Below are 70,445 nucleotides of genomic sequence, written 5' to 3'. Positions count from 1 at the left end.
TCCAGCAGAAAGCTGACAACAGCTAGAGCCACATGTGATATGCTTCTGGAATCCTAGCAGGGTTGATTTATCTTGGTGTTAGGCCTAATATACTTGAAAGCCCTTTATAAATAACCCAGGACCTTTTGCACTTGCCGTTCTACAGACTTGCTTTGTTTATTTGACTGGTTGAGCTGGGCCTGTCATTTTTAATGAAAATAAACTCCTCGTCAGAGACCTTTTCCTTTTGGGACCTTCAAAGGGATGCACAGAGCAATTCTCTGCTTCTCCCCCACTTCCCAGCAGCCCCATTAGTTCTCATCTTTTTGGCTTATGAAAGGCGAAATGGTTTGGGGAAAGGTTTACTGGGCCCCTGTGGGTTATGTTTCTTCTGGACTATGGAGCTTGCCTCCAAAGCTGAACAACGAAGCTTCTTATTTTGGGCTTGGTTTTTTGAGGGGTAGGCACCCAATGAGGTGGTAGAGCTGAATTTTACCCCAAAGGACAAAGAGGCATCCACAGAGGAGGGCGCGTGACAGACAGACATGTGTTCTTGGTAATGATTTGGAGAGTGTGTAGGAAGGTGAATCCCACTTGCCCCTTTCTACCTCATCTTTTCCCAGTTATTTTGGGCAGCAGAGAGCCACCATGACCTGAGCTGTCACCATGAGGCTGGGGGGTATAAGGGAGCAGAGGACAGCACTTTTGGTCTGTGAAGAGAGAGATAGAGGAGTGGAGAGCTGCCTCCCGCCCTTCCAACCCTGGTCTACAGATCTCACCCTGACTGGCCACCGGGAGCAACCCTATCTCAGTCTGGGATGCCCAGCAAATTGCCCCCAGGTGCTGAAGGCCCACAAGGTGCAAGCTGAATGGGGCGTCCATCAACAGTGGGAAATGGGTCCTATGGACCTGACCTGCTAAGGTGAGATTGTACCAGCCATGGCCAAAGGGTCTCTTGTCTATAACTGCTGGAGGTCTGGTTTTCCACTTCTGGAGACTACTGGTTTGCTGTGTGCATGCACCAAGGAAAGGAGGTCAGCAGCTTTACTTTCTAAACCCAGGCACTTGCATGTTGCCAAAGGTTCAGATGAGATTCTCTTGTGTGTATCATCAGTAAGTTTGCAGATGACACCAAGTTAAGCAGGAGTGTTGATCTACATGAGGATAGGGAGGCTCTACAGAGAGACTTGGATAGATTGGACCGATGGGCCAACGCTAATGGAATGAGCTTCAACAAGGCCAAGTGCCAGGTCCTGCACTTGGGCCACAACAACCCCATGCATCGCTACAGGCTTGGGGAAGTGTGGCTGGAGAGGTGCCTGGCAGAAAAGGACCTGGGGGTTCTAATTGACAAGCGGCTGAAGATGAGCCAGCAGTGTGCCCAGGTGGCCGAGAAAGCCAATGGCATCCTGCCTTGTATTAGAAATAGTGTGACCAGCAGAAGCAGGGAGGTGATTGTCCCCCTGTACTAGGCACTGGTGAGGCCACACCTTGAGTATTGTGTCCAGTTCTGGGCACCTCAATACGAGAGAGACATCGAGGTGCTGGAGTGAGTGCAGAGGAGGGCAACGAAGGTGGTGAAGGGCCTGGAGAATAAATCTGATGAGGAGCGACTGAAGGAGCTGGGACTGTTTAGTTTGAGGAAGAGGAGGCTGAGGAGAGACCTCATCGCTCTCTACGACTACTCGAAAGGCCGTTGTAGAGAGGTTGGTGCTGGTCTCTTCTTACAGGTAATTAACGATAGAACAAGAGGGAATGGGTTCAAGCTGCAGCAGGGTAGGTTTAGGCTGGACATTAGGAATAAATTCTTCACAGAAAGAGTGGTCAGACACTGGAATAGGCTGCCCAGGGAGGTGGTGGAGTCACCATCCCTGAATGTGTTTAAGAGTCATTTAGATGTGGTGTTAAGGGATACGGTGTAAGGTAGAACTTTGTAGAGTGGGGTTGATGGTTGGACTCGATGATCCCAAGGGTCTTTTCCAACTTAAATGATTCTATGATTCTATGATTCTCTTCTGTACCCAGAAGGACTTAGTTTTAGTGACGACAAAGGCAGATGTGCAGGCGCGTCTGCAGCCTGATACAGCTTTGGCTGCGCCAGCTCAAGACCTCGGTGCTGTCTTAGAGAGGGGCTGAAGTAGATCTAGCTGGCTTGTGAGGATGTCGAACACTGGGACAAGGTTTTGTGGTCTGCATCCTTGGAAAAACCTCCAAACCTTCCAAAACCAGGACCAAACTGAAGAAAGCCCTGAGCAACCTGGGCTGATTGCTGAAGCTGAGTCTGCTTTGAGCAGGAGGTTGGACTAGAAACCTTCTGAGGTCCCTCCAGGCTTCATTATCCCATGAATCCTATGACCTCAGCTCTGGCCACTGCTGGAGAGAAGATGGAGTTGAGCTCTACCTCAGACAGCTCTGTCAATGGGCTCTTGGCGCACTGTCGAAGCTGCCACCACTTTCGATCTTGTCCAGAGATGGGGACTTCGAGTTGGACTCGATGATCTCAAAGGTCCTTTCCAACCATGAAGATTCTATGATTCTGTGATTCTATGATTCAGTGGTGAGGAGTTTGGGGTTTTGAAGAAGTACATGCTCAGGCTGGGACTGCTGGAAGCCCCCTGTTTTGGGACTGTATTTGCCAACAGCTCAGTTTCTCACTATGTTTTTTTTGTTTTCCTTTCTGCCCCCTGAACTTCAGGTAATCTCCATCTGGGATGAGATGGTTCTTTATTTTGCCGTACAGCTGTTTTCACGCTGCAATTTGCTTAGCATTTCTCTGTTCTAATAGATCATTTGGATCAGCAGAGGGAGTGCACGAGCAAGGAAAAAAGAAATGCACACACTGAATATAAGGGGGTTTGATCTCCTGAGGTGCTCTATGAGCCTCACTCGGAGATGAACTATCCCTGTGGAGAAGTGACCCTCCCGGCCGCCTGAGTGAGTCCTGCTGCATTTTCACTCACAAAAGGGACATCAGACTTTCTCAGCAATCTTTCTTCACCTGCTGGAGGTGATAAAATCTCCTGATTGCCTTGCAGCAGTACCAGCACAGCAAAAAAAAAGCCAATCAAAAAAGCGTGAACCCTGCAAATTCAGAATCCAGGTTAAAAGATTTTCATACAGGTCATTTAGAAATCAACAGCATCGCCACAAAACAAAAGTAAAAACATGTGAAAATCACCTAGTCAGCTACTATTTCACCATTTAAGAGAGAACAAAAGGGATGAAGAGCTTTGTGCTAGCCAGCAATGTGACTTGGTGACCCTTAGTTTGGCAATGACACATGTTGTCTTTGTTATCCAAAAAAAAAATCCAAGGTCCTCAAATTTAGCAAGTTGCACAAGGTTGCATTTAAGTGCCACCGAGGCCAAGGAGATCTAAGCACACAGCTGAGTGCTTTGCTAAATCAGAGCCTCAGCCTGTAAATATTTGTTAACTTGGTCCAAGAACATAGGGAACACAAATCTGATGGATCCAATGAGTGGCTGGTGCACCAGTCGAGGCACTTGTCCCTTTCTGTTGTTTAACCAAAAAAAAGGACTTCAAACAACTATTTAAACATCTGCCCTGTGTTAATATTTTCCCAGTAATTATTAGTCCAATAAGCAAGCACATCATATGGCTACCTGTTAACACAGGGCATTATTACTCATTCCATTTGCAATGGAAAAAAGCAGAGAAAATACCCCAAGAGCATTCAAATTGTGTAATTGAGATAAAGGCCAAAAAAATCAAAGGTCTTTATTCAGACCTATCTGCCTCACCACGTAGTGGGACCATTTTTTTTCAATGTCGGTTCCCCAAATAACGACACCGTAATAAGGAGTCCAAATGACTCACGGGAGAAAAAGACCTGAGTCAAATCTCACAAGATAGCTCATGGGGTTTCAGCTCCCATCACCCAGTTTGATGTAGGCACCCATGAACATCTGGCCCCACCTGGAAGCTGAAAGGGTAGTTAGCCATTTTGCTCAACTGGGTGCACCCTGTGTTTGATCAAAGGCTGGGAAAGTCACCTTCGCTACATTACCACTACTAAATGTCCACCATGAGACAGCTCCTAACCCCCCAGCCTTTGCACTCCCTGAGGAATACTTTATCTGAGAGGCACTGAAGGTCCAAGGTGAGATGTATGGCTTCAGTAAAAGTAATGTTTTCTCAAGGGGATGTGGGTCTCCTTGTGTAAAATGTCTGGAGGAGCAGTCTCTCTTGTGCACCCTCCTAGGACCACTGATCTGGAGACCACTAGACTTCTTAAAAAACAACACCCAGGAGCTTGGACTGGTCCTGGCAGACTTCATTCAACAAGGGTTTGGTCCAGCTGCTCCAAGGGCAGCAGCAGTGAAGTTTTTCAAGAACAAGCTCCTGTAACTGCTTCCTCCTGGCACTCAGCATGGGGCTGAGGGACAGAGATGTAGTGAGTCTTTGTCAGCCCTGGGCAACATTTATTCTGGTCCTGGGCCACTCTCAGATGAGACGGGAGGTCTCCCAGCTTGCTGCACATGTTGCTTTGCCTTCTTTACCTCTGAGGTGGCAGAACGATGTCTCCAATACCACATGGTGAGACCTTACGAAGATCTGCTTTGTGCGGCCTTGGTTCTCTCATAGCTGAGACCTGGAGACAGCAATATTGCTTGTTATGCACAAGGTCCTTCCACCATCCCTAGCGAACCTGCTCTCCTCCAGGTTGCAAGAGACCCTTCTGCAGACCAAAGCACAGACACAAGAGAGCAGTAGATCTATACTTGCAGCAGCTTCCTACCCTCATGCATGGCACTGTCTGGGATGATGACGCTGTTTTTCTTAAACCAGTAGGTTTTCCAGCACCAGTTTGCTGTAAGTGTGTGCAATTCTCTCAGGTCCTGGAGTTGCAGGTGAAAAACACTCAAAAATATTAATTGCAAACCCCCCGTGGGTGCTGGACTTCCTCTCAGTCTACAGTACAAAGTTGAGAGCCCTGGGGTGTCAGGGGTCAGGAAAGACCTTGGACATCCAGATGAGAGCATGTGGAGGGCTCTTTAGCTTCATGCTAATGTGTGTCCTCCCACCCATGCATCCCAAAGCCATGGTGCTACAAGGTTTGATTAACCACATTGGTGGCATCTGCCTGGGCCAGGAAGGCCGGAGATGTGGAGGACACCATGCCCAGACAGCCTCATGACATTCCCGTGTCCATGGCTCTGCGATGACCAGCTGTTACCCCTCCCTGACATCTTCAAGCCATGAGAGTCTTGGACGTACCTTGGACTTAACAACCAAAAGCCAGGGAGTCTGAGATCCTACGGGAACCAGGACCTGGTGTCTGGAAAGCCTGGCGTGAACTCCTCCAGGTGACATGCCCAAGGCAGCTATTGTCCATCCCCAGACTGCCCCAGCCTGAAGCTCAGTGCAGCAGGCTCTGCATAACTGCATGCCAGAGCAAATGCCACTTGCCTGTCCCCAGGTGACGCTCCAGCTCCTGGCCAAAGAAAGAGGTTCCAGCCAGCCCTGCTTCTGCCTAATGCCGCCGCAGGCTTGTTGTTGTTAATGGGGCAAGGGGTCCGCAGCCAACAGGACATTGCTGATCCCAGGGGACACCATACTGGCCGCAGCTGGCATGCGACATGCCTGCAGAAGAGTAGACTGCAGAAGGGCTTCCAGCATCCCTGGGTCCCTCTCATACCAATAGAAAAACAATTTGCAGCTTCTGTTCTGTTCTTGCAGAAGGTCTGTGGCCCTGCAGCAGGGCAGACTTTGTGTTGTTTTCACTCGCGCCCTGAGGGGTGGACTTGGTTTACTGCTCTCACATTTCATGACAGCACAGGACGATGAAGGTTCTCAAGAATGATTGTTTGGTGTGTTTAATTGGGCAACAATTAATTTTATCAATTTTCTTTTTAAAGAAAGTCATGAAAGAGAGCTGCTAACTTTGCTCATGACTTGCCACTCACTTGGTCCACCTGGACGATGATCAGGTTGACCATGTCCAAGTGTTGTAGGGTCTTCCCAGGGACAGTCCACTCCAACTGGAGCTGCAAAGACCTGCAAGATCTGCTCCCAGGTGCTTTCATTCTTTTTTTATTCTGTGCAGCCCTTTTTCTTTTTTTTAACCATTTTCTGGAAAGGAGGTCAGTGGGGAGGAAAGGAGGGGAAATGAGTTTGCATTGTCGTGAATTGCACCCCTTCTGCCGCCTTCTCTTGACTCAGTCTCCTCCAGTCTGGGAAGCTTTGCCTTAAGACTATGGTTTGGTTGTCCTGCATGGAGAAACTCTATGGTCCACGGTCCCTTCTGTGCGGGGTGCAACGGTGCCTGCACAGTTCCTGAAGAGGGCATTGATGCACCGTGCAAGGCTGGGCTGAGCTAACTACAGATGGACCTGCAGTTTTCCCAGCCCCATGTCCCAGCCATCCCCACTGTTCCAAGTGCTGCCCTACCAAAGCCAAGTGAAAATCGTGTCCAGAAGAAGAGTCAGGCTGCTCCAAAAGAGCAGATCAGTGTCTGAGATGAGGCTACACCCCAAACCTCCAGACTTCACCGCCTTTGCATCCATACTCTCACCTGCTGACTCCTCCTCCAACTAACAGGGATTTTTGCCTCCCCAGGTTGCTGACAGGATCCAAAATGCCTCCACAAACCTCCAGCCCTGAACAAGGTGACCCCACGTGTAACTGGGTGTCACTGCGAAAATGTGTCCCTCAGCTCCTCCTTTCCTCCCCTCTCCAGCACTCATCCCACCCGGCCTGAGCCCAAACCCAAACCTTGCATCTTCCTACATTCACGCTCACTTTTTATTTCCCCCACAAGGAAGTTGGGTGCAATAGGAAATACACCATAAACCAAAGCATGACTGTACAGCACTGTGAAGAAATTCCCCAGTGATGTGCATGCTTTCCCTTAGGGGGGACAGAGCTGAGAAATGGTCCTAAGTCCATTTTTTTTCTTGGAGGGGGATGAATTCACAGCTTGCCTACCCCAGCCAGCAGCAGAACTAGGCTCAGCCCTTCGTGTAGGTCTGCAGAGCAGACACTGGTCTCCATCACCCCCGGGGCTGGTGGTCCCTAAAGCCATGCCAGTCCCAGTGATGGTTTATGGTCTCCCAAAAGCGCCGATCACAGAGCAGGGTTGCAAGCCACCAGGGAAGGCTTTCCAAACCCAGCAGGGATGCTCTTGGCACAACAAGCTGCTTTTACACCACACCCCGGCTTTTTTCCCTTGTTTTCCTAAAGAAACAAGATTTATGTGAATCTTCCTGGGCAGTTTCAACCCAAACGATGTCGAGCAGAAGAGCCCTCAAGGAGATTATGTTCCCTCCAGATTTGCAGGGGAAAAGCAGCCACTGCCCTCGAGGAGCAGGGCACCAAGGGGGCCCTCCCTGTGCTTGGCAAGATCCAGGGCAGAGCCTTGCTGAAACCATGGGGGAAAAAATGGCCTGAGCTGTGCCCCTCCATCCACGGGAGCCCCTCCACCCTCTGCACCCACCTCTGCCCGGCCACCCTGGCAGCTCCAAGGTGCAAAAGTTGTTACGTGAAGCCTGCCCTGGATGGGAAGAGTGGGGGCCGGTGGCAGGAGCATGATTGTGTAGTGATGAGGAGATATTGAGGTGGGCTGGCTGCAGGGACGGGTTGTAAGTTGGGACCACGGCTTTGGGGATGAGATGCCACCTAGCTGGTCTGCAGGCATGGGCTGTCCCCTCCTGCTGTGGAGGAGGGGGCTGGCAGAGACCTCATACAACCCCGTATTGCCGTTGTCTCCTGCTCCCAACCTTCTTGGCTCTGTCCCCCACCTCTCGGCGTATCTGGTCCCTTTCTAGGCTTCTGTGTATGATGCTGGTACCAGGGCTTGCAATGACAGTTCCCCCAACTCCTGGTGCTGGGGTTTCCAGTCATTCTCATGCATGTCACATTGGCTTTTAAAGCTCCACCCCAGGTCTCCTGTCCAAGGCTTATGGAGGGATGCAAGCTGGGAACCACCTCACTTGGTTGTCCGCAGCAGAATGCCAATTTCTGCAAATCCTGGTGGCAGTTGCAACTGTTCGTTTTGCAGGAGGAGACACAGACTATGAAGGAGACCATGAGACCAGGTGGTTCTTTGCTCAAGCTGTCTACCAAAGGAGGCGTTTGGTGTAGGGTCCCAGGCAAGCTTGGCACTCTGTGTGTGTGTCCCTGCTGAACAACGTGTCTGAGCCCCTTCATGGTCTAACAGGGGAGACGTCATGGCATCTCCTTCCACCACCAGCGGGACAGGGAGGCTGGGATGGCTTCCACTTCCCAACGGGAGGGCACAGAGCAAATGCCCCATTCAGTTAGTCCCTCAGCAGGGGCTGCACACACAGCCACCGAGTTCATTCCCCATCCAGGGGGGATGGCTCATTGCCACGGGAGATCACAGGACTGGGCAAGCCCGGCTGTGTGTGATGGGAGGAAGAGAACTGAAAAGGCAGGATGCTTAGATTCTTCCTGCTGGGTTGTCATCTCCCCCCTGGATTTATCACCCGCTGCTAATTAGAGGCAGCCGGCTCTGTCTAATGTGGACAAGCCCCGGCTGCGTGCTCGCAGGCAGGGAGGGCATGGCTTGCCACAGCCAGGCCAAGGGCTCTCAGGCGCTCCGGCTCAGCTCGTGTCCTCAGGAGCTCGGAGCCGAGCCGGGGGTGGGAGGGTGGGGAGATGCGAAGGGCAGCAAAAGCGAGGCAGGCTCTGCTGGGGCAAGCACAGCCCAGAGCTAAGCTTTTCTTCTGGCAGCTGGCACCAGACATTCGCAGGAAGATTATTATTTTTTTTTTTTTTTTTTTTTTTTTCCCTCCCGAAGTGGCCTGAATGGGCCTCCAGAGGCGAGAAGGTTATTTAAACCTGCCATGTACCCACTGGTCCTTCCCACGTGGTTAATCACAAAAGGCAGTAGATGCTCTTCCACCTTCTCTGACTGTCCCATCTGCCAAGAACTGCAGATCCCACCCTCCACCAAGACTTCCCCCCACCCCGGGACCCCCTGCTTGCATGGAGGCAGAGGAAGCGGCTCATGCCGCCCCGAGGATTCCCCCATTGTCTTCCTCGCTCCCAGGGAGACCCGATGACACAGCTGAGGCTGCGACCGCGTGAGCTGTGGTGGGGTGGGGAGGAATCTCAGATGAGATGCAAGGAGCGGGAAGGACCCGCGGCGCAGTTTGGTTTGGCAGCCCCTTACGGACAATAAAAGGTCAGGCTGTGGAGGAGCTTGTTTTTTCTTTTTTTTTTTTTTTTTTTTTTAATTTCCCTGGCTTTTGTTCAAGGCTGCGTCCTTAAGGATGGGGATTCTCTACGCCGGTGGCAGGCTGAGAGCATGGGTGGGCGGCTGGCTGTTTGTGCTGGTGGGTTTTTTAGCACGCAAAGGATTTTGCTCGAGCACAAGTTGCAAGAGGAGAAGGCTGGGGTGGGTGCGAGCTCAAGGAGAGATGGTGGTGGAACTGGGCACCAGGATCTGGCTTGACCCCAGATCCAAAACGTGAGGCATCTTCTCTTTTGCATTGAGGTCTTAGGGACTATCAGGGGACCAGGCGGATCAGGAATTTATGGAGGAAGACACATATTGTGGAGGAAACTGCACACATGCAATAAAATGAGGGCAGTCTTTTGCCAAACAACCCCAAGCAGAACCCAAGATGAGGCAACAGGAGGGTCCTTATGGAAATGGTCAAGTGGGGTTTTCCAGTGTGGTCCAGTGGTCTCAGTGGGTCAGCTGCTTCACCCCTTGATTTGAGGCTTTAGAAATGGTGCTGTTGCTTCCTAAAATTCTCAGGGCAGGGACAGCTTCCTACAGCTGTGCATCACACCCAGCCTGATCCCTGTTGTCCCCCAGCCCGAGGGTCAGAGACCACAACACGCTGCCCTCACACAGAAAGGGGTTTGCAGGGTCACCGTGGGCTGTGCATCTCCAACAGCTCGGAGAGGTGAGTTAAGCTCTCACCCAGGGTATCCTGCTGGGCTCCATGCAACCACCTCCTCTCCTTGGCCACTGTACAAGGCCACAGGGAGATGCTGTGAGCCCCTGTGAGCTTAGATGCTGCCATTATATCTATCTTCTACATGACCTTTCCGGAAAACTTCAGGATGCAATAAGGAAACCGGTTCTTGGATGAAGAGCAGCTGCTTCATGCTCAACCCAAGCAAGACTAGAGCTTGGCTCCTTGGAAGATGCAAAGGCTTTAATGCATAATAGGCCAATATCTTCTCCTGGTCTCCTGTACCTCTACTAACGTGCTGCTAAGCCTCAGGAGCCTGCTGAGCAGCTCAACTGCTTGTATGGGCCAGACATGTCTAGGAGTGATGTCAAGCTAATAATAACAGGCTGATCTACAATCTGATTCATGAAAAGAGAAAGAACAGAAATATAATAAATGCCAGTCAATGTGGTTTTGTGGAAAATGGGGCTTGTTGTACCAGCTTGGCTTCGTTCTTCTAGATCATAAGGTTGGTTCATAAACATAACTGTATATGCAAGATGCTTGTAAAATGTTGGATTTGTACAGTGTGGCATTCCAGTGGAGGAAAAAAGCACCACACTTCATGGGTTAAATGAGCTAAGAGTTGGCTGACTGGCAGATCTCAAAAAGTGGTGATCAATGGGGAATTGCTAGTGACTGCATCTATTTCTTCTGAGGAAAATCCTGGGGCCAAAGCTATGCAGTCTTCTCCACCAGTGAGCTGGAAAAAAAAAGCAAAATTGCTCCTGAAGAAACTGTGAGGGGATAAAAATGAGGTGGATGAGGACAGAGAGCCACAGGGACTGGTCAGTCCCTCTTGGTAAGAAGCCATTTCCATGCAGAGTTTAGCTCAGCCAGCTAAACTCTGGAAAAGTTATATCCCTGGGGAAAAGGACCCAGTGGTGGGCTGAAGCTGAAGCATTGAAGCATTGAAGCATTGAAGTGTGATGGGCTGCAGCTCGACCTCTTCACAGCATGATGGATTGCGTGGTGACAGCTGATGGAGCCAGAGACATCCCTTGCAGGGCTTTGCATTTGATCAGTCTGCATCCCATGATAGACGCACTCTCAACGAAATATTGGTGACAGGTGTAGTAAGGGGTGCAGTGATTTAACTGCTTTAGATGGAGTCTGACATTGGGTACAACATACAGTTCTGGTGTCCACACTTTAGAGAGGATACTGAGTTGCCTACGTGGGGAGCATGCAGTCTGGACATAATTCCCTCTACAGCTATGGACACCTTGACCATAACAGAAGGAGCTGGAGGAGACAGGAGCAGTGGCAGGAGAAGGCACATGCCCCAGGGGGAGTATCTCTGGAGTCTCTTTCAGTGGCCCAGTTTTGCACCCTATGATATTCTTTTCTCTGCTGGCATCACTGAAGGACCACAGGATAATTCAGGCTGGAAGGGACCTCAGGAGGTCTCCTGCTCAAAGCAGGGTCAGCTGTGGGCATCAGCCCAGTTGCTCATGGCTTTATCCTGAAACCCTCCCAGGATGGAAACTGCAGATCTAACGGGTCGAGGAGCTGCAACCAGGAGGACTCCACTTCCCAACTGGGTCACTTGCCTGCAGCTGGGGTAGTTACAGATGTGTAAGTCTCTGCACCGCCAAGCTGCCTTGTCTCCCTCAACCTAGCAGATTTGCAACCCAGAAAGAGCCCCAAGACCTTCAGCCCTGGTGTTTGGCAGCACCTAGTAAGTTTTCATGTTACCCCTTCATCACAGCTCTGGTTTTGAGTGCTGGGCATCCATCCATCAAAAACGAGTGCCTTGAACCAGGCACCCCAAAACCTGTCTGGCCGTCCTTCTCTGTCATCCATGGCTGTCTGAGCGCTGCAAAACAAGCCGGTGTTGTTTGCCTTAAAGATCAAAGCTCATTTAAATGCACTGCTTCTCCCTGTCTCCACCTGATAGCCAGACGAGATGCCCTGGCGCAGGTGAGTCACTCGTGGGTTGAAGCCAGCAGCGCTGCCAGCCTCACGGTTATCTCTGCGAGGCAGCTCTTGCATCGTGCTTCTCCCAGCGCCGAGTGAGCCGTCAGGTCTCTAATCATCTCCCGCCCCCGGTCCTTGGACCGAGCCCTGGCTTGGCCGTGACATGTCCCTGGAGGCTGCCCCGCTTGCTGTGGGAGAGCCGCGCAGCCTCCTCTGCCCTGCGAGCCCCAAGGGAGATGTTGCAACAGAAACCAGCACCTGCAGCCAGGGAAGGGCATTTTCCACAGCCACCGCCTTTGCAGGGAACTCCCTGGCTGCCTGTAGCTCTCCGGTGGGATGCGGGAGAAGCCATCGAGTGTTGGGTTTTTTTTTCCTTTTTTTTTCGTTTTTTTTTTTCTTTTTTTAAAGGATGAGCTGACAAAGCTCCAGGTGGCTGTTTGGCAGCTGCGCTTTCTCCTCGGCTGCTGACGCCGACAGCGAGTGACTCAGCCCTTTCCAGGCTCTGTGCAAGCCTCCTTCCCTCCTGCCGCTCAAATGTTTGCTCTCTCCGACGGTTAAAACAAATTCTGCCCCGAGGTCCTGCCCGGTGAGTGGCTCAGACAAGGCAGCACAGCTCCTCGTGGTGGTCACGGCGTGGAGCGGTGATTTCCAGAACCCACTTTCCGAACATTGGGGGTGGTCGTGTAAGTCCAGGTGAAGAGTTTTTCCTTCCCCTCCTTGCTCTGTTTGCAGGGAAAACTCCCCGGGTAAAACCCACCCCTGGCGATCCGTGTTACTGTACCTTTGCCAAGCAGCGCCTCATTCCCCACTTGACTTTTCAGCTACATTTGTTGCAAAGATTTTAATTTTCTTCCCAACCCAAGCTCTGCCCTACATTTTCGTAGCCACGAGCATGGGAGTTCCCAGATACCGCAGCGCAAGCAGGGCAGCACCGCCCGTGCCTCGTGTCCGGACTCACACGGTCCCTGAGATGCTGGAGGAAGGCAAGACCTTCACCCCTGCAGCCTCCCATCATTGCACAGCCTCTCCCTGATGGTGCCTGTCTCCCTGGGCACCAAGGAGAAGATAGAAGACCTCTTTCAGATAGTGTCCTCGGGTGGAGAAGTTGCACAAGGGCAACCCAAGGAGATTGACAGGAGCAGCAGTGAGAGCTGCGCTGGACTCAAGAAAAGCCAGTGTTGGCTGTGATGGCCAGCAGTGGTCCAAAGCAAGCAAGGAAAGGTTTCATCATGGCTCAGCACGTAGCAAACAGGGAGCAAAGCATCCCTCAAAGAGCATTTTTTGTCCATTTTCCTGAGCCTGGACCACGGCTGGTCTGGATTTTGCTGAAGACCTTGCAACATTTGCCTCCGTGGCTCTGCAGAGGGCCAATTTTCTGAGGTGGGTTAGTAACATTGACAGGGTGAGCTCTGAGCCATGGGTCATCTCACAAGGCTTGGGGTGTCTCCAGCGTGGGTGTCTCTATGTGAGCTGAGTGTCCGGGGACCCTCGCAGTGGTGGAGCTCTGAAAGAATTGTCCATGCCAGTATGAGATCGATCCCTCCTGAATCTCCAGTATTGACTCTTGACTTGATCTCTGTTGGTTGGAAAGTAAGACAGGGATGAGACCGCACTGTGGACTCCCACCTTGAGCTGGGTGGACCTCACGAATTTTGGTGTTGGCAAGACTGAAGTCACTGCAATATGTGGCTGTGATGTAGGTACCCACCTCCTCTGCTGAGAAGGGGCTAAGGCACTGCAGACCATGGCACAAGCTGGGAAGAGATCCCAGGACCTATGAGTGGCCAATTCAGACCTTTCCAGACAACTCCAACTTGATGGGCTTTCATAGTGCTCCTCCTGGGGAGGTCAGGAACCTGTGCGTGGAGTGGCGACCTCCTGTCGCAGAGAGTCAGGGTCTGGCCTGCAAAGGGGTGCACATTTTTCGGTGACGGAGGGTGAAGAGGTATGCAGGCAGGTAGGAGACAGCATGTACAGGCAGGAGCGCGGGCGGGTGTTTCTCCAGCACACGCGCCCGTGTTCAGAAGTCCCCGTGGCCGTCCTGGTTGGGAGGCGAGGCAGCAATTAGGCTGATTGAAGGCCCAGTTGCTTATTGCACAACCCCTGAGGCAGTGCCCCTTCCAGCTGCGTGGTTCAAAGAGTTCGAGGAGATAAGGATCTGCCTTGCAGAGCGCTTGGGGAGCGCTGGGGCAATCCAAGGACAGATCTAGCCACGCCACCCTGCTGCAACACTCCTCTCTTCCAAGCTGGCATCTCCCTGAAAAGCCTCACTGAGCCTACAGGAGCACGAGGGGAGTTTCCTCCCCCCTTCCCCACTTACTCCACCCAACGCCTTGTAATTACTCCAGAGCTCACACAATTAGCGTCAGCTTTCCTTGCTTTCCAGCCTGTTCGTGCAAGCTCCTGCTCTTCAGCCTCCATGGAGCCTCTGGTCTTTGCCTTCCTGCCTTGGTGATGGAGGGCAGAGTTAAAACCCGATCTGGTTTCCTGAGTGAAGCCTGTTTTCATGCCCCATGGGTGGTCTCTGCTGGTGGTGAAGCACTGAGCAGATCTCCAATGGGTGGAGTGTGTGTACTGTCTCCTTTGGGTGGACTCTTGGGTGTCTAACCAAGGTTGAGCCATGCTCTACTGGGACGTACCGCTCAGGTCTTTTCTTTATCTGTTATTTACATTGGTCTTGTAGGAATGTGGTGTCTTTGGGAGCTCTCACGCTCTGTGGGGTTAAATCAGTCATTGGATTCAAATTCTTGGGGTAGAGAGATGGACAAATGGGCCTTACAAGCCCTGTTGCAAATAGTTTAATCATCAAGACTAATACCGAACCATCCGTCTGGCAGTGGAAGTGTAAGGAAACCTAATCACACTCCCGAATTTGAAGCTGTCATGTCAGTGCCCACCTTGCAGCAGCCTTGCAGCAGCTTCCCATGCAGCAACCCCTTGCCCCTGACCTGGAACTGAGATGGTTGAATGTTTTCCCCTGGAATAGCTTCACTGTGGACAGCACACTGGAGAGGGTCAAAAGCTACCCGAGAACTGCTGGGTCTGTCGATCTGTGGTGGTTCCCAGCAGCCCACCTCTTCGGCAGCCTGGCTGGTATGTTGTAGCTCCCCCAGGAGTCCCAGCTATGGGGCAGGGCTGAGGAATCTAGTGTTGGCACTGGATGGTGACAGTGGGTAGGTGAAACCCATCTCACCTCTTCCAAATCAGACCTCTTTTCCTAGCAGGCTCTTCCCACAGAAAACATTGAGTCCTTCAATGAAAACAAAACATTGAGTCCTTCATTCCAGCCTTCCCCTTCTCCCATGCAAGGGAAGATACATTCCCATGGAAAACATGTGCCAGTTCCTGCAGAAATGCTGAGATATCTGCCATGCCTCCGAGTGTCCCATGTCCTGCCTAGCTCAGTTGTCTCCATGGTTTTAACTTGCTCAGTTGGTCCTGAGACTGAAGAAGGCATAGGCTGGGCCACAGCTGACCACGAAGCCTTAGTGGGGTTTGGGATAAAAATCACTTTACAGAGGTCATCCTTCCATCCTGACCTTGGACGTCTGTCCTGTTCTTAGTAGTCCTCCAAGGGCTTGAACACCATGTCCTCCCTCCAAAAGTCCACTTTGCCAGCAGAAAATCTACCCTAATATTCAACTCGGCTCCTGCTTGCTGGTGTGCTGGTCAGTCCACCCAGTCTACCTTCCTGGGTGGACTGAGGTCAACATGTCTTCAGTTGCTCAACTGGGAGACGCTGCACCAAGACCTCAGTCACTGAGCAGCTGCTCTCCATGTGGTAGATTTAGCTGTTAAAGTGGTTTATAATAGGAGAAGCAGCACAGGAGGCAGAAACAGCCACGAGATCTCCAGCCACAAGATCTTCCTAACCCAGGGGTCCCTGGCAGGTGTGTTTGTGCTGGTGGAAAAGACTTATTTTAAGAGCTCGTTCTTCCCATAGCTCCTTCATGCCAGAGCCCAGAGAGGCTGGTCACAGCTGATCCAGGTAGTTTGGTGTGTTTCTGGTACAAGGGCTGCCCACTGTATAGGTGACCTCAAGTGGTCAGGCTCTTGCATGCAATGATTTGTTAGCCATGGCCTCTGAAGGGGCCAACAGTGGCCCTCAGTTGGGTAGCTTGTCCAACAGCACCCTACAGCCTTGCTACGGGGTCAGCTCTTTCCACGCGGGATAAAAGGCATCTCTGAGCCTTACCACATCTTTAATCCAACTGCATCAGTTGAGACATGCTGGACACAGGATCGGGGGGAGGGGGGTGTGTGGGCTCTGCTTGTGCCCATTATTTGATGATGAAGTGGGTGCTTAAAAACTATGACACCCTTTGGTAAGCGAGCAACGCAACTAGCTCACTCAGCCAAGACAAGGCCACCGCTGCAGACCAGCTCTGGGGTCACCTTGCTGCCAGACCCTCCTCTGAAGAAGACCTCACTGTGCTGGTTGGACGCTTGCTGGCAAGGGCTCCTGACCCTGCTGTGATCATGGTGGCTTATGCTGGGGGGATGCTGGAAGTGGGGCTGCCTGGCAATCACCACTGAAGACATGCATGATGTTTTGCTAAGGGCTGGAGATGGACCATGCGGTGATTACACTGGATGGGACAGACAGCAGCCCACAGGGAAAAGGGCCGGAGCCCTGTATGCCCCCTGAGCACCTACCTTGGTTCTGGGCAAATCAGTTCTCTCCGCCCTGGGCTGTACTGATGCAGCCCATCATCTAATTGCAGTACCATAGAATCATAGAATGTGTTGGGTTGGAAGGGACCTTTAAAGGTCACCCAGTCCAACCCCCCTGCAGTCAGCAGGGACATCTTCAACTAGATCAGGTTGCTCAGAGCCTCATCAAGTCTGGCCTTGAATGTCTCCAGGGATGGGGCCTCCACCACCTCTCTGGGCAACCTGGGCCAGTGTCTCACCACCCTCATTGGAAAGAACTTCTTCCTAATGTCTCATCCAAACCTGCCCTGCTCTAGTTTATAACCATTGCCCCTCGTCCTATCGCTACATGCCCTTGCTAACAGCCCCTCCCCAGCTTTCCTGTAGCCCCCTTCAGGTACTGGAAGGGGCTCTAAGGTCTCCCCGGAGCCTTCTCTTCTCCAGGCTGAACAACCCCAACACTCTCAGCCTGTCCTCACAGCAGAGGTGCTCCAGCCCTCGGATCATCTTCGTGGCAGTAGGTCCAACCCTTTCCTGGCCACCTCCATTGTCTGACCCAGGAGCTCCCAGGAAAGGGTAATGGGATGAGAGGAGGAAAATAACCCAGGGAATGGGTGGAGAATGTAGCTGGGACACATTTGGGATGGGACGGGAGTGGGATAAGGTATCCAGCCACCCCACCCCACACCTCCCCATGCATCCCTCCACCATCTCTTGGCCAGAGTTTGGCTCTGCCTTTGCCTCCCCCATCTCAATAACCCCCGCGTTAGCAGCACAGCAGCACACAGGGATGTACAAAACAGTGAACGCTTTTTATTTCGCTGCTGGAGTGAAACCACTGTAATTTCATAAAACTCAAAAAAAAAAAAAGTGATTATTAAAAGGCATACATTTTTTTTTCCTTTTTACACAAGACATAAGTAAACAGACAAGTTTCTTTTTTAAAAAGGTTATAAAGTGTCAAGATCCTATACCTCATCTGCATATTCAAAGTGATGCCGTCTGATACAAAAAGCATTGGGTATAATAATTTAGCTATGGCTCAGACCAAAAAAAAAACAAAAACAAAAACAAAAACCCAAAACAAAAAAAAAAAGTCATCTGGGCTTAATCTACATACTACTACGACTGCCCACGGAGTTAAAAAGGAAAATATGCAGTTCTTTGCCGCACAGAAAGAAACAGCAGGGAAGTCGAGAGTTCATTGGGAGATGGTGGTCTGAAGGGAAGGCGAGCGCGGCGAAACAACCAGGAATGTCTGGAGGAGCCTGTGAGAGGGAGCGCAGCCGGCCCGTCACCCCCTGCGGCGTAAAGAAACCAGCCACATTCTTCTCCCACCAGACAGCATCCCATCCAAATCCACCCGCCCAACTGCACCTACCCGGCCCGCTGGAAGCAAATGAGATATAAGACCCTGGAAAATGCGTGGAAGTCACGAATCTCCCTGTGTGCTTTCCCACTGGGACTACTAAAAAACAAACAAACCCAATGAAAAAAAAAAAAAAGAAAAAAAAGAAAACGACTCGTTCTATTGTAGATAGAGCAAGACTCTCTGCTTCCTCGGGAAATCTGTTACTCATAAACCTCCTCATACGAAACTCTCAGCCCAAGCACCACAGTGTCAGCCTTATTGCAAGACTCATAATATGAATTTACAAATGCGAAGTCTTTAAATACGTGTCACCAGACCTTTCTGAAATAAAGAGCTGGCCATTTGCAACGGCCGCGTTGCCTTCCTTCCCACCGCTGCCCCCACCACACGCTCCATCTGACTGGCAAACCTGGAGAACCTGGCAAACAAGGGACACACCAGCCTCTGAACCAAAATGCAGATGAGGGCACGTGTGTGCCACCGGTGAGAGGACACAGCTACAAATTCCTGCTCAGATTTATTCCCCCACAGAATCATGGAATGGTTCGAGTTGGAAGGGACCTTAAAGATCATCTAGTTCCAACCCCCCTGCCATGGGCAGGGACACCGCCCACTAGACCAGGCTGCTCAAAGCCCCATCCAACCCACGTCAGGTTCAGCCATGAGATTCCTGGGCAAAGCCCACAAGCTCTTGGTTTGATGGTTAGGGCATCTCTGCTTCACCATCCCTTGGGTCTCCAAAGCTCTTGCTACCAGTTTGGAGCCCTGACCCTGCAAACTATGGAAAGATGACAGGTTTCCATGGAGGAGTGAAGGAGGTGGATAGAGGTGAGGAGGTATAAAACCCAGTTTATGCCTTTGCTCCTGTAGATAAGGACAGGATAAGGTGGTTGCTTTGTAGCCAAAGCCATGGGGGTGTCTGCTCCCTATGACATCTGCCAAGATCCAATGGAGACAACTGAAGCAGTAACAGAATAGGCAAATACGTCAGATTTTTAAGGCTCTCCTTTCAACATCTTGGCATCCGAGGTGAAAAGAGGATTAGCGTAGGAGAGACCCCAAAACCAGCCCAAACCATGAGGCCGTTCCTGCTTAGGCCTTGCTCTGGTGCTATATGTCTACTGAGCTCCAACCTTCCCTCTTCCCCAGCTGTCCCAAGATTTTTGTGAGGGAACTGGGCTCTTTGAGATTCCTAGCCCCAGTTGGAAGACCCCTCAATTTCCCCAGCTTGTTACGTTTGTGTAACCCCCTCTAGGCTGAAACACCGAGGAGCTGGTACCTCAGAGGAAGGAGCCCAAGTCCATATCAGAAAATTCCCAAATGTTTGGCAGTCCAACTCAGAGAAACCTTGGATCGTGTTCAAGCCCTCCATGCAATGACAGCAGCTCCTGGGCTGCCGAGGTGTCCTGTCCATGGAGTGGCACATGGGAGGTGACAGCAAGTTCCAGGACAGGGAGGTGACACCCATTAAAAAAAGGAAAAAGAAAAAAATTAGGACAATTAAAGCAGCATGGTTTTGGGTTTGTTTCTTTTTTTTTTGCAGTGACTCACAAAACTGAAGAGTATCAAGATGCTGCTCTGCCAGCCAGAGGCGCTCCGGATTTGGCCACATGGATTGTACCAGGTCAAGGACTGCGCTTACTTTAGAAACTCTCTGTTTTTAAGGTGGATGGGTTGATGCTACATAAAGCGAAGGAGCACTGCAGAGCCTGCCTGCCCCTGTTTTCCCCCCAGACAAGCCCACCAAGCTGAGATCTGAGCGTACTCTCATCAGGGCTCGGCACCGAGCGCTTCCGCCATCAAACCCTGCATGGAGAAGGTGAAGAGTTCCTTTTGGCCAAAGGAGGCTGAATTCAAGCCCCTCTGTCCCCATCCCAACCTGACCCCAACTCAAAAGCATCGTGGCTGAAGCCCTGGACCGCTTGCCCTGGGCAATCTGCCATGCGATGCTCCCATGACCGTGGGCGAGGAAACCATTTCTCCTCCTCTTGCCAGGGCAGAAACATCTCCAAGCCTCCAAAGCAACAGTTCCCACCACTTTATCCTGAACTCTTCGCAAGACATGGCACAGCCTGTTGTGACTGGGGAGCACATGGGGGCGCGAGGTCTCCTGGCTAAGAGGGATTGAGGCTGTCCCCATCGCAATGCCAAGCCACCTCCTATTGCCCCTGGGGACGAAGCAGCACCTATTTTAGCAGCAAGAGGATACACCTGGGCAGGAAGGGGATGGTGACCCATCCAGTGGGACTGCTGTAATACAGGATCAGGCCTTTTTATCAGCCCAATTTCTCAACCTTCCCAACCAACACAGACCCTTCGACCGTTGCCACCTTCCCCAGGAGACATAGGAATCAACAGCTTGGAATGGGGCAGGAGAAACTCCAGAGACTGAGGGCTGTCCCACAATGTGGAGGTTTGGACAAGCCCGAGGTGTGCCGTATGACAGCTCTGGGGCCATGTGTGGAAGGTCCCCACCTTGCTCAGCACCACAACCCGTCCCATGGGATGGCCATCCCTGCCATGCAACCCGTGGCTCCCATCTGGAGAGGAGCGCGTTGGAAACACCTCCAAGCTCCTCCTCTGCCTGTGTGGTGGTTGAAGCTGTCCCCTACCCTTCTGCAGGTACCAAAGGTGTCCAACCAGCCTTCCTCACTGCTTATGCCAAAAGATGAACCCTCTGAAGCAAATGCCTCTGGATAGTCTATGTTTTGAAAGGCACACAAACCTTTGGAGATACACAACACAGGGCACTGAAGGCATCTCAAGCTGGGCAGCCTACAACCACAAGATGCTGGATGACTAGCCCTCCTTGCCCCAACAGCTGAGACCCTCTGCAGCTGAGGGGATGAGCAGCAGCAAGCCCAAAGGATACCCGGAGCATCCCTTGGACCACACGTACGCCCTGGTGACAGTGGATGGCAGCCAGCTGTGACTTGGTGCCGGGGATCGGTCTGGGGGGGCCATGGGTCACCTCCCGGGCTCCACTGGGCAGCGATGGGAGAAAGAAAGGCCAGAGGACATGCGGAAGACAAACAGGTTTGGTTTCTTTTTAAGTTTTTTTTTTTTTTTCCTTTAATTAGCAAATTTCTTCTTATCCTCGTCAAAAGAAAAAAACCACCCCCATATCCCCTGCGTGCCCACTGCTCCAGCTGCTGCAAGCGTTCAAAGGCAGAAAGTTGAGAGATGTTTAATGTCCTGGCTCAGGGGCAGCTCTGAGTCCACCCCACCAGGGCACACGCCGGGCGGTGCGGGGGCCGGGGGGGGGGGGGGTTGGGGTGCCAGGCGCCGCGTTACAGATGTGGGAAAGGCAGGTGCCAAATTTGGTGACATGCTCTTGCCAGGAGCATCCAAAATCCCCCAGAAAAGCTGCAGCCCAGCCCCTTGGCCAGCAAACGCAACGCTGGAGGACATGGATGTGCCCCGAGATGCGTGTTGCGTCCCCAGGGCACCACAGCCAGCGTTAGGGTTTGCACCACGGCTCGGTGATGGGGACACGACAGGAAGGAACCCACCACCCTGTGCATTGAATTTGGAAGCTATAAATAAGAGTACCCCACAATTTGGGGGACCCAGTGCTGCCCCTGCACCCCGGCAAAGCCCCACCACGGTCCCCGAGTTTCCCAGCGCCCCTGCCTTCGCTGCAGTGAGCCCCCAACGAGCCCCATCTGCAGCACCCCAGCCGGCATCAAGGCAACGGGGAGATGGTGACGTGGGAGAGGAGCCAGGAGAAAGGGAATGGCGCTGGGGAGTATTAGCTCAGCCCTTCCCGTGGCCACAGGGCCAGCACCAAGCTGCAAGCCCCCTTCACCTCCCCCTGCCATCACCATCTTCCCCCCCGCCTCGAGGCCACTGCACCATCCCCACCTCCGTCCCCGTTGCTGCAGCCCTTATTCATACGGAAGAGGTGGGAAAGGGTTTTCCTGGGGGGTGCTCCGGCCCTCCTGCTCCCCCCATCCCTTCTCAGCTGGCACAGCCCTGCCTGCATCACCCCAAACCAGGCACCCTCCACCCATCCCTCTCAGTGCAACGGGAGGGGAAGGGGAGGAGGAGGAAGGCGATGAAGAACCCATCACGTGAGCTCACTGCCTGCTAACGCCGAGAGTCAAAGGGCAGCGCTGCCTTCCCTCCTCGGTAGCTGGAGAGAGCAGCCTTTTTTCAGGTGTCTGGCAAGACGACGGTGCTGTGGGTGCTGGAAGATGGTGGTGGTGCTCCATGTCCCCCCCAACCCCAGCCCCGGCAGTGGGGCGGCGTGTGGGGTGCCCGGGGCTGGGCAGGGGGGTGAGGGGGTGGGATGCGTGCGAGTGCCCGGGTGTCTGTGTGCACAGATTTTGGCAAGAGGTCATTGAGGTTACATGATGCAGCATTTGTTCTTGTGGTTATGAGGGTCCTTAAATCGGAGTCTTTGCTTTGGTCGGTATTTTTCCAAGTACGTCAGCTGCTTGCTGTTGATGGCTCCTCTGCGCTTCCTGCCGGGACAGAGAAGGGTTGGAATAGTCAGTGGTGTGGCAGGAGAAGACACCCTCCCCCACCCCTGTTGGGGAGCTGAACCCCCCTGCCTGGAGCAGGAAGGGATTTTGGAGGCTGCAGCCTTGTGCATCCCCCAGGAATGGAGACGAGCACCGACTCCAGCAGCTTTTCTCCCTCAACCTCCTTACGAGTCTTAGGACACAGAGAGCCAGGGAAGAAATACGCGGGGAGGCTGCCCAAAGTGGGGTACCTGCCAAAAGCCCCGCAAGGATGCTCCCGGCTGCCACCTCAGCCTCCCGCAGCCCTGATGCAAAAGCTCAGGGGGCTCGATGCCGGCCCCCCCCTTTCCCAAAAGAAGAGAAAAGCAATGCCAGCGCCCTGAAAAAACCCTGGGACATGCCAGATCTCTCCATTCCCTTGGAGAATCACATAGAATCGTAGAATGGTTTAGGCTGGAAAGGACCTTAAAGATCATCCAGTTCCAGCCCCGCTGCTGTGGGGGAGGTACGCTCCATGAGGGGAGACCTTCTCGCTCTCTGCAACTACCTGAAAGGAGGTTGGAGCGAGGTGGGGGTTGGTCTCTTCTCCCAAGTAACAGGCGACAGGACAAGAGGAAACAGCCTCTCAAGTTGCACCAGGGGAGGTTTAAACTGGATATTAGGAAAAATTTCTTCACCGAAAGGGTTATCAAACTTTGGAACAGGCTGCCCAGGGAAGTGGCTGAGTCACCATCCCTGGAGGTATTTAAAAGACGTGTAGATGTATCACTGAGGCACATGGTTTAGTGATGTTTTTTGTCAGTGTTAGGTTCATGGTTGGACTTCATGATCTGAAAGGTCCCTTCCAACCTACACAACTCTCTGATTCTGTGACATCTCCCACTAGACCTGGTTGCTCAAAGCCCCATCCAGCCTGGTCCTGAAGGGCTGCTCTCTCCCCCCAGCGCCAAAACGCCGCTCGACTTACTGTCGGATGAACTGGATGGCGTCTTCGTACTTCATCCCGCTCTCGATCAAGGCCAGCGCGACGAGGACGGGAGCGCTGAAAGGCAATGGCAGTGGCATGGTCAGTCCCCAGCCACGCAGCCCAGGGGCTGACATCCTGCCCCGGGGCGGGGGGACAACACTGTGGGGTTGGTGTGGTGGCATTGCGGGCAGTCGCCAGTGCTGGCTTTTAGTTTGTGATTTCTTGCCATTTGGCTGCAAGCGCTGCCCCAGGGAGCGCCTGATTTTGGGGGCAAAACCCTCAGGATGGGTCTGGCTGCTGTTTTGCTGCTCTTCTAATGAGCATGAGGATTTTGGAGGCAAATCTATCGGAAAACGGGATGTAAATATACATGCAAAACCTGACCTGCAGCGGGGGGAGCAGTATAATGCAGCAGCTCTCAAAAAGCATCATCTCCTGGTTTTAGTAGGAGGCATTTTGCAGTATTTCCACCATGAGCTCTTAGCAAAAGGAAAACAACCGCCGGGCACTAGCAGGAGAGCACCCATCACCCCGTGTCCAGCATTTGCCCATGAGAAGTGCAAGGAGGAGCTTGGGCAGCAGCTCCCCCATCAAAGGTCTCTGCTGCACGCAAAATCCCAGTGAAAGGGGGAGCGGGGCAGGAGGAGAGCAGGCGTGGGGCAGGCGGTGTGCCGGGCTCTGACTTACCGCCCCAGGCCGGCCACGCAGTGCACGGCCACGCAGCAGCCGGGGTCTTCGCAGAACTTGGTCTTCAACAAGTTGAGCCAATCTTCCACTATCTTGCTGGGAGGAGGCGCTCCATCATCAAACGGCCAATCCTGCAAGGTAGGGGCGGGGGAAGAAAGAAACACTGTCAGACCCTGGGGAAAAACTCAGGGGATTGCTTTTTACGCTGGGCGATGGTGTTTGGGTCCTCGGCAGCGGGGAAGCGGATGTGTGTGCCAGGAACCGGGCTCGCAGAGCAGCTCTGCGGGGACATAGCAGGTTTTACAACACTTTCCGGCAAGCAGAAATCCCCCGGCCACTTTGACTCAGGGTTTGCAGACATATGAGTCTAGGTCTGAGGTCGTCCCATTTCCTATGGACGGGTTCAACCTTCAGGAGCACCTACAGGACCTGCAATGCGGTCCCCATGTCCTCCTGCCTCTGGAGAGCAGGGTGGCCATCACCTGCCTGCTCCCCATTCGGGGAGCTGCAACTCCCGTCCTTCCCCCCAGCAGCTCCTGTCTAAACCCAGAGCTTGGAAGAGCAAAGCCACTTTGTGGGAAGTGTATGAGGACAGGCTGAGAGAGTTGGGGGTTGTTCAGCCTGGAGAAGAGAAGGCTCCAGGGAGATCTTAGAGCCCCTTCCAGTAGCTAAAGGGGGCCTACATGAAGGATGGGGAGGGACTCTTTATCAGGGAGTATTATGATAGGACACGGGGTAACGGCCTCAAACTGAAAGAGGGGAGATTTAGATTGGATATCAGGAAGAAATTCTTTACTCTAGAGGGTGGTGAGGCACTGGCCCAGGTTGCCCAGAGAAGCTGTGGCTGCCCCATCCCTGGAGGTGTTCAAGGCCAGGCTGGATGGGGCTTGGAGCAACCTGGTCTAGTGGGAGGTGTCCCTGCCCAGGGCAGGGGGTTGGAACTAGATCATCTTTAATGTCCCTTCCAACCCGAACCATTCTGTGACTCTGTGATTAAGTTTGAGCAAAGGTGGCTTGGAGATGGATGAAACATGAGGGCCTGATGTGGTGCCAAAATTCACCTTGCTGCAACACATGGAGGGGAAGGTGAAGACATGAGTCCTGAAAGGATGCTCTGGAGACCCCCTAACACAGCCCTGGAGAGCCAAAGGGAAGGACTATTTAAACAGAAACCTTCAGGAAAGGCTCTTAAGGGACAAAAAACCAAAACCCCCTTTTTCTGAGCTTCATCCTGAAGCTTCAGGGACTGAACATCAGAGCTCGGTGATGAAGTGAGTAGAACGAGTGCTGCATTAAGTTTGTCCTGCCCCTGGGCTCTGCTGCTGGGGAAAAGTGTCCCCCAACCTTGCAACTGCTGCAGCATTTTGGGAAAGGGCCACTTTATCCCCATAGAATCATAGAATCATAGGGTTGTAAGGGACCTCTGGAGATCATCTAGTCCAACCCCCTGCCAGAGCAGGGGCACCCAAAGCAGGTTGCACAGGAACGTGTCCAGGCAGGTTTGGAATGTCTCCAGAGAAAGAGACTCCACTACCTCTCTGGGCAGCCTGTGCCAGGGCTCTGCCACCCTCAAAGGAAAGAAGTTCCTCCTCATGTTGAGAGGGAACTTCCTATGCTCAAGTTTGTGCCCAGTACCTCTTGTCCTGTTGCTGGGCACCACTGAAAAGAGCCTGGCCCCATCCTCCTGACACCCACCCTTTAAGTATTTATAAGTGTTGATAATGTCCCCCCTCAGACGTCTTTTTTCCAGACTGAAGAGACCCAAATCCCTCAATCTTTCTTCATAAGAGAGGTGTTCCAGTCCCCTCATCATCTTGGTAGCCCTTTGCTGCACCCTCTCCAGCAGTTCCCTGTCCTTCTTGAACCGGGGAGCCCAGAACTGGACACAGTACTCCAGATGTGGCCTCACCAGGGCAGAGTAGAGGGGGAGGATGACCTCCCTCCACCTGCTGGCCACACTCTTCTTGATGCACCCTAGGATGCCATTGTCCTTGTCCACAAGGGCACATTGCTGGCTCATGGTCATCCTGTTGTCCACCAGGACTCCCAGGTCTCTTTCAGCTGAGCTGCTCTCCAGCAGGTCAGCCCCCAACCTGTACTGGTGCATGGGGTTATTCCTCCCCAGGTGCAGCACCCTACACTTGCCCTTGTTGAATTTCATAAGCACTGACATCCAGTTAAGACTCCACGTCTCCCCCAAAATGGGGATTTCTCTCCCAAAATGGATTTGGCAGGAGGAGTGCAGCAGTGGGAGAGAGGGATGAGCAGGGGAGCATCGCTTAGAGAGGATGGGACATGGTGTAGACCATGCAGATGTAGCTGTAGTGCTGAGGGACATGCCTTAGTGGTGACTTGGCAGTGCTGGGTTAATGGTTGGACTCGATGATCTTAAAGGTCTCTTCCAACCAGAACAATTCTATAATTCTATGGTGAGCCCTCAGCAGGTGGGAATCACGGGGCTGTAATCCTCGTCTTTGAGGAGTGAGTCACTAAGCTGCTGCGCTGAAGTCATCTTTGGTGTAAGATGGCAAAAGAAGCTGATAAGCGTCACTTCAGGGCTTGAACAGGTGATGTGATTTCAGCCGGGCTTTGCTAGGAAAGGAGCATGCTGGGCATCAGGGTGTCCTTATGCTTGAGCCAGCCCACCCTGCAAAACCTGTTGCCCGTCCTGCAAGACCATCTATCTCCTCCCCGCGGTGCTCAGAAAGCACCACTTTGGCCATGAGTGCATGTCACCGGGCTCGCACTGGGGATGACCCACCATACCACAAAATCATTGAATCGTAGCATGGTTTGAGGTGGAAGGAACCTTCAAATATCATCTAGTCCAAACCCCCTGCCATGGGCGGGGACATCTTTCACAACACCAAGTGGCTTAAAGTCCCATCCAACGTGACCTGGAACCCTTCTAATGATGGAGTATCTACAACTTCTCTGAGCAGCCTGTTCCGGTGTCTCACCACCCTCACCATAAAAATTTTCTTCCTTATGTCTGATCTAAACCCGCCCTCTTATAATTTGAAACTGTTGTCCCTTGTTCTGTCACTACAGGCACTGATAAAAAGTCTTTCTCTGTCTTTCTCATAAGCCTCCTTTCTATATTGAAAGAACACAAGAAGGTCTCCCTGGAGCCTTCTCTTCTCCAGGCTGAACAACCCCAGCTCCCTCAGCCTGTCCTCACAGCAGAGGGGCTCCAGCCCTCTGATCGTCTTTGTGGCCTCCTCTGGACCCACTCCAACAGGTCCGTGTCCTTCTGATACTGGGGGCCCCAGAGCTGGAGGCAGCACTGCAGGGGGGTCCCACCAGAGCGAAGCAGAGGGGCAGAATCCCCTCCCTCGCCCTGCTGGCCATGCTGCTTTTGATGCAGCCCAGGATACAGTTGGGTTTCCGAGCTGCGAGCCCTTTCTGGGGCTCATGTCCCATTTTCCATCCCCCAGTATCCCCATGTCCTTCTTGGCTGGGCTGCTCTCAATCCCTCCATCCCCAGCCTGTGCTGATACCAGGGGTTGCCCTGACCCAGGTGCAGGACCTTGCACCTCACCTTGTTGATCCTCATGAGGTTCGCATGGGCCAAGTCCTCAAGCCTGTCCAGGTCCCTTTGGATGGCATCCCGTCCCTCTAGGATATCAACCACACCATTCAGCTTGGTGTCACCTGCAAACTTGCAGATGCTCTCGATCCCATTGTCTATGTCCCTGATGAAGATACTAAACACTATTGGTATGTCCAATAGAGTATATCCACCCTGCACCATAAACCTTCCTACACTGAAACCCACACAGTGTCAGTTCTCCGGCAGGATTTCTGCCCCACCTCTGACCTCCTGGAAGCGCTACCGAGCAGATGTCCATGGCACAGGACACCTATGTCTGGCACAACTTGGTAACTGCCATCAGCTTTAGAGATTGTGTGTGATTCCCTGTGGCACACAGAGGAGCCGAAAGCAGAGGAGGCGTTCAAAACACCCAGGGAGCGTGTCCAGGATGGCACCACCATATGTGTGGGCACCGTGGCTGCGGATGCTGGTACCCAGGCACACCACGGCCCGTCAGCCCTCGACCAGCCTGTGCCTCTTCTCCAAAGAAAGGGATAGGATATATAGATATACTGTATATATACATATAGATTTGATAAAGAGATATCTCTGCATATGTATAGTGATACCTCTATCTGCACAGATGTATCTCTCCATAGATACACACAGGATATAGATAACTCTCTAGATGAGATATACCTTATAGAGTTTCTATATAGTTATCGAAACTTATATACAGTTGTTATATAGTTTCTATACAGTATCTTATATAGTTCCTACACAGTATCTTATATAGTTTCTATATCTAGGATATTGGTATCTCCCTATATAAAACATAACCCACCTACAGATTTCTCTCTCTATAAGATATGTAGAGAGGTATGTATATCCTAGACATAGACAGACCGGAGGACTCCAGCCAGAAACAGGGTAGGAAGCAGAACTGGGTGTGTAAGCGAGCAGATATGACATCCTACATACAGATTCTATATGTAGGATACAGCTATCTTTCTCTAGAAGATATGTCCTATAGAGACATAGCATCTGTATCTGGAGAGATCTCCATCTGGAGGATCCATATCTAGAGAGAGACACAGGATCTATATCTATATCTACCTATATCCTAGATCCCCTAGCTCTATATATAGGATATATGTTACATAGAGAGAGCTATACAGAGAGGATCTACACACAAAGGACCACCCCAGGAGACACGAGGCGCTTCCAAACCCTTTCCTAAATAATGAGCTGAACTTTCCTCACTTTCCAGCTGGAGCAGAAGTCCCTGGCAGGGCAGTCACGCCTGACATCATCTCCAATTACTTATCAGCCACGACGCAGCCCAGGCAGCTGCCTGCTCTGCCTCCTTGCCTTTTCCTGCTTGCTGCCTGCTCCCTTTCATCCCCCAGAGCTGCTGGAAGAGCAAAAATCTCCCCCCTCTCCCCGCTGCCCTCTCCCCGGATAAGATAACGCCGGGGGTAACGGCAACCACGCGCATCTTCCACGTGGGATCAGGCGCTCTCATCCCCTGGATGCTTTTAAAGCCCGAGCGACAGGCAGGGAAGGCAGCTGCCGACTCAAACGTGTGAGTCACAGTTTCGGGTGCGTGGGCAGGGCTTTCTTTTTTTAAAGCACCAGCCCCATCTCAGCCCGGGGAGGCAGGGAGCTCGGCTGCCTCGCCCCGAGGATGAAGCTGGGCTTCAAACTCCGCTCTCGGGCACGTGCGATGCCGCTTCGGTCCATCCGTAAGGCAGGGTGTTCAGCAGGCACCCCAGGGATGGGGGTATCTAAGCAGAGGGGAGATGGGCAGCCTCCCGCGACACCCACCCTGCCGCCCACCTACCATGACGGTGATGCCATCCTTCTCCAGGGGGGTCTTGTCGTAGGTCACTTCGCACACTCGCACCACCGTGGTGGCACCGTACTTCTTCAGGTCCTGGGGAGGGATGGAGAAGGAGGGGTCTGAAAAAAACCCTGCCAGTCGCACCCCAGTTAATTCCAACACATCTGAGCCCTGCTACGACCACACAGACCCCTGCAGACCCTAAACCAGTGCCGTGCCCCATCCCTGGACCCTTGAGAAAACCCCTCCATGGTCCATCCAGCCTGGGAAGCACAAGGAAACATGAAATCTTTTTAAATCCCTGCAGGTATTTAAAAAGATGGGTAGATGTGGTGCTCAGGAGCATGCTTTAGTGGTGGTTTTGGCAGTGTTAGGTTGATGGTTGGACTTGATCCCTTCCAACCTAGACGGTTCTATGATGCTCTGATGAAAGCCCCGTGGCCACGGTAGGATTTTGACCCAGCACCTTCACGGCTCCTTGGAGCCACTGGCACCAATATGGCTGTTGTTTGTTTTTAAGTCCCACCAGTAGGGACTTTACACCCCAGGCAAAGAAACATCCCCGATTCGGGTGCAAATCCCCCAAAGGGGAAACTATTTGTGCCCGATGAGGTCGCAGAGTCGCTGCGGGAATGCAGGGAGGCTGCTGGGGGGTGGTAGCGCATCCCTGCGACCGCGCTCAGCATCTCATAGATTACACAGGGGCTCTTCCTCGACCTCGCTGCCGTATCTTGTCATCATTCCAACGCACTGCAGGCTTGGGCGTCGGACTTGGGCTGTTTCCAGCCCGGCTTATCTCCCGCCGCATGGATTGCCCCCGGATTACGTGCCAGCGTACCGGCCCCGCCGGGCACCGCGTGAGATTGTCCCCCTTTAACGATCTGTCTCCTTCCTTCCCTCGCCAGATCACAGCAAACCCCTGCACACGCAGCAGCTCAGCCAAAAATCTAAGAGGCTGATGGGAAGGGGAATTTCCCACCCTTCCCACGGTGCCATCCCCATCGCCTTGTGTGCAGCATGCAGGGTACGGAGTGGCCGTCCCCAAACCCCAACCACCTTCCCCTGCAAGTTGGTGGCACTCAAACATATCTTTTCGGGTGTGCATTGGGAGGGTTTCCTTGAGCTCAGAGGATGCCTCTGGTGCCAGCACATCAGACCTCGAGGAGGTTTAGGTCTAAGGCAAAAACGCTTTTCCAGGCTCATGCTCAGCCCCAGGTACCCCCATGAATGCAGTAACATCCCAAAAAAACTCCTTGTAAGCAGAAGACGCTTGTGCCAGCTCACTTGAACCTGCGGGACACCATGTTTCCCCCAGGCACTGGTATAAAGAACAAGTCAAAGCCTTTCGCCCTGTTTCACAGACACATATCCATCAATTCCCCACCTAAGTCCTGGCTGCTGCCAGTGCTGGAGGCAGCGCTCCCAGGATGGGCACAGTCATCGACTCACGCAACACCGAGCCCTCCAGCTCCTTGTGCACCATCCAACGCACCCCGGGCATTGGGAAGACGCTGGGGTATTTGGGATGAAAAGTCCTTATTGAGGGGCTGGGAGATTGCGTGCGTCCATGCACATCGCCGCAAAGCCCCGTGACGTGATGTGCAGGCGATGCAACAGGAATGGGGAAGCTCTGCTCCATCTCCGCCATGCCCAAACACCACATCTGGCGTCCTCCAAAACATCCTACCCCAAGAAGCCAGTGGGGAGGGACCCACCACCCAGGGATGCCACCGGAGGCCATGGTACCAAGGGCGATGTCCCGCTGCCTCATCCTACACAGGACTGATCCCTGTTGTATCTCAATGTCAGCTTTTAGCCCCAAAACACACAACTGGGTCCTGGTATCCCCCTTCCAGCCTCCCATCCTTACCTCCAAGAAGGTGCTGAGTGTGGCGTTGGTGGGGTTGTGGGTGATGAGGAACCGCATGTTCTTGTAGCAGACCTCCACCGGCGCAGGGCGGTTCATCCGGGCCATGGTGGGATGCGAGGAGGGCGAGGTGGTGTTGATGGTGGTGGGGGAAAAACCCAAGAAAAGCGTGGCGCGGAGGGGAAAACAAAAAAATACCCAACTAACAGCCCCTCTGCACTTCAAAAATAAAAATAAAACAGGGTCGAGAACTCAATATACAGACGTTGTGCAAATAATCCCAGCTTGTGGGAGCGGACCGGCTTCCTCAACACACCGCAAGCCCACCGGGGGAAAAAGCCAGAAAAAATAATATTAATGATAATAATAATAATAATTTTTTTTTTTTTTTTTAAAAATCCCTTTGCTGTAGTGTCGGCGTCCTGGGCGTGTGCGCGACGGCGAGCGGCTGCCGCCTCCCTGGCGCTCTAGAAAGGCCTCTGCATATGGGGGGGGGTGGCGGGAGGGTGACCCCCGTCACGTTACCCCATCGGGGTATGTGGAGTACTTGGGGGGGGCACGGGGGGCCGGGAGCCTACGGGGCGGCGTCGGCGGCGTCCGGCAGCGGTCCCTCGCTGGGGCGATCCATGCACGGGAGCCTTGAATGGTTGAGTCGGAGGGTCGGGATGCTGCGGGAGAGGAGGCGAGAAGGAGGCGGCCGGGCACTGGTTCACGGGGCGGGTTGGCGGGGGCTGCGGGGCTCAGAGCTGCTCCTCAGCACCTCCATAAATCCCAGCGGAGAGCGAGGCTGCAGGGGAAAGAAACGAAAACACGATGGTGAGGGTGTCCTCCTCCCTAGGTTGGCTCCAAGGAAGCCCCTGGACGGTGCTGGGGGGGACACAGGCACCGACGCATCCCGCATGCGCATCCCTGAGCATCCTCATCTTACCCACAGGTTAGAAAGCGAGGCGGTATTTAAAGAAAAAGCCGGAATATGGTCTGAAAAGCTGAAATAGCGCTGGGAAATCAAGAAGGGCAACTCACATTTCCTCCGCAAAAGGGAAAAGCACACGGCACGGAAGGGGCTTGCTCTCATCCCCCCCAACACCAGCGCCCAGCCCGTGTGTTTAAGCACCCGCGCCACGCGAGCCGATCCCCCCGGCCCCGGCACCCATCCCCGTCCCCCCACCCCTCACCTTTGCGTCCCCGAAATGCGCGGGGCGGCACGGCGCGTATTTCCACCCCGAACGCGGCGCTCTGCGTGAAACCGGCCGCCGCTGCCCCTAATCGGCCACATGCTCCCGGCGCTGCTGGAGCGGCTGATGGCCACCAAATGCACCTCTAATGCTCTTAGGGCAACTAAGCCGCCCGCAAATGAGCTTTCTCGGGGAAGGAGGGGGGGGGAAGCGGAGGAGGGGGTGGTGGGCAAGCAAGTTTCACCGGCGCTGGTGATGGATGCATCCCCCCGCTCGCTCATCCGCACCCCTATCACCGGCAGCGCATCGCTCCCCACGGAGCACCCCGGGCTCGCAACCCGGGGCATCTTTCCTTTCAAGGACGGCGACGGGAAGAATGAAAAAAGAAAATCAATTCCCCGCTGTGGAAATGCCAAAACCTAAGAGAGGATGGGCCTAGGGAGGAGGTGAGGGTGCTTGCCAGCCCCGCTCGGAGCCGAGGGAAACCCGGCGCTTCCCTGGGTATTTACCCGCCAGACTCTTGTTTTGAAGCTGGTCCCTTCCCCGGGTCAGCGGCTGCTTAGCGCCGCGTGGCCAGAGCCTCAAAATAGACCATAAGTACATAAGTAACCCGAGCTGGGCCAGCGTGAACCCCCTCGCCTCTCCTCCCGATACCCCGGCACCCACAAAATTTCACCCTTCGGGTTGTTTGACCCCGATGCAATGTGACAAGGTGGGAGCAGGGAGGAGAGCTGAGCACCGACCAGCTCATCACACCGCCCGGGTGCTGTCGCCAGGCTCCTCCACGCCACAGCATCATTTGCAACCCGCCTGCTGGTTCCTGCTTGGCCAGCGGTCCCCGGGAATGAAAAAAAAATCAAAATAGCAAAAAATCTAATAGCAAAGGGGGTAAAAAACAAGCCAGGTGAGGTGGCCGGGGCCAGCGGGGCTGCTCTCCTAAACGCGCCCAGTGTGGCTGCTAAAATCCCGCGCTTTCCTGCTGGCAGGGCACTAATGATTTATTGCTGGTAGCCCTGGTGCTGCCCCAGCGCATCCCTGCACCCGTGGCTTCACAGCCGGGATTTTGGAAAGGAGCTTAGAGGGGGCTAAGAGCTGGGAAAGGGCCAAAACTCAAGGGGATTTTGGCACTGAGCCCCCTCCCCCCCCAGCTCCTCCACAGACCCCCACGCGTCCCCTTTTGCCCTGATCCCCTCTGTCAGCCACGTCACATCACTCCTGACTCTTTTTTATTCCTCGCAAAAAACCCGCATAACGCTACCCCAGGGCCAGAAGAGATGGGACGGCGCCAGCGCTGCGGTTGGTGACGGTGACCCGTGGCCGAGCGCGGCTGACCCGCGGGCTCCTTTGGTTAGGGTGCCTTGGGTTTTTGATTTTTTTTTTTTTTTTTTTTTTTGAGGATGCTGAAGAAAAATTAATCATCCATCCTGCAAGGATGCTCTGTGAAGTTCAAATCCAGCCCGGGCTGTAGGGACGAGCGGGATGTCCCATGGGGGTTTTTTCAGTCCCCATTGAGAAAATCAGATTTAAGCAGCTGACGGAGGCTGGAAGCTCGGCTGAGGGATGGGAGTGAGGTGAGAATTGCCTCCCAGCAGCATTTTGGGTCTGATTCGGAGCAGCTCAGCGCCAAACTGATGCTGACACCCCCACCTCCCCGCCCTGGGACAGCTCGCCTTCCCCAGCTGGACCATGGCAGCCGGGATCTTTGCCCAAACCTTGCAATGTTCCTGCAAGATGGGACAGAAACCTGCTCTTTCCCTGGGCTTAAATGTGCTTTTCCAGTGGTGTTCCCATCATCGCTTCACTTGTGGGGTCTGCTCCCCCTGGAGATGAGCTCACCGCGGCCGGGTAAGAAATAGTGTTTCTGGAGGGTAATTTTGGGCTGGTTTTGGCTATGCGACTCCTACAGGTCCAGCCGCTGAGCTGCGGGCCAGCACGGCCATGAGAAGAGCCAGCAACCCGACGAGTGAATGTTTCCCAAGAAAAACCTGCCGGTAACCCCCTCAGCAAGCTTTTTCCTTCCTTCTCCGTTTGCTTCAAGGGGAAAAAAAAGGTTAAAACCCTCCAAAGGGACGGGAGGCGGGAGGGATGGGCAGCCACAGATGCCTGCCCAAAGGGAAGAGCTGCTGGAAAGCGGGTATTGCCCCAAATAACCTCCTTGCAAACCCAATTTCTCTGATGCAAAGGACCTGAGGATCTCCTTTCAGCGCCTCCATCTCTTGGCTTTTTCAGCTTCCACCACATTTAACCCCATCTTCCTCCTGCCCGTTTGGTCTCGATGCACTAGCATGAGGCGCTTGCAAGGAAAAGCAGCAAAAAAATCACGTTTCCCCCTCCAAACAACCTCCTACCTCGTTTTAACGGGCTGCAGGGTTGTGTTAACACAAACCGTGCCCACGTTTAACTACATACCGGATTAAACCCACCCATGGAGCCACCCCGTGGGTCCAGGAGCTGCTGTGATCACCACCAGCATTGCACGCTGGCAGCGGCAGCTTGTTCCCAATCATCATTCAACACACGGTTCACGCTCCATCGGCGCTCTGGATACCATATAATTTTTTATTGGCTTGGGCGTGCTCGCTGCCAGGAATGGAGGTTCAGTGGGAACCGCCTGCGCAGGAGAACAGCGAGTGCTCCTTTCCCACAAGGTCTCCTCTCCAGTGGAAGCGTTTCAAGTATTTTGGCAATTGCACGTCCTGGCAATTCAGCCCCGAAGCCCATAAATCCCTAATGGATATTCAATCGCAAATCATCCCCAGCTCTGCGGGCTGCGATGCCGATCACCATATTAAGCATGGCAGAACAATGTGGAAAAGGGTATTTCAGCTCATATTAATAACCTGCCAAGTGAATAAATATCCTTCTGACTTGAGCGCTACGGGGGATCTGGATGAAGCACATGAGGACACAGTCCGGAAGCCCTGGATGAGGATGCTCAGCGGTGCAGCGCTGGCCTTTCGGGCTCAAACCCATCGGGGTGAAGCCCAACGAAGGAAATCCATCGTGGACGACTGAAGGAGGTGGGTACCGTCCCCCTGCTGTGCCCAAGGCTGGGGAGGGATGGGGACCATCTCCCCACAATCATAGAATTACAGAATGGTTCGGGTTGGAAGGGACATTAAAGATCACCCAGTTCCAACCCCTGCCCTGGGCAGGGACACCTCCCACCAGACCAGGCTGCTCAAAGCCCCATCCAGCCTGGCCTTGAACACCTCCAGGGATGGGGCAGCCACAGCTTCTCTGGGCAACCTGGGACAGCATCTCACCACCCTCACAGGAAAGAATTTCTTCCTAATATCTAATCTAAATCTACCCTCCTTCCGTTTGAAACCATTACCCCTCATCCTGTCATTACACTGTCATTACACTGTGTCATTACACACAGTGTCCCTCCCCAGCTTTCCTGGAGTCCCTTTAGGTACTGGAAGGGGCTTTAAGGTCTCCCCGGAGCCTTCTCTTCTCCAGGCTGAACAATCCCAACTCTCTCAGCCTGTCCTCATAGCAGAGGTGCTCCAGCCCTCTGATCATCTTTGTGGCCTCCTCTGGATCCACTCCAACAGGTCCATGTCCTTCTTGTGCTGAGGACTCCAGAGCCGGATGCAACACTCCAGGTGGGGTCTCACCAGAGCGGAGCAGAGGGACAGAATCACCTCCCTTGCCCTGCTGGCCACAGCAGGCGAGCACAGGGATGTGCCCATCACTGCCACCCCAACATCTGCAAGCTCATCTCAACGCCTCGTGGGCCACATTTGCCTTTGAATTTCCAGTATTTTGGTCTCCCAACCGTCTAGGGACAGACCTTGCAACAGCAGGGATGGGGCTGCTCTTCCTCCCAGCACCCCCCAAGGCAAAATAAAGGCCAGGGTTTCCTCGCTGCAGTTAACGAAAGGGCTTGGCCGGACCGGTGGGCAGATGCCAGACCCGACGGCTGCGCTGCTGGTACTCGGGCTAGCGGGATGCAGCTGGTGAAGCCAGGTTTTCCTAAACACAGCAACTCCCCAGGCAAAGGAAAAGGAAGCTTTGCAGAGCCAAATTGTTGCTCCACGTGGGCTTTATCAGCGGGACTTGGAACAAAGGCTCTCACTCACCCAAACAATATGTATCTTACCCGTATATAAATATAGCTATCTCCCGAGTGAGCACATCTCACGTTCAAAGTTCACCTTCAGAAAAATCTAACAAAACACCCATCTGTATTACGTTTGCTTGACCTCTCTCCTGGTTTCAGCCCACGTAGCAAGACACCGACTGGCCCTTTCCCCTTAAGGCTGATCAAGTCCTTCTCTCCCTGCTCCCAATCCCATCTCCGCAACGGGCAGTTCCATCACCCCGAAAACTGCACGCAAGTTTCCGAGTAGTCCCGGTTATTCCCATGTAGGAGTTTTGTACATATCCAACAGTGCCACGTGTGACCACAGCAAGCAGGTCACAGGCAGGAGGAGACCTACCACCACCAGCAGCACTAGCAGCACCACCACTGCCACCACCGCCACCAGCATCCCCACTGCCACCACCAGCAACACCACCACTGCCACCACCACAACCACCACCAGCGGCACCACCGTAACCACCACCACCACTGCCACCAGCACAGCAGCACCACCAATGCCACTGCCAGCACCAACTCCACCACCATCACCAGCACCACTGCCACCAGTGCCACCACCAATCATCGAGTCATAGAATGGTTAGAGCTGGAAGGGACCTTAAAGATCACCCAGTTCCAACCCCCTGCCCTGGGCAGGGACACCTCCCACTAGACCAGGTTGCTCAAAGCCCCATCCAACCTGGCCTTGAACACCTCCAGGGATGGGGCAGCCACAGCTTCTCTGGGCAACCTGGGCCAGTGTCTCACCACCCTCACAGTCAAGAATTTCTTCCTAATATCGAATCTAAATCTACCAGCAGCACTGCCACCAGGGAGGAGAGGTCCCAGGATGCGAAGAGCCATGGTGCCGTCCCCAGCCCGTGACCGCAGCTGGGACCCAGCCAGAGGAAAGCCAACGCGCTGAGACTTCCTCTGGCCACATCCGTGCCGAAGGAAACAGGAAAGGTCCAGGAGGAGAGCGACGGAAACAAAACACCCTGCAGGAGCTGGCGTCTGGGGGTAGGGGAGTAAGCGGCCAGCGGCACGTCCTGCTCCAGGTGCAGGGCCGGAAAGAGAAGATGGGGATGTCCTGGAAAAGCTGTGCCTGACACCGCAGGGAGGTGACGGCGGCTGCGGGATATCTGCCACCAGGAATAGAGCAGGGCCCAGCACTGTCTGCTGGGAGAACATCGTGGGGTTTTTCGCCCCAAGGGTCTTTTTTTGTTTGTTTCTTTTGCCACAGGGGATGTTTTCTGAACAGAACATCAAGAAGGAGGATTAAACTTGCACGGGCGCAGGGGGAGAGCGACGGGGAGCTTTCGGCAGCCCACTGAAACCCACCTGCGACATGAACTAGTTCACGCGTCTTCCTCCACATCCTTTTTTAGTGCACGGTAACTGCTGGCTCCCACGTAAACTGGCAGAAAAGAGCCGTACAGCCCTTGGCTCTATAGCCCTGCTCAGATTTAAGGAGTTCGGTGGTATTTAGGCAGGAGGGAAAGATGCCGGCGTGGGGATTTACAAGCAGGAGGCACTCAGGAGACCGGGAAAGAGGGAGGAACAGGGAAGATGAGACAACGAGACAGATAAAAAGAGCACAGTCTTTGCAGCGCTGTGCAAGCCGAGAACACACCGGAGGCCCCGGTAACACGATCGACCCCTTTTTATCTTTTATCTGCACCTTTTTTTCTTTGAAGGGAGGCGGAGACACAGCGTGGAAAGTGCCTAAAGCAGCCCTTTCGGGGTTGTTTTTGCCTCTCGCCCGCTTTGGTGCCGGTCCACAACCCCGACAGGACAGGGACCCCACGCCGACGCGAGGATGCCCGCGATGGCCACCGGTGCCGGGGCTGCCTCTCCCATCCGGCGCGCGTGGGGCGACGCTCCAGAGGCAACGTGAGATGCTCCAGGAATCCCTTGAAGAACCGTTTAGCTGCGATTTCAGGTTTTCCCAAAGCAACCCGAATTTTCCCAAAGGAACCCCCCCCAAGCAACCCGAATTTGGGGTGTGCACAGATGGCAATTTTTTTTTTTAACCAAATTCCTTTTTGCACCATAAAAGATTTAGCCGCTGGGAGAAGCTCATAAAAAACACAAAAAGGCACCAAATGTTCAGCACTGGCGGGGGGAAGGACCCTCCCCAGCCGAACGCAGCCCCCTCCCGGTCCTTCCCACCCCATCCCCAGCACCGGACGACTCACAGGCAGCCGCTCGCAGCGAGATCCTGGTTTTTATGATCCGGGATATCCCCTCTCTGCCGCCTTCCCCCAGCAGCCGCGAGGAGCTCGCAGCTGCGGCGCCGACGTCAGAGGCTTTTCCTGGCTTGGATTTGAAGGGAAAGGAGGAAAAAAAAAAAAAAAAAAAAAAAAAAGAGGGGGGAGGAAGAGAGGCCCACTCCACGGGGAAAAGTAATAGCAGGCTTCGGGCTGGCTGCCTCCCAAATCTGCAGAGGGTGCATCCCAGAGGGTTGTTTGTGCCGGGGGGCGGGGGTGAAAAGCTCGGTTGTTTGGGGATGGCTGGTCCACAGGGAAGTCAGGCACCCCAAATACTGGGGGCTAGCTCCCCCCGCCATCCTTCAGGGATTTATTTTGGCCAGAGGAATCAGGGAAGAAAAAAAAAAAAAGCCATTCTGCCTCTGATGGGGCATTTCCAGGCTTCCTGTCTTGCCCAAGAGTATCCTTGGAAAGAAAAAAAAAATAATCCCAAAGCAACATCCTCACCCCAAAACACACATAAGGGGGGAAAACTGACCCAAATGGTCCCCCCTCTGACAACTGCCACCACCACGTGCCTCTCCCACCCGAATCTCTGGCGCGGCTGAACATCTGCTCGGCTTTTCTTGTGGTTTCTCGCAGCATTACCAACAAATTTAATACTCGTGGCAGGTGTCTGAACGGCGAAATGCAGGGCGGGGGGGAAGCACCAGGAGCGCGGGCAGCAGCGGCTCACCCTGGGAAGGGCATGGTGGGGGCTGTCATGACCTGCCCTTCCAAGTACAGCTTGAGTCCGTGCCGAGGAGGCTATTTTTGCGAGAGGCGCAGCCTGCGTTCAGTTTTTCCACTGCCTTCCCCAAAACCGGTGTTTTGGCCCCTGGTCTTCAACCGTTCCGTTTTCCACCGGACCTGCACTTTGCTATTTGGCATGTCCCCGCTCGGTGGTGACATCCTGATGTGAAGATGTCCCTATGCCGTCTGGTCCTACCTCCTCGTCAAGCCAACGGCAGCCCTGACCAAAGGGCACCGGCAGCCCTTTCTGCGTCATCGGCGCATCTTGCACAACCTCCAACACCAACCAGCCGCGGTGGCTTTGATGGACATTTGTTGACGAAGAAGGGGGCTCCAGGAACTCAATCTACCCAACAGGTGGATTTCGACCTGCAGATAGTGCTGAAAGTACACCCTGCTCCATGACACGCCGGGGATGGGAACATGGGACAGAAGAAAACGTGCTCTGTGTGTGATAAGCCCCATGGAAAAGTCTTCTCTGGTGGCACCAAGCTATAGCCAGCATTGATGAGAGAAGCCAAGCTTGGGAGAAAGGCAGATTTTCCAAATCAATGGCACCAGGCTGAGATGGCGTTTGTGAGTCCTTGAGCTTCCTCCACCATCCAGACCCTGCGCTCTCAGGAGTTGTCCTCCCAAACCATCTCACCCTTGCTCCCCAGAACCATGTCTACACATTTCACCCCACGGAGACAGGGTCACACATATCGTGACAGGCTACTAGGGTCGGCAACACCACAAGCCCTCTGCCTTGTGGTGGGAACCAGAGCACTTTTGAAGGCAGCCACCAGCCCATGGGGACAGTGCTGCATGGAAAACCCTGGGATGGCTCCTCCTTGTCCTCACCAGCCCCCACTGCTGCTTCTAGGGTTGTCCCCTTTCCAGCAGGATGGGACAGAGATGCTGCATGCAGGTAATAAGTGTCCCTCCAGGGCTACCAGTAATTCGGAGAGATGCCGGGGGGAACAAGAGGGGTGTCAGCCAGGATAACTAAAAGCTGTGGAGCAAGCGAAGGGAGATGGGAAAATGCCCTGCTGCTGCGTGGGATGCTGCAAGGTCCCACAGTGCCCAGGCATGCTGCAGACCCCTGGCATGACAAGGTCCTAGCACATCCCACCAAGCCTGGCCCATCTCACCAAGCCTGCCCGTCTCACCAAGCACCAAACCTGTAGAGAAGGTTTTCCATAATAACCCCTTCCAGAAGCCTCCTTAGCTCCAGAAAAAAGCCATGGCACAGCTCCCTGGTTGCCACAGGACCTCTGCTCTGCAAAGGCAACACATCGGCAAAGCTGTGCTTTTATAAGCAGGTACATCCGAGCTGCCGGTTTTGGATGCAGGACTACGGGTATGGCCTGATCCTGTACTCTCTCCTACCTGCACCCGGCCACCACCAGCCACAGGGACAAAACCCTTTGGTCTGAGCCGCTGCCGCTCTTGCACGAGAATCCAGTGCCAAGGGATGCTGTGCTGGCAGGCGCCGAGAGGCGTCCCCCACCCGCAAGAGCTCGCAGAGCAAATAGAGGTGTTTTTTCTTTCAAATAAAAGATCAAAGGCGACAAAAGGCCAGAAGTTCCAGCTGTTCTCGCTGGCGAGACATCGGTGTGTCTGCTTCTGTGCAGAGCCTGCCCGTGGCCGAGCCCAGGTATGTAAAGCATTGCCCCTCCTCCTCATCCCAATTTACACCCTGACAACATGGGAGATGGGGGGCCAAACTGGAATGAGGAGAAAGAAGGATTGACCATCACTTTGGAGGAAGAAGATTGAGCCGGTGCAAAGACTTTTTACCATGGCCTGTAGTGAAAGGACAAGGGGCAATGGTCTTAAACTAAGAGGGTAAATCTAGATTGGACATAAGGAAGAAACTCTTTAGGATGAAGGTGATGAGGCACTGGAAGAGGATGCCCAAGGAAGTTGTGGATGCCCCATCCCTGGAAGTGTTCAAGGTCAGTTTGAATCAGGCTTTGAGCAGCCTGGTCTAGTGGAAGGAGTCTCTGCCCATGGCCCTTTCCATCGCAAACCATTCTGATTCTATGACTGCCCAGTGGCCAGGGTGGCCAGGTGGCACCACGGCCTTTCCCTCAGGATCTCCATGCCAGCACCCTCCCAGCTCACCTCTTCAAACTGAATTCAAGGTTTGCCATGGGATTAAAAATCCTCGCTGGAACAGGACTCTCTGAGCTTTAGGAAAATGTGCTGAAAACCCCTTTTGCATTGGGACCAGAGTCCTACAATGCTGCAGCTCAGGACATGGCCTTGGGCTGCCAAAATGGGTTCCCCTGTTCCAATCAAGTTGGTCTCCCTCCAGGCTGTGAACCAGCAGCAGAAAGTGGGCTACTGGTGCTCCAGATGAGCACGTTTTAAATCACATCCTCACTTGCAACGCAATGGTGCTCTGTCATGCCAAGGCTGCTCTCGGCTGCTCTTTGAAGCAAAACCAGCTAAAAATGGATTTGATGGCACGCTATAGAGATCTGGGAGGTTCTTGTCACTTAAATGAGCTGTCTTTCAATACATAAGATGAACAGAGTTGTCTAATCATATTCCTGTCACTCACAGGAAGGATTTCCAGCGGTGGTTTTATAAAAGCCAGCAAAACGCTCTGGGATCTCAGAAAGAGAAATTGCGATGATTTGCATGAGCAAAAAGCCTGATCCAAATATGAGATGTCAGAGCCACTGTGGGATGCTGCTACTCGCTTCTCTCCCCATCCCAGCAGGAAAAGTGAGGAGAAGGTCGTGCAGCACAGCCCAGCTGGCTCCAATGCACTGTGCCCAGGTGATTCTGGAGACCATTGAAGGAGAAGGACCATTTCCTCAGGGGGATGGCAGAACGAGAAGGAAAGACGAGATTCATAGAATCACAGAATGGTTTGGGTTGTAAGGGATCTTGAAGGTCATCTAGTTCCAACCCCCCTGTCACTGGACCAGGTTGCTCCAAGCCCCATCCAGCCTGGCCTTGAACACCTCCAGGGATGGGGCAGCCACAGCTTCTCTGGGCAACCTGGGCCAGTGTCTCACTGCCCTGACAGTCAAGAATTTCTTCCTAATATCTAATCTAAATCTCCCCTCTTTCCGTTTAAAACCATTACCCCTTGTCCTGTCGCTCCACTCTCTGGTCCAGAGTCCCTCCTCATCTTTCCTGGAGCCTCTTTAGGTACTGGAAGGGGCTCTAAGGTCTCCCCAGAGCCTTCTCTTCTCCAGGCTGAACAACCCCAGCTCTCTCAGCCTGTCCTCACAGCAGAGGGGCTCCAGCCCTCGGACCATCTTCGTGGCCTCTTTTGGACCCACTCCAACAGGTCCACGTCCTTCTGCTGTTGGTGCCCCAGAGCTGGAGGCAGCACTGCAGGGGGGTCTCACCAGAGCGGAGCAGAGGGGCAGAATCCCACCCCTCGCCCTGCTGGCCACGCTGCTGGGGATGCAGCCCAGGATATGGTTGGCTTTCTGGGCTGTGAGCGCACATTGCCGGCTCATGTTGAGCTTCTCATCTACCAACATCCCCAAGTCTGTCTCCTCAGGTCTGCTCTCAATCCATTCTCTGCCCAGCCTGTATTTGTGCCTGGGATTGCCCCGACCCACATGCAGGACCTTGCCCTTGGCCTGATTGAACTTCATGAGGTTCGCACGGACCCACCTCTCCAGCCTGTCCAGGTCCCTCTGGATGGCATCCCTTCCCTCCAGCATGTCGACCGCACCACAGTTTGGTGTCGTGTCGGCAAACTTGCTGAGGGTGCACTTGATCTCAAGGTTTAAAGGTTTACATGCAGAAACCCCATTGCCAAGCATCATGTGAACACTGCAACAAGTGGGGATGCCACATCCCATAGGAACGGTGCACCCGGGAGAACCAAATCCAACAGTAGGATGTTGCAACCCGAAAGGACCTTTCTGGACAACGCGGAGGTGAAGCAGTCATCGCACAGTGCTTTTCGGGCTGGAGGAGCCTGCGGTTTGCAATGCCATGCCGCTTCTCCCTGAAAATGCCCGAAAGGTTTCCAAGAGTGTCTGACTGCTCAAGAAATGCCCAGAAACGCTTACTCACGCGCACACTTTGGCTTTGACTTTCTTTCATCGGGATATTTGCATAAAACCGGTGCTGCCTTTAGGGAAATGCAAATTCCCCGCAGAAAGGGAAGCGTTTGAATGTGCTGGCTGCTCAGAAGCGCCGGGCAGGGAAGCAACGCTTTTATCACCTGAAAATTAAATAAAGGCTGAGATGTGAAGCCTCCCCACCCTGCTCAGCAGGAAAACTTCCTTAGCTCCTACAGCCGGATCCAGCAGGGATGGGACAGGCAGGACGCGGCGTTTCATCCGTGCTCTGCACATCCTCCCCGGCCCCAGGGGTACGCTTTAATGGCCTGGAGACACGCAAGCTGCTCCGGCTCTGCTCGGCTCCCGGATGGTTTCAGAGGTGTTTTGACACCCCGGCGTGGGTGGCATTTCCCAGCCACCCTTGCTGCGCTCTGGAGCAGGCTCTAACCAAGCTGAAAGCAAATGAGTTTCCCTGAATAAATTAAACCACAACCCTGAATTCATCATTTATGATGAAGCCAGCAGCCAGCTACCGATGGTGGTAAAGGTTTTTGGGGATGCACGTGCACATGCCCTGCCTCTGTGCGGGGAAAAAAGGCAAAGGAGGTGAATGAAAAAGCAACCGCAAAAACAAGCAAAAAGCCAAAGCTGTTGTGGAGGGCAAAGTTCCCTAGTTCAAGAAGGACGGCCAACTACTGGAGAGAGTCCAGCGGCGGGCTACAGAGATGACCAAGGGACTGGAGCACCTCTCTGATGAGGAAAGGCAGAGACACCTGGGGCTGTTCAGCCTGGAGAAGAGAAGACTGAGAGGGGACCTCATCAATGCTGAGCAATATCTAAAGGGCGGGTGCCAAGAGGATGGGGCCAGACTCTTCAGTGGTGCCCGGTGACAGGACAAGGGGCAACAGGCACAAACTGGAACAGAGGAAATTCCATCTCAACATGAGGAAAAACTTCTTTCCTTTGAGGGTGGCAGAGCCCTGGCACGGGCTGCCCAGAGAGGTGGTGGAGTCTCCTTCTCTGGAGACATTCCAAACTTACCTGGACGCGTTCCTGTCCAGCCTGCTCTGGGTGACCCTGCTTTGGTTGGCAGGGGGGTTGGACTAGATGACCTCCGAAGGTCCCTTCCAACCCCTACCATTCTGGGATTCTGAGAAAGGCTCTTTGTACACGACCCAAGGGAGAGGCAAACCCATGGAGCCTCATCCCATCCAAGCCAGCGATGTTCCAACCATCCCACTGCAGGCTCCTGGAGACCGAGTCGCTGTGCCGAGCTCTGCAAAACCAGTGGGACCAGCCCTGCCTTGCCATGGGGCATCACAGCTGGTGGTGGGACCACAGGGCAGCATCCCTCCAACGTCATCGGCTGCATGGACCACAAGTAAAACAGGACTGTGCCTAAAATCCAGGCTCCCCCACCACTGTCCTTTCTCTTCTCTGGCCACCCTGTGCTCACCGGGCACCACGGATCCCTTCCTTGGACTCCTTGCTCAGCGGCACCAGGTGTTCCTGCATGTATGGGCTCTACAGGAGAGCCACGGGACCTACCCTGGGTGTTCCTGGTCTGCCAGAAACACAGGAGTGACTTGGCCGACCGGGTTAAATACTTGCTTTGAGATCCGGCCAGAGGAGGCCAGGGTGGTCCCAGCCTCTCCACTCCCAGGGGCGCACAGGATGATTTCAGCCTGGGAAGGGAGGCAGACAGCTATTCCCAATCCTGCCTGTCACGGGTGCACCCCGGGGAGCGTTTTTCTCCATCTCTTTCTCATGCCGCTTCCTAAAGAGCCGGGCCGCAGCAAACAGAAAATGCAACATCGAGGAAAATCCACGGAGACCTCGCAGAAGCGCAGAAACACCCAGCGCTGACCTACTGCTGGATCAATTCCCCCATTAGAAGCTCCTGTGGTACGGAGAAGCAGCTAAATGAGGGCATTCCTATTAATGGATCTGTCTCCATGCTGAAATTCATACTATTTTAACTATCTTAGCAGAAAAAACACCCTACGGCGCCCTACAGGAGCTGCGCACAGAGTACTCGCAGCAGGCAGCACTACGGACGTTTTGCTGTTTAAAAAACAATTTAAATTTGGGATTGCACATGACAACCACCAGCAACACCAACCCAGGGATGGGCTGGTTCAGCCCGAGGGAGCAGAGAGATGAGGGCCACCGAAGATGTCCCCTCCAGCCACCGGGCATGGATGGGGCTCATCCGCTCCAGCACAAAGTCAGCCGCACCCCTGGTTTTACTCAGCCTTAACCGGCACGAGAGCATCGAGACGTTGATGGGCGCCTTGGTGCGGGCACCCGGGAGCCGATCTTGCCTTGGGGGAATTATTAAAAAAACAAAAAAGTGTATTTTCAGCTTGATCGATTCCCACCCCGTCTCCCCGCAGACAGGCAGCTGTACTGGCACGGCACGGGGACGGGCAGCCAAGGGCCGCTAAATGAGCGCTGTAATTAAATGCTGTGGCACGGTGTGAAACTGCGCTGCATGTTCCCAGGCGGGAATTTCCCCGGCATTTTCTTTTATCAGCTGGTTGATAAAACACTTCCCACCCCGTTTCCAGATCTACCGTAAGTGTCGGTTCACTAAACAGATGGAGTACATCCTCTCTGCCATCATTAGCATGCTCTAGACAGGCATTTACTAGAAACACAGCAGGACTTCCCCCGGCCTCTTCCCGTGTGCTGCATTTACTCCACCCCATGGTGGCACCTGAAGGACTTTGGGGACCTCACCAAGAAGCTTCCTGCCAGGGTCTGGAAACACCGACCCACCTCTCCTGTGAAGCTGGACATTCCTGGGATGTAAATTAATGTCTCCTGTGAAGCTGGACCTGCATTTGGATGGATGCACCCGTGAAGCCTTCACCCAACTCAACTGCAAAGGGGCACCTGCCCCAAATCTGCTCCCAGGAGACCAGCACAGCGCACGGGTCTTGCACTGGGGTAAGACTAGGAGATTTTGGTTAATACCGAGGATTAACTCCGAGCTCACTCGCTTCGCCGGCACCATGGCAGGCAGGAGCAGCATCGTGGGCATCGCTGCCTCCAAAGTTGGTGACAGTCACCAAGCCCTCACCAGCAGCACGCCCCGGCCATCCTCCCGGCTTGCGGCCACAGCCCCAAGGACGAGGACGATTCCCAGCAACCGGGACCACAGGTACATCCCTTTGATGCCAGGGCGCTGATAAAACCCTGGTCCTTGACCTGTCCACTTGAATAAAGCAAACACGAGCTCAATGAAATCTCCGCTAACTTTAGCAGATGCCAATTTTAGCAGCTGGCAGGAGGAACCGCTGCCCAGCTGCGCGCGTGACGCCTCTTCTGCATTTTATCCCTCGCAGAGCCTCAGGCATATATTCTGATTTTTTTTAGCGCCTGAAGACAGCTTTGGGGAATATACAGCGGTTTTTAAAGTAACAGAGGAAAGAAAGCAGGATTTTAAGGGGATGTAGGAAGAAAAAAAAGCCTTATTCTGAAACGGCATCCGCCAAAAAACCCGCAGTAATAGGATTTGCTGGCATAAACCTGCACCCACGTGCGGGACACCCCAGCGGGGGGCTTGTTATCTCAGAGGGAAGGAGTAAGCTTAGGTGGCTGTCCTGTGCGAATCTTACTGCACATTTGCCACCATTCAGATGGGCTTAAAATGTGGTATTTTTTTCAATTTTCACTTTTGGAAGCAATTTGTCATGCCCCTACAGTTTAGCAAAGAGCAACGTGATGGAGGATGCTCAAGAGCAGCTCAGGGATCCACAGCAAGATATCTCCATGTGAGATTAATCCAGCTTTAAATTACCAGATTTTGAAGTCAAATTTTTAGTCTCCAAATCCCACCCTTTTCCACGAGTTCATTTTCAGGAAGCTGTCCTATACACTCGCCTCGAAAAATGTTTCTCTCTGGCTTGCGTCCATTAAATCAGATAATTGGGAGTTTATAAGTTCATAACTTGAACCCAAGTCAGAAAGTTTCGTCTTTCATTTTCCAGGGCTGATCCATTGCCAGCCTGGCCCGAAACGCGGGCTTGCTTCGAGCTTGCCGTCATTTCAGAGTTCATTTGCAGTTTAAAGCGATGCTCTGCTCCTGCCTGATGTCTCCTGTGCTCAGTGCCGGCGCGTACCGGCACGGCTTGTATCTGCACTCCCCAACGCCTGCGTGGACCCACCTTGTTGACCTTGATCGAGAGAAATGCCCCTGGATTTGCTTCTTTGCTAAGAAATTCAGAGGGATGTCAAGCAAGGATTTTGATCCTGCGGCTAGATATTGTGTTGTGGGCTGCCCCGTGCCCGAGCGATCACCGTTGATGCTGAGCGCAGGCAGCAGAGCCAGGGCACACCACCTTGGGCTTTTACTTTTATCTCTAACGCGGGCATTTCAGCGTTTCCAGATTGAGCTTTTTTTTTCCCTCTGCTACACCAATACAAGAATTCGAGCTTCCTTGTTTCACTGAACCTGGCTGTATTTCTGCTCTGCAAAGTCAACAAGAAGAGCAGCCAGCTTTTTGGCTCCCTTGGAAACTTTGTGGTCCAAGAAAATCAGACGAAACATTTGAATATGCTCAAGCTTGCTCGTCAACAGTCTGATTTCTTAGGGACCTGACCCCGCGTTCAGGCTGACCGATGCTGCACCGACAGCAATATTTTTGGGTCCTGTGTGAAATACTCCTGCAACAGCCCCGCTGCCAAGTCTTGCAAAAGTTCCCAGGCTGAGAGGCTGCCGCTGGATGTGAGGAAGGAGCATCCATCGCAGGGTTCATGTGAGTTGCTGAAACATCTCAGGACACTGGGGAAGGGTCAGAAGCGGGGAGAGACATGCACCACTTAAATACAACTCAGTCAAAGCACCAAAATACATACAGAAGAGCGCCTGACATTTCATATCGCCTGTCACAGAAACGTTAAGCTTGGAAGGGACCACCTCCAACCTCCCCAACTGACGAAGCTTCATGATGGACATCTCACCATTGATGCTTTGGCACCTTCATGGACGCCCTGCAGATGAAACAGGTCACCACATTCACGTGTCCCCGACAAGCCTTGATGGACAGATGGGACTCCCGGTCCCAGCTACTTGGATTCTGCTCCCCTCAGGAAATTTAGCATCTTAAGTATATGTCTGGTGTTAAAGGATATAATTTGCTCTCTCGTTGCCCTGCCCAAGGTCGCCGAAGGACACAGACCCACACATAGGGCATTCCAGCCCAACCTGGAGACACAGACCTCCTTTCCGAGATGCCCTCTCTCAGCTCCAAGCAGCACCAAACTGATCCCATGGGGTCCTTCATGTGATGGGAAAAGCACCCCTCAACCCCAAGATGCCGTCATCACCCCGAAACCTCCATGGAGTCTTGTCCGCAAGGCCCGTCCAAGGCGCGGCACCCGGTCGTGGCCGGGGGATGAGGCATCCGGCCGAGCCCGCAAGGTGGAAAGTTCAAGTGGCTGCTGTTTATTTGGCTTTGCAGAGAGCAGTCGCCCAGCCTGAACGTAGGCCAAGCACCTTCCCATCGCAGGAAGCGCCGTGGGAGTCTTTAAATAACCACCAGTGGTCAGGGCTTTGGTTTACAGCTCTGCTGGATGGAAACCAGCCCTCACGCCACATCCGCTTCAGCCCTTCCTGGGTATAAATGACATCTGCTCACCTCCCTACCTCCTAGGTCTTCATCTGTATACCCACCAGGACCATGTGGTTCATGGAAGCTTGCTAGAAGCAGAAAAATATCTCTGAGCATAAGCATAAAAACACACATGGGCTTTTCCTCCCTTGTGCAAGATGAATTGTATGTCCTACAGTCAAAGCTTCGCTTTGCTTCCGTGTAAACGAGCAGCTCCCTGGGGCTCTCCTCGCTCTCCCTGCCCTGCCGTTAAGGTCCATATTGAACAACTCACCATACTTCAACATCCACCTGCATCCTTCCTTCACCACTATAAGGTGCTCCTCACCTTCCTGCCACCAGGCTGGTGCGCTGCCAGTTCATACGGTTAAAACCAAGAATAAAGTTCTTCCCCCAGGAGAAGGGGAAATGCCAATTTTCCCCCAAGAAAATGCCAAGATCCCCCCCCAAAAAGGCTTTTGCATGTATTTCCCCGGGGGATTTGAAGCCAGGAACCTTGCCAAGACTGGGACTGAAAGGGTCACCCAACAAATCCCGCTTTACCGATGGAAAGTTCCCAAACGCTGTTCGCTGGGAAGCCTGGCTGGTTGGGGATTTTGGCAATGCAGGCTTGCCAGGACTCTGGGGAATAGACATGAGGTTTTTTTACCTATAGCTGTCATTAACAGATTAACCTAAAATGACGGCTGGCAAGAGGAAGCTCCGTAAACAAGCAAAATAGCTTTTTACAGTCAGAAAACAAGACCTTGCCTTGACCTCCTCTTGGGCAGATTCACTGGCGCGCAGCAAACCAGTGTTTTATTCTAAACTGCGCCTCTGAAAAGTAAAAAAAGGCTGCTTCCTTGACACTTAAGTCAGGTAAGGACACAGCGGGCTGTTCTGCCTTATAAATAAGCCTGCTCTTGTATACACACGTGTTTTAAACTAAGCTTATGAAATGTAAACACACAGGCTTTTACAAAAAAATAATTGAGCCTCCCTGAAACCATTTAATCGCGGCTGAGCCAGGCTTCCTTCGCTACTTCAGAGGTCTGTGCAGGGGATGCTCCCTTAGACCCACAAAACCCCTTAGAGACAAATCTAACACTCTCACAAACGCACAATTCCATTTTCAATTTTTGCGTTCCCTTGAAGGGTTGCCTAAAAACAATGCAAAAAGGATCAAAATATGGTATTTTTCCTAAGGACCATCCCTGGAGCTGCATTTTCGCCTTGGTTCCGAAGCATGAGGTTATAGGAAGGAGAGGGCAGGGTGGGAAGGGTCCCTTCCGACTCATGCGTACAGGAGTACTTTCCACGCTGCCTACCTTCTTTGCACCGAGATGGGCAATTTTTCTGTTTGTCCCTGTCCTCTACGCTCCAGGAGAGGAGCCAACCATCAGGAAATCTGGGGTGTAAAAATAAAACACAGTCTTGGCTTTGAAGGGGCAGGTGCAAGGGGAGAAACTATTTTTAACCCTTATTTCACAAGAGGGGAATGCCGGGACCCCTCTGCGCAGGGCTTGCCTGAGTTTAGGAGATTTATTTGGAGGCGGTGGCAGGGTCTGACTGGTGGTTAATCCTGTTGCTGGGGGATCGGACATCAAAGCATTCCTGGATCTGCTGGGGAAACGGGAAAGGCGGCAGACGGCAGCTCTGCCTCCTCCCTGTGCGGCTGCTGGGGCGACAGGCGGCACAAAACTGATGTCTGTGGCTCTCCATGACCCAGGAAAGCTGTCAAGATGTCTGAGTAAGCTCCTCGGGCTGGATCTTCCCGCTTGATTTGTTGGGTTTCCATCCTGATGCAAGCACAAGCCAAGTAAATCATGAGGAGAGGAGCTGGGAATGCCCAATGGGAAATAATAGGACCCCAATGGAGACCCATTGCTGCCACCAGCCAGAGAAGGTGTGCGTGACTTTCTTCCATGCCAGCTAGACCCAGACAAGCATCCTTCAGGCTTTGCGCTTCGTTCCCTCTCTAATTAATGGAGAGAGAAAGGGTAGTTGCCATCTATGTGGAGCAAACCAACTTGTGGAGCTATCTCCCCATCCTTTATACTAACTATGGTAGGAGCATGGGGCAGTCACCTCCCCAGTTTAAGAGGTATGGCAGGGTAACAGGAACCTGGAACAAGTTGCCCAGAGAGGTGGTGGAGGCCCCATCCCTGGAGACATTCAAAACCCGCCTGGACACGTTCCTGTGCAACCTGCTCCAGGTGACCCTGCTCTGGCAGGGGGGTTGGACTAGATGATCTCCAGAGGGTCAGGCTTGCTCTGTGCAACCTGATCTAGTTGAAGATGTCCCTCCTTACTGCAGGGGGGTTGGACTAGATGACCTTTAAAGTTCCCTTCCAACCCAACACATTCTATGATTCTATGATAACTCCCAGCCTTGCTGTGCAAACATCACTGCAATGGAAATAGGTTATTTTGATCCGTTTCTGCTGAGGCCTTAGGACCTTTCCAACTACCCCTTGGCATCATGGTCTTAATGAAAATCCTAGCCATGAAGACGGAAGACAGCAACCTTGAAGAAGGTAGGATCCTACCAGCTGACGGAGACAGGCACAAGGAGTACACCTCAATAATGGAGATGACAGAGCACTGCATGAGTAGTTTCACCTCAAGTTTGACTAAGTATTGGTTTGGGAGGAGATTGCAAGGTGAATACTTTAATTTGAATAAAAGCTAGAAAATGAGTTTGCACTGAGGGCTTCCTAAAGTCTTCTGCCATTTGTTGGGGACACTTTATTCCCCTGCTGTAGGAACACACTGGTAAATGCAATGGTCTGGCCATCAGAGACCAACCACCCAGGAGTCAAACAGCTGGTCCACCAGTCCCAGAGGAGATTCAAGAAGGACCAGCTTCCTTGATGGGGAAGGCAAAGGGAAAATTTTAGGAATTTGCCCACCATGAGTAGAATACCAAGAGCTGACGAGTCAGGCAAGATGCAAGGCCATGAGACTAGTGGCTGGCGTCCCTGTGTCCATCCTGGGATCCATGGTAGAAGCTTTTCCTACCGCAGATAGAAGATGGTTCAAACATCTTGTAAGCAGTGATCCCAGAGTTAACATTCCATCTTGGAGATGAAGAGCACGTGGAAGATTTAGCAGGACACGACATCTTACAAAGAGTGGCTAAGGTTAACATTGTCAAAGGCTGGGCTCAAGACTTCTCCATCCAAGGAACCAAACATCCCCAGGCAGGCAGCCCTGGGGGACTTCTGGGTATACCACATAAATCTCCAATCTCATTAAAGCTCTGAAGACCATAGAATTTAGCTCCTGACCTTCTCTGGAGCAGAAAACGACAAAACGTTTCCTGTTATTTATAGCAGATGGAGAGCCTGATGGGAAAACCCCACTTGTGAAACGTGGGCTGCTTGCCATGGCTGCTCTGCAGAGAACGGTCAAGCTGCTCCGAATTCCTGCCTGACGGACTGCTCCACCCCTGCAGCCACTTCACCCTTGCCAAGACTGTGCCAAGAGGCTGCGCAAGAGGAACAGGAATACGGATCTTGCTCTCGTTGGCCCTCCCAGGCCATGCTCGCATGGCCCCCGACATCAGAAGGACATGGACCCGTTGAATTGAGTTCAGAGGAGGGCCACGAAGATGATCCAAGGGCTGGAGCGCCTCTGCTATGAGGCCAGGCTGAGAGAGTTGGGGTTGTTCAGCCTGGAGAAGAGAAGATCTGGGGAGACCTTAGAGCCCCTTCCAGTATCTAAAGGGGCTACAGGAAAAATGCAGAGGGACTCTTTATCAGGGAGTGTTATGACAGGACACGGGGTAACAGCCTCAAACTGAAAGAGCGTAGATTTAGATTGGGTATCAGGAAGAAATTCTGTCCTGTGAGGGTGGTGAGGCACTGGAACAGGTTGCCCAGGGAAGTTGTCAATGCCCCATCCCTGGAGGTGTTCAAGGCCAGGTTGGATGGGGCTTTGAACAACCTGGTCTAGTGGGAGGTGTCCCTACCCATGGCAGGGGGGTTGGAACTAGATGGTCTTTAAGATCCCTTACAACCCAAACCATTCTGTGATTCTGTAAACTGAAAAAGGGTAGATTAAGATTAGATATTAGGAAGAAATTCTTTCCTCTGAGGGTAGTGAGACACTGGCACAGGTGGCCCAGAGAAGCTGTGGCTGCCCCATCCCTGGAGGTGTTCTAGGCCAGGCTGGATGGGGCTTTGAGCAACCTGGTCTAGTGGAAAGTGTTGGAACTAGATGATCTTTAAGGTCCCTTCCAACTCTAATCATTCTATGGTGATTCTACAAATTCAGCAAGGCTGAGTATCCCAGAAGACGGGGCTTCAGCCTTGGAGCTACCAGGGACCTGGCAGCCCTTGAGGACCACCCATCACTCATATGACGTGTCACCTAAATGTGGCTGACCTTATTACCTTGGAGGTGTTTGTCAGCCTTTTAGGGAATCTGAGGAGAGGGCACAGCCCCGTTGCCCATCTCCAATAGGTGCTACCCACCTCCTCAAAGCATGCTGGGGCAAGCACTGGCATGTTTGTTTGCTGGCAGGCCAACTTCCACCACCCTGGCATGCACTGAAGGTACTTTCCAATGAGCTTAGTCACGCAAATGCAGGAAACCTGGCAGCCCACGGCAAGCTCTTCCTGCAACGGGACAGGCTTTGCCGTGGGCTTGTTAGGTGAGAGCCTCCCAGCACCAGTCCCGCTCAAGATGAGCGTTTGCTGTCACGCTGTCGAGGAGGATTCCCATAGCTTCTGTCTTGGGACAGCGCCAGCATGGGTTCTTCTGCTCGCTTCCAGGCCGAGGGAAGCAAGCTGTTCATCACACGCTGCCGTGAGAGGCTGTGAATGAACTTGCAGCCGCGACGGGAGCAGCCGGTGCTGGAGCTTGCCAGGCTTGGCTGCCGCGACGGTGGCTCTTGATCGGTTGAAATGCTGCGATGTACAACCGGGCCACGTATCGACCACTGCCCTGCCATGGTCTAAAATAAGTCACAGGGCTGGGGGAACAGCAGGGTGACAGTGAGCGTCTCCCACACCAACACAGTGGTCAGCAGCTGCTGAGATTGAGGACCACGCTGGGAGCAGCACAGGTCACACTCCTGAACTTCACCTTCACCAAGATGCTGTTGCTCTTGCCCAGGCAATGATGCTATGGGTAGGATTCAGCTTGAGAGCAGAAACCTGAATTTAGGGACCCAGGAGTCTCATTATAGTCATCATAGAATAGTTTGAGTTGGAAGGGATCTTTAAAGGTGATCTAGTCCAACCCCCCTGCGAAATGAGCAGGGACATCTTCAACTAGATCAACAGAGACTCGCCCTGAAGGAGTCACCTGGTGCCTGGCTTCTTGGTGGGCTTCTCCTGTCCTTCTCTAACTGCCATAGCTCCACCATCGGTGAATCCCCACGGTCCCGTAGCCACTGTGGGACCACATCCTCACCAATAAAACCCCAAACCATGGCCAAGACCCTAGGTGCATCTCCAAAGAGCCCTGCCAGATCTTCTCCCAGGGAGATCTCAGCCCTTGTGATAGACGAGTTCCTCCTAAATATCCCCAGGCGGTTTGCCTGCAACTCCAATTAATAACACCATATTTTGTCAACAAAGTCGGGTCAGCAGCAATTCATAGACTTCAAGCTGGTTAACCTTTTTCCACCAAACAAGCCCAGGGATATTTTCACTCCCTGCCCTTGAGAAGTTTATTTGTGTAGGACCCGTCCACTTACCAGCTTCTGGCAATTTAAAGACACGTAAGGAGTGTAACCGCTTTCTAATAGCTGGGGAAAGACTTTATGGTTGTGGCCAGGGCTCCCCAGCACTGGGGTTAGAAAAGCAGAGACCTGCCAAAGCTGCCTGAGAGAGTCCAAGAGGCTTGTAACTAGCCTGGGAGAGAAACCAGGGTGAGTGCAACGGCCCAGCCATCAACCACAGATGCAATGAAATCTTCTGTGGAGAACTTGTAGAGTTCTTGCTGGAGGCAAAACACATGGACTGGGGTCATGGAGTCCCAAAAGAAGACCCAACAGAGAAGGCACATCAGAGAAAGCCATCCCTACTTTCAGCCTTTTCCATGTCCTATCAGCCAGGAGGAGATGACCCAACACCAAACCAGTTCAAGCTTCCCCAGTGCCCTCCACCGCCGAGGACCACATCTCATCATCTGATGCTCCCACCATTTTGAAGCAATAGCAGATGTAAAGAGCGGAGCCAAGAAAATGGACTATCTTAACCTTTGCTGGCAAGGATTTCATGCCTTACAGAAGCAGAAAGACCATGGAGGGAGACTTCTTCATCTTCCTCCCAAGACGTGTGGGATGCATCTTTCACCGTGGGCTGCCGCAGCTCACAGATGTTTCTGCTCTGTGCAGCCCAGAAACCTTCGCCATGATTCAAAAGGGTTGGAAAAAAAGGGATTTAAGTGAGACTCCTGCGCTGCCTGGGCTCTCCTGGAAAATGATTTACAGATGCTGCAACTGGCTGGCGTGCTCTTCACCCAGACAGAACAAGCATCTGGCAGGCCCATTATTCCCGCCTTGCGTGGAGGGTGTGTCCTGGAGATTTATTGTCCAGATATAAAGTGACTGAGCTCTGTCCCGGGAGCACTGTGAGGGAAAAGCAAAGAGTTTCTTCATAAAGAGCCTGCTTATCACAACTGCAATTATTTGCACATGAAGGGGAGGCCAGGAGGGCAAAGGCACCCCAGGGTGACACGGGGAGGTGACACGGGGCTGGCTCCAGCGGGCGCTGCCAGCCGGAGGAGGGTGTCTGGTGTGGTGGAGGAACGGCTGTCCTGGAAAGGGGCAGAGAAAGCCATGCCTTTTAACAGCAGTTGGGATATTTTCTCCGGCACATTCCTCTCCCTCCAGTAATCTTCTGGGAGCGTGGAAAGATGGGTTGTGAAACCCAATTCCTTGCCGCTGGCATCCCTTTGGGGACCCCAGTGGCCAGAGCAGCCTTGCACAGGGGATGGACAATCATCCATCACATTGCAAATGCCGAGACACTGATAATTAAACCGGGTGATGAGGTGAAAGCTTTTCGCACCATATACCTCCTCCCTGGCCTGGCCTGTCCCTGCAGCAGGGTGGACTCGGGCAGAGCTTCTCAGACTGGGGCAAAGGATAAGAGCATGCTCTGCGTGATGCAATATTTACCTCTTCTTGAGATTTGGGTGAGGTCATGCATTTGCATCACTTGGGGCCGTATTTGCTCGGGGACAGAAAGTTAAATCCTCCAGGTTTCGGAGTAAGCCCTAGTTCAGAGCAGTAGGTGGAAGAAAAGCCTGGTGGGATGTGCTGGGCTCCTGGGCGGCTCCTCCAGGCTAAGTGGGACCTTGCATGACATCTCCATCCATCCCACCGATGGGCAGGACATCGGGTTGCATCTGGCAGCGGTTTGCCAGGATGCTGATGACAGCCACGCACCGGGCTGAGCCGTGCGCGTCCCTGTGACGTGCCTTTGCCCGCCTCTGGTTTCAATTAAAGCCGCTAATAATTTTAGCAAGAAAACCCTGAACCAAGCGCATCCCGCAGCGAGCTCGCTAACGCCGGCCAGATGTGCTGCTCCTGGCAGGTGTCACAGTGGCCACAAATGTGCAGGTGGCTTTGCAGGGGGAAAGTAAGAAAAAACCACAAAGTTATGGGTAATTGTCATCAAACCAAGTCTTCTGGGCTCAGGAAAACTGAACCAAGCTGGCCCTGGATGCTTTGCAGACTGGGCTTGGGTGAGGCCCTGGGGCTGTAATGGTTTTATTTAGGGCGTGCAATAACCTTTGGCTCCTATTGTATTTACGTTTGCCAGAAAGACAGTTGGTCTGGCTGGATTAAAGCCGGCGGTAATTACATGCCAATGCCTCCTCTGCAGCGAGGAGGGGCAAAATGGAAAAAGAAAACCGCGTGTGCATCTCCCCCGCTCACCGCTTTGTGCGGAGATGGCCCCTCGCCCTCCCACGAGCAGAAATCCAGCTCGTGCCCAGCTTTGGAAAGTTATTGATGAGGCAGTCCGAAAAGGACGAGAGATGTGGAAATCACTCCTGGTGTCAAAACGCATTTTGTAAGTGGCCAGCTGCATCCCCTAAAGGACACCCTCCGCCTTGCCCAGCCATCGACCCAGAGAGTGGCCTTCCCCCCTTCCCCAAACGCATGCGCAAAATTCAAAACAGATGCTCCAAAACGCCTGGTTGAAGACGTTCCCTTTCATTTGGTAATTGCTGCTTCCGAGGGAGAAGATCTTAAGTGGTCCTCAAACCCTCTTGAATGACCCAGACACTGATTTTGGTCCTTCTTCGGCTTCAGAGCATCTCTGGCTTTGGCATCTAAGACACCGCTGCTCCTCATCCTCTCTCCCCAGCAGCTAATGGCCAGCCTCAGCCTCCTTGCCAGTATTGGCCCCCCTGGGGCTGGTTTATAGCCACCCACTTGCCACCAGCCGCGCGCAACCCCACTGCAAGGAGTGTCAGGATGCCATGGAGATGGGCACCACTGCTCCCCCAGCGCCAGGCAGGCACGGTGCGGGAAAACCAGCCCGGGGCACGCAAAAATGAGGTGCAAAAGGCAAAACTAAAATGTTACTTGCAATAATGGTAGTGATTAACACCTCCACGTGAAACTACAGCAGGAGGAAATCCCCCCGTCCAGCCGCTACAGCTATGCTCCCCCCCCCAAGTTTTAACTTACGCAAGACTGAATTTAATTGAGGTACATTTGCACCGAGGTTTCCTCTTGTCCTCTTCAGCCACTGCATTTCTAGCTTTGACAAATAAACAGCCAGTCCTCAAACCTCGGGCCCTTTATTGCTTGTGGTTCCTTCCCCTTCGTTTCTACGAAATGAATAACAGGAGCAGAAGGTTGCAAAACAAGCACTGACCACCCCTGGCTCCAAATACAGCAAGAAAGCAAATAAACGGGGAGAGAGGAAGGAGGACGATTGACTGCAGGGAGAAAATGCCCAGCTGCACCCACCATGAGTGCTGGAAGCCGTGGATGCTGATTTAGGCGGTGAGAAAACACAATGCAAAAAGCAAAACCAGCAATACCATCGACAAGCGCACGGTGCGATGCACTCCGGTGCTGGAGCTGCGGCGGCGAAGGAGCCCATGGGCTGCTCAAAAACTCAGGGTGGAAAGTTAATGCCCGACGTGATGTACTAAACAGCCACGGCCTGGAGAAGAGGAGCTCGGGGTCAAAAAAAAATAATCACTTAACGTGGAAAGGTCCGCTGGTTTCTCCCCAGGATCTGCTGCTGATCCTCGGTGCCAGATTAGCATCGCTCTCCCCGACAGCGGAGGCGAGCGTTAGGGGGAATTGCGTTGTGCCAGCCCAGCAGCTTCGCTGGAAACCGTGAGAGATGAGAATAATCCTGCTAATAACCGCAGAGCCCAGCTCCGCCTCGATGATGCCAATTTACGCCTGGTTTAATGAGGGCATGGCGTGATGGAAGGACTCTGCGGGGGAATATAAAATCCTGCCTCAAATGGACACACGTTGATGCAGTTTAGATTAGGCAGCACGGAAAAAAAAATAAACAAAAATACGTTTCTAACTAAAGGAACTAACTTGGAGAAAGTAAGGAGCTGGTGAGTGATGGCACCTGGAGCATCTTTCTTTCCATCGAAGGTATCAGCTGGGCTCTGCCTGCCAAGGAGAAGGCAGGGGTCCAAACTGGGACGGGCCAACCAGCATCCCAGCATCACCAGGAATAAGCACAGAGCTTCCACAGAAAGTGGAAAAAGGCATCCGTGTGCAAAGAAAACTTGCACCAAAGAGGTTGAATGTGGCAGGGAAAAGAACACGCGGAGGAAATGAGACCCCAAGGTGAGAAATAACCACCCTTGGGGGGGAAAGCAAACACCTCGCAGCTCCTTCTACACCCGAGCAAGCTCCCAGCCGCCGCTCTGAGCACAGAGTTTTGCAAGGTCTCATCTACAAAGCCTCAAACTCCCCCTTCAAAGGGCTTTAAATCAAAAAGTATTGCACCCCAGATGGTCCAACGTGCCCGAAAAGGTGGTAAGGAGGCACGCGCATCACAGAATGGCAGGGGTTGGAAGGGACCTCTGGAGACCATCTAGTCCAACCCCCCTGCCAAAGCAGGTTCACCTAGAGCATATTTTGCTCTGATGAACTTAGGTGTTGTAAATCCACTTCAGCCTTTGAGCAAAGCACCTGGCACAGCCGTGCACAGAAAACTTCGGCTTCAGAAAGGCCAGGGCTGAGATCAGCACGGCCGGGAGCACGAGCGCTCCTGCCGCTACCTGAGGTTGCCAACCCAAAGGAGAGGGAAGGGCATCACCGAAGGCTGCCGTCAGAAAAAAACACAACCTCATCCTCCACCAAAACGGCATTGCAAAAGAGGAGCATGCTAATGAAATTAGATAGCTTCAAATTGTGAGGATGGTCAGGGTGTCCTTCTGCAGGCTGGGACCATCACTGGTGAGAATGTGGAGAGTCTGCATAGAATCACAGAATGGACGGGGTTGGAAGGGACCTCTGGAGATCATCTAGTCCAACCCCTGCCAGAGCAGAGTCACACAGAGCAGGTTGCACAGGAACACGTCCAGGAGGGTTTGGAATGTCTCCAGAGACAGAGACTCCACCACCTCTCTGGGCAGCCTGTGCCAGGGCTCTGCCACCCTCAAAGGAAAGAAGTTCCTCCTCATGATGAGATGGAACTTCCTGTGTTCCAGCTTGTGCCCGTTGGCATGGTTGGTTTTCCTCTGTTGACAAGAGGATGAGCTACAGATGTGAGCTGCTGAGGCCGTCTCCACCCCAGGGATGGATCAAGACCAGGTTAGATGGGGCTTTCAGCAACCTGGTCTAGTGGGAGGTGTCCCTGCCCATGGCAGGGGGTTGCAACCAGATGATCTTTGAGGTCCCTTCCAACCCAAACCATTCCATGATGGGGAAGCCTCGATGCTCTTACGCCCCCTCCATCCATTCTCAACCAGGAAAAATGGCCTTATTTAGGTTGGCAGACCCCCAGCGCGTGGTACAGCCTGCCAGAGGATGAATACCAGAGCAGGGAAAAACGCCACCCGAGCTAAAAGCCAGCGCGGGTACAAGAAGAACGAGGCCAAATGGGTACGAGTCATCCACAAATAAATTTAAGCTGGAAACGAGAGCAGTTTGCATCCGTGCGAGCAGCAAGGCTCCGGCAGCGGCTTTCCCGGAGGACTCGCCAGGGTCAAACGGCTCATTAGTTTTAAGAAGGAAGCTGGCAGGGGGTTTGCATCACGGCTGCCTGTAACGGCGGGGAGGATCGGCCTCCAAACCAGCCAAAAATCGGTGGCGGCCTCCGGGGCTGGCTTCAGCAGGATGTGGGTCTTCTGCCCCAGCCCGCATCCCGCCCGGCAGCCATACCTGCGCTGGTGGGGTACCGAGGGATGCCAACCACATCTGCTTGCTCTGGGAGAGAAGAAAGCTGCACAGGGAGTAAAATAAAAAGCCCCGGCTGCGTTTTTCCAGCTGACAGGAGCTTAAACACCGGCTGGGACTTGGGCTCAGGGCCCTCCGTGTAATTCTACTTGGCTTGTCTTAAGACAGCGGCTCTACTCCCCGAGCACCCGATGAGCATTTCGGTAATAGCAGGGGGAATCGGACCTACTCGTCAAGCGTGTTGCTATTTGTGCAAATGCTGCGTACCGGAGGGAAGCTTGAAGAACAAGTCCCCTTTTTATAGCGCGTTGTATGCTGGCAGCCAGCCTGCAAATTAGAAGGAATTCAGAGAGGAGCAACAACAACAACAAAAAAGCCTAAGGGGCTGGAGGGATTAGTCTTGGAGGAAAAAAAAAAAAAAAAAAAAAAAAAAAAGAAAGGGAAAAAAAAAAAAGAGAACTAAGTGTGTGGTCTGGTGGATGGGACTTTGGGCTGGGATTGGACCCACTGCTGTCCCACGCGTGGCAAACCTCCCTCTGCAATTTGCAGGTTTCCCTACCTGTCCTTAAGCAGCAAGATGTGTTTTCACCTGCCTCAGGAGACAGCCCCGCCACGTCCACCCAGGAAAAAAAATATTTAAAAATTTATATATGCGATAGAAACTTAATTAAGAAGCTGCCAGAGCAAAGCAGAGCCCGCAAACAAAATCGGTTTGAACTGGGAGCGGGCTGAGCCACCCAATAAAGGGTGCGTGGGGAGGAAACCCGGGGTTTCTAGGGTGGTTTTACCCCAAACCGGCTCAGTTTATCCCCAAGCCCTTTGAAGGTCCACACAGAGGTGCAAGCTCCCTGCCTGTACGAGGCCCTGCTATCAGCATCCCCACCATCAGCGTCCCCATCGTTTGGGGCGCTGAGAGTGGCAGGAGGTGACCCGGACCATGGGTTTAATCGCCAGCCTTCAGCCTGGCCGTGCTTGCAGTGGTGGCAGGGCCCTGGAAAGGGACTTGGGCAGGAGCCCAGCACCGTCCTTGCAAGGAAAGGCTTGGCTGTCCCCAGCTCGGGGTACCCAGCCTCACGGGGACAGCCCCATCACCGGCAGGTTGTACCCCCCGGGGGATGCATCACCCTGGGGAGTATCAGCGCAGGGACATCCAGAGCCTTTCGGGGGCGGGGGAGGTGGGGGGAAAGTGCGGATGAGACAAATTTTCCTGTTTGTTGACCAAAATCCCTGTTTTTCTGCCCGCCACATAAGCAAGCACGACACTGCAATTTGGCACTGCCGGGGTACAAACGAGGAGGGGATGCAGAGGCTGGGAAGCCGGGCTGGACAAGCCTCCCCTTAAATGCCCCCTAACGCCACCTTAAAGAATAATGAACCGGGGGCAGCAGAGGTTACTAGTTTGGTATGAGAATTTTCATGAGCATGAGAAAAAAAAAAAAAAAAAAGAAAAAAAAGACCACATTGCTCCAAAGTATTTAAAAAAAAAAAAAAAAAAAGCAAGCATCAGGGGCTCTGGGAGAGCAAAGCTCGCTGTAAAGTTTGTTTTCTGTTGTGCCCGTGTTACCAAGCAGAGCCGGCCGAGGAATGCACGGCGAGGGGCGCCCGGCCCCGGGTAAGCGCTGGCGGCCAGGTACGAGGACACGGTGAGGTTCGCCGAGCCCCGGCATCGCCTGCATCCCAAGACACTGCTCAGCATCCCGCCTTCCCGGCTTAACGCAAGCTTTGCCTCCAGCAGCGCTCCGTTTCTGATCACTGTGTTGCACGCACAGATAATAAACAAACATAACGTATACATTTTTAAAAAGTGTTTTCTAGACGTTGGGATAATCAGGGCAATTCCCCCAGCGCCTTTCCTCACCGTGCCAGGGGTGCAGCGCGGTAGCCGGCAGCTCCCAAACCCTTCTCCGGAAAAGTTCAAACCCTCAAATACTTGGAATTGCTCTTTGAGGGAATTTATTTTAAAGCCGCTTTAATGGCAGCTGGGAATTACCAGGGAGGCACTTTGCTCTGCAATTTCCCAGCTGCTGACCCCGTTCGCATGAAGTGGGCCCCGGGTGGCCGCCCAGCTTGGGAACATGTGCCGAACCAGCTCCGAGTTGCACCCAAATTTCTCCTCACCCCAGGTTGCAGGAGCAGCAGGGAGAGGGCTGTTGTGCTTTGGAAAAGCAAGAAAAATTATCTCCCGCATCCAGCAACTGGGATGTGGTGGGGTTATTTAAGACCGCGTTCCCTTGAGGGCGGAAAATTGCACCCAAGCGCATTGCTTCTTCCCCGGAGCAATAGCAGAGCTGGGAGGTTGTGACGCTCCAAAAACCAAGTCAACGTCCCAATGTATTGGTGGCGCGCTGCTTTTTAAGAAGCATTTTGATCTTAAGAAAAAAAAAAAAAGAAAAAAAAAAGGGGTTATTGAGCAAAATCACTGACGGCAAGCACGCAGCTAAGCGCCGGCAGGACTGCGAGCAACAGGTCCTGCTTGAAGACTGGAAGATGCCACCACCGGAGCTGTGGTTGTTCCTCTTGCAAAACCTCCATGCCCCCCTCCCCACCCCGTTGCCCTGAGAGGGTTACGGAGCCCTTCTCTGCTCCACACCTACACGGGGACACCTTGGTCACCCTGGCCGGGCTATACGACTCAAACCCTTGAGATGAGGTGGTAGCCCTGGAAGAAATGCAGGCAGGTGAGATGGTTCTGGTGGTGGGTAGAGGCAGCCCCACGCCCAACCGCTGCCGGATGCCAACCCACCTGCACCGCACAGCCAGCCAAGTCACCTGGAGCAAAGGGGACCCCCCCCCAAAAGCCACAGGCAAGGGTTGGGCTGATAGTCATCAGCCCCCCACGTCGCAGCAACTGTGGCCCCATACCATCTTTCTTCTCCCCACTGTCATGCTCGAAAGACACTTGTGGAAAAACACAGCAGAAAGGAGAGGGTTTGAGTGGCAAGTTGGCGAAGGAAGGGGGGGGAAGAAAACAACTTGGCACGGAGGGAAGGGCTGAAGGACACAGGCGTTTCCATTTCGGTGCAAAAGTCCCAAGGGTGCTGCTCGGAGCGTTTATTGACCAACTCGCCTGCTCTCGACAAGTTGGCCTTGCAAACCACGGCAGGGAGGGACTCTATTTCTGGTCAAGGCGCGTTCAACGGTGACTCTTTATTAACTCTATCATCAACCAGAGACACACACAGGACTCAAAACACATGGTCAAAAGCCCTCCTGGAGAGGTCTTTAGCTCTGCAGGCACCACGCCTGCTGTTGGCACCCCAAAATCAGGACAAAAAAAGCCATCAGTGCTTCATGTAACCAAAAAATAAGTCGAAAAAAGAAAAAGGTAAAAGACCAGCCAAGCAGGCATAGTCTGCTTAAAAAAAAAATTAAAGAAAATAATTAAGGTGTGTACCCTTGACTCCGGCACTGCAGCAGATACAGAGGATTGAGTTGTTTCTCTCAGTCTTAGAAGGAAAAATTATCATTGTCATAATAAAATTGAAAAAACTTAGATGCAGCCGGGTCAGGTTCAACAAGGGTGAAAGGCACCGGTTTGACTCCAAACCCAGCTGTTCTCCCCAGCCTGAAAGGTTGTTGGATCGATACGATCTTCCCCAGCACAAGTCTGTGCGGGAGCCCGTCATTCCTCCCCCGCCCCCCGCCTCTTCCCTGCAACACGATAACACGCCACATCGCCCCCAGCTCTCAAGTTAAACATCTTATTAACTGCAGTGACGCAAAAGAGGAAATCGCCGAGAACTATCGCAAAGATGAGAGGGAACGCATTTACCATCGATCGGCTGCGATACCGCTGCAGAGATCTGCACGTAAAGAAAGAAACAAACAAACAAAAAAAAAACAGCATTCAGCCCCTCCTTTCCCCCCCTCCTCTGATCGCTCGATGTCATGGGAAACTAAACCTGACATCCAAACAGCCCAGATACGAGAGACCCGCAGTGAAAAAATATTTTTAATATAAAAAAAAAAAAAAACCCCAACAGCACAAACCCCACAAACTTGCCTTTCAGGAAACCGTTTGGATACAGACCCTGCGCAGCTGCAGCCACCCTCCGTGTCGTACTCATCCCTCCTGCTTCGGCTTGGAGATGGGGCAGGGAGGGGGAAGGAAAGAAAAGAACAGAAAAAAGGAGACTGGGGGGGGGGAAGAAGCGATATTGCAGCTGATGAGCCGCGAGAGGCTGTTGGCAAAGTGGTCCAGCAATCGTCTGAAATTCAGACGGTCACGTGAGGATCCTGTCTGCAGCTCCCGCGCAGCCCCGGCTCAGCGTTTCTCAAACTGCACACGCAGCAATTCACCCCCTCGACATCCCCCACCCATTTTCCAACCTGTGCCCCATCCCAAACCCCACCCCAGCAGTTCCTTTTCACAAGGTGACCGAGGGCTTCACGCCGCAAAAGTGGATTTTTTTTTGCCCGCGCAAGGCACACAGAAAAGCATCGCTAAGCTGCAAAACCACCCCTCCTTTTTATTTTTTTTTCAAGTTAAATCCCAGCCCTGCAGGCAGCGGTGTCTTCTCCACCGGGATGCGCGTGGTGGCCCATCGCCCCACTGCATCATGTGGGGCTGGTGGGAGGTCCCCATCAGCTTGAAGGAGCATCCAGAAGAACGTCCTGTGCATATATATATGCACATACATACATATATGCATACACCTACATATACACACACATATATAAATATACATATATATATAAATAAAAGGAATACCCTGGGCATGCCCAAAACCAGCCCCCGAGCAGCCACGGTTGCATCAGAGAGCAGCCAAGTGAGCCTCCAGGGTGAGATGGGAACCAGCTTTTTTCTTTCTTTATTTAATGATTTAATTTTTTTTTTTTTTTTGCTTTAATTTTCACCCAGGACATTGCTTCGCACCCAAAAGATGCTCCAGGCTACTTCTTCCCCCATCCTGTGTCGCCCCACGGTGCAGCAGCTCCTGGGGTCCCACCAGGACCAACCCATCAGCAAAGGTCCCTCTGCAAAAGCCGCGTGGCTGCACAGAGCCAGCCTCACCCTCCCACCCCCTAAAAATCTTCAGGACAACAAAAATGAATATTTTTTTCATGTTTTCTCCTCCACCTGCACCCATTCTTCACCTAAATTAGCAAGAGGAATTAAGAAACCCAATGCTCCACGCTGCCTCGCCTTCACCGCCCGGCTGTAGACGCATTGCATTGCACTAAAGTCAGGCAGATACAGCGGGACTAAAAAAAGAGCATTTATTTTTTTTTTTTTTTTAAAGCCGGATTGCCTTTCACGGCGACTATATTTATAGGTAGAGCTGTTGAAATTTTAAGGGCTCCTTGCCACAGGAATCCGGTCGCGTCTCGTGGTCACAAAGTGGCGTAACTTGGCAAAAATGAACTTTTAATGGACAGAGGGGTGTTGCTTCCCTCCCTTAAATTTGGATAAAATCAAGAGGGGGGAAAAAGAAAAGATGCAAAATGCGCGGGGGAGCCATGCACGCTCCTGCCGTGTGCTTTAGTCTGTATTTTCCAGGTTCGGAGCGTAGCGAAGATGGGACTTCACACCGGCCCAGCACTTTCCTTTTCTGTCAATGACCAGGAAAAAAAAAAAAAAATAATGCTTTTGTGGGTGTTTATTTTTGCTTTCGGTTTGGCTACCAGTGGCACGCACAAAACCTCCTCTGCACTTCGTTTTATGGTTGGAAAACACCAGCGGGGTTCAGCTCCGGAGCGGTAAAACTTGCTCTCCTCATCCGAAGCTGCCCAGGAACGCCAACATGCGGCGGCACACAGTGCCCAGAAACCACGCGGTCTCAGCCCAAAAGTTTGCAATTTTCTTACACAACAGCAGGCTATGCCGCTAAAACCCTCTTTTATTTTAATTTATGCTATAAAAGCATGTTACGCCACATCCAAAGACGCTACCACCCCGCTGAGCGCGTCTGGATGCTAAACTTTTATTTCCCTATGGCAACGTGTGCCTATTTAAAACAAAACCCAAACCATAATTAAAGTTATTGATAGGAGCCCATGTTTACTGTTTGCTATTTTAATATCAAGTGCTGTTGGATTTCAAGCCACTGATTTCCATCGCTTGCAGGGGATGATTAAGCTGGAAACGTGCCTAAATGCTGGGTTGTTTTTTTTTTTTTTTTTTTTGACGTTTCTATGGGCACTTCTGCCGTCAAATCAAAGAAATGCACTTGAGAGGCCGATCCCAGCCTCTCATCAGGGACCGCCTCGCCTCACCTGAAAGCCAGCGAGTGATTTTTGAGCTATCGAGACGCGCATCAAAATAAAACTAAAATAGCTGCAAGGAAAGCTTTTTTGCTCCTGCAAGCAGCGCTCTCCGTAAGCACATCTAACGTGGCGAAGGCTCGCGGGGCTCCAGTAACGCAACCATTTTCAGTCTCGTCAAAGTTAACAGAAGCATCACTTTTCCCAAAGGAACGAATTTCAGGTTGGAGCATTGACTAGAGGTTAAAAGTCTCTTCCTCCGCTTCCCACGTGTCAAATTTGGCGGCCGTGACGAGCATCCGATGTCCCCCAAAAGCGGCTGTGTCAGGGACTGTGCAACAGCCCCTGATAGCCAGTACATGGATGGTTAACTCTGAAGCCTAGTGACAACACACTATTAAGTTCCTGGATGTTCCACCTGCAGCATTTTTGATATACGCTATTAGCAACAATACAACCAAAATATTAACAATCATTATAACAGTGGAATTTAAATCCAGCTCACAACAGGGTAGGGAGATGCAGGATATTTAGTATTCCAACAAGTCACCAGCCCCATTTATCCACACTACTCTTTTTCCACTGCTATCAATAAACACACGACTTCATTAAAGCTCTGTTTTCTTGACGAATCTCCTTTAGCAAGAAGGATGCGCGTAAAACCAACCCAGCAGCTCCAGACACTCAGTCGCCCAGTTTACGTTTCAGCTCCTTTGAGCAGAAAGACGAAGCCGTAACCAAATTAACTGGAAATTGGCAGCAGCGCAAACTTGCCAGATTCCAGCTAATTGCTTGGATTAGTAATTCCAGTCGCATGCAAAATCCATTTTACCTGCGGCATGCGGTGTTCTCCTGCTACGCGACCTGCCTGCTCCTGCAGCAGGGCCCACCAGCCTCCCAAAGATCCCAAGCTATGTCCAGACCAGTGAAAGGCTCGTTAGCTTAATGGAAACATGCTAAAATATAGAATCATAGAATCGTTTAGGTTGGAAGAGACCTTTAAGATCACCAAGTCCAACCACTAACCTAACACTACTATGTCCACCACTAAACTATGCCCCTCAGCACCACATCTACATGTCTTTTAAACACCTCCAGGGATGGTGACTTCCCTGGGCAGCCTGTTCCAATGCTTGACGACCCTTTCGGTGAAGAAATTTTTCCCAATATCTACCCCAAACCTCCCTTGGTGCAACTTGAGGCCGTTTCCTCTTATCCTATTGCCTGTTTCTTGGGAGAAGAGACCAACCCCCACCTCTCCACACCCTCCTTTCAGGTAGTTGTAGAGAGCGAGAAGGTCTTCCCTCAGCCTCCTTTTCTCCAGGCTGAACACCCCCAGCTCCCTCAGGCACTCCTCATAAGACTTGTTCTCCAGACCCCTCACCAGCTTCATTGCCCTTCTCTGGACCCGCTCCAGCACCTCAGTGTCTTTCTTGTAAGTGAGGAGCCCAAAATTGGAAACAGCATTTGAGGTGGGGCCTCACCAGTGCCGAGCATGGCCCAGGTTGCCCGGAGAAGCTGTGGCTGCCCCATCCCTGGAGGTGTCCAAGGCCAGGCTGGATGGGGCTTGGAGCAGCCTGGTCTGGTGGGACGTGTCCCTGCCCATGGCAGGGTGTTTAGAACTAGATGACCTTTAAGGTCCCTTCCAACCCGAATCATTCTGTGATTCTACGAACTGCTGATGCGGCGAGCGCAGCCCCATATCATCTGAGGCCAAGAGACATTCTTGCCAAGAGGCGGGAAGCATCCATTGGGATGCCAGGACCAGACAGCACGGACCACGCGCTTCCTCCCGGGCCCCTCGCAACACGGAGCCCAGCGTCCGGTCTCCTGAAGGAACCAAGGCCCCTTGGACCCCGAAAACGCACCCCCCCCCCCCCCCCCCCCCCCCCCGATTCCTGCTACCGGGCTATGGCACCGTCCACACACGCCCACCCCTGCTCCCAAGCAGCCACCGGGGTTGTCGCACTGTGCACCCCCCAGACTGCCCCTCACATGCTGGTACCGGAGTTATAGCCCCATGCCCGCCCCCCCCCCCCGCCCCATGCTGCTACTGGGGTTATTGCACCGTGTACCCCGCACATGCCCCCCCACGCCGCGATGATACCGGGGTTACTGCACCGTGCACGGCTCCCCTCATGCTGATACCGGGGGTTATGACACCGCGCAGCCGCCGCACATGCCTCCCCCCGCAGCTACCGGGGTTATCGCACGGTGCACGGCCCCCCCACAAAGACCCTCCCACGATGCTACCGGGCTATGGCACGGTCCACGGATCCCCCCCCCGCCCCGCTCCTACCGGCGTTACTGCACCGTGTACCCCGCACATGCCCCCCCCGCCCCGATGCTACCGAGGTTACTGCACCGTACACCCGCACATGCCCCCCCCACGCTGCTATCAGGGTTATGACACCGTACAGCCAACGCACATGTCCCCCCCCCCCCCCCCCCCGCTACGGGGGTTACTGCACCGTACACCCCGCACACGCCCCCTGCCTCCCCCCGCTGCTACCGGGGTTATTGCACCGTAGACCCCGCACATGCCCCCCCCCCACACGTTGCTACCGATTTTACGGCACGGTGCACGCCCCCCACCCACCCCCGCCCCGCTTCCGGGGCCACCGCGCCGCGCACGCCGCCCGCCCGCCCACCCACCGGCCGGGCCCGCAGCGCCCTGCGCGGCCTCCCCCCGCACACCGCGACAGTCCGGCTTCCCCCCCGACCTCCCCGCCGCGATCGCAACACCCTCTTCGCCACGATCGCGCCGCTCCGGTGGTGGAAGGGAAGGAGGGGGAATCCCGAACGGCAGCCCCCCCCCCGCACCGGGCCGCATTGTTGCGCGGGCGGCCACACGTGCCGCCGCCTCGCCGCCTCCCCGCCGCCGCCGCCGCCCCCGTCCTCCCGCACTGACCTGCTCGCCGGCCCCGGCTCCGGCCGTGCTGCCCCGCTCGACTCCGCTCCGCGCCGCCCGCCCAGCCCCGCCGGCCGCCCCGCGCCCGCACATGCAGCCGCCGCCGCCGCCGCCGCCGCCGGCCCGCGCCCCGCCCCCGCCCGGCCACGCCCACGCCACGCGTCACGTGGTACCGGCGGAGCCAATGGGGAAGGAGGACGCCCGATGGGGCGGGGAGAGTAGAGGCGGTGGGGCGGGAGAAGGGGCGGGGCTTAGCGAAGGGTATGGGGAGGAGCTACGAGGTGGGCGGGGCCAGGGAAAGGATATAGGGGCGGGGCTATGTGATGGGCGGGGCTTGGAGAAGGGTATAGGGGCGGTGCTATGCGGTGGGCGGTGCTTAGGGGAGGGGATGGGGCGGGGCTATGTGATGGGCGGGGTGTGGGGATGGGGACGGTGCAATGTGGTGGGCGGGGATTATGGGATATAGGGGCGGGGTTGTTCTGTGGGCGTGGCTACGTGGTGGGCGGTGCTAGGGAAGGCATGTCTATATATGGAGTGGGTGGGGCCAGGTGAGGGGGCACTGTGAGGCAGTGGATGTGAGGGGACTGTGGGGGGGGGGAGGAGGAGGAGGAGGAGGAGGAGGAGGAGGAGGAGGAGGAGGAGGAGGAGGAGGAGGAGGAGGAGGAGGAGGAGGAGATGATGATGATGATGATGATGATGATGATGATTGGAGAGGAGGAGGAAGAGGAAGAAGAAGAAGATTGGAGACAGCCAGCATGGCTTCACCAGGGGCAAGTCCTGCCTGACCAACCTGGTGGCTTTCTACAATGGAGTGACTGCATCAGTGGACAAGGGAAGAGCAGCGGATACCATCTA

The 70,445-nt window shown here is 53.4% G+C and overlaps 1 protein-coding gene across 2 annotated transcripts; it reads right to left on the bottom strand.

Annotated features, from left to right (window-relative positions):
• Window positions 1–17,293: 17,293 nt before the first annotated feature.
• On the bottom strand, window positions 17,294–69,709 carry PTP4A3 (protein tyrosine phosphatase 4A3). Of its 2 annotated transcripts, none has more exons than XM_054192288.1 (6): window positions 69,591–69,709; window positions 31,243–32,026; window positions 29,373–29,465; window positions 23,995–24,125; window positions 23,308–23,382; window positions 17,294–22,340 (listed from the first exon to the last, which is right to left on the bottom strand). In XM_054192288.1, the coding sequence occupies exons 2-6, from the start codon at window positions 31,345–31,347 to the stop codon at window positions 22,223–22,225; spliced, it is 522 nt and encodes a 173-aa protein (XP_054048263.1). In that variant the 5' UTR covers window positions 31,348–32,026; window positions 69,591–69,709; the 3' UTR covers window positions 17,294–22,222. The 2 variants fall into 2 exon arrangements, with proteins under 2 accessions (XP_054048263.1, XP_054048261.1); XM_054192286.1 differs by lacking the exon at window positions 69,591–69,709 and adding an exon at window positions 38,700–38,803.
• Between the last annotated feature and the right edge of the window lie 736 nt (window positions 69,710–70,445).

Source organism: Rissa tridactyla, chromosome 2 (genome assembly GCF_028500815.1).
Source record: "Rissa tridactyla isolate bRisTri1 chromosome 2, bRisTri1.patW.cur.20221130, whole genome shotgun sequence".
Lineage (NCBI taxonomy): Eukaryota > Metazoa > Chordata > Aves > Charadriiformes > Laridae > Rissa > Rissa tridactyla.
Note: the sequence above shows the minus strand (reverse complement) of the source record. Positions and strands in the feature narration are given on the sequence as shown.

What these genes read in the sequence shown, in the direction of transcription:
- PTP4A3 (XM_054192288.1), bottom strand. Translation starts at nt 31,347, where the DNA reads ATGGCCCGGATGAACCGCCCTGCGCCGGTGGAGGTCTGCTACAAGAAC. An exon ending in CACTCAGCACCTTCTTGGAG is followed by an intron (nt 29,466 to 31,242) that starts GTAAGGATGGGA and finishes ATCCCTCCCCAG; the next exon opens with GACCTGAAGAAGTACGGTGC. An exon ending in GCCATCCAGTTCATCCGACA is followed by an intron (nt 22,341 to 23,307) that starts GTAAGTCGAGCG and finishes CTGTCCCGGCAG; the next exon opens with GAAGCGCAGAGGAGCCATCA.